Source organism: Coregonus lavaretus, assembly GCF_964263955.1.
Source record: "Coregonus lavaretus genome assembly, chromosome: 25".
In the NCBI taxonomy this organism is placed as follows: Eukaryota; Metazoa; Chordata; class Actinopteri; order Salmoniformes; family Salmonidae; genus Coregonus; species Coregonus lavaretus.
Window position 1 is genome coordinate 2064158 of NC_140012.1, and position 72089 is coordinate 2136246.

The 72089-nt window shown below is 43.7% G+C and overlaps 1 protein-coding gene across 1 annotated transcript; it reads left to right on the top strand.

The window, feature by feature from the left end:
* Nucleotides 1–4604: 4604 nt before the first annotated feature.
* LOC311100988 (sarcoplasmic/endoplasmic reticulum calcium ATPase 1) lies at nucleotides 4605–52094 on the top strand (the record flags this gene model as incomplete). The annotated part of the gene is made up of 21 exons (XM_084141995.1): nucleotides 4605–4722; nucleotides 6505–6522; nucleotides 7144–7226; nucleotides 25158–25262; nucleotides 25978–26116; nucleotides 26880–26960; nucleotides 27154–27239; nucleotides 27642–27939; nucleotides 34041–34207; nucleotides 34372–34460; nucleotides 35074–35176; nucleotides 35514–35762; nucleotides 37645–37863; nucleotides 38027–38138; nucleotides 45089–45315; nucleotides 45534–45754; nucleotides 46094–46296; nucleotides 46531–46750; nucleotides 46957–47074; nucleotides 49261–49378; nucleotides 51935–52094. 21 exons carry the CDS (start codon nucleotides 4605–4607, stop codon nucleotides 51940–51942), a joined length of 2982 nt encoding a protein of 993 aa, XP_083998121.1. The 3' UTR covers nucleotides 51943–52094.
* Nucleotides 52095–72089: the final 19995 nt, after the last annotated feature.

Here is a 72089-nt window from a genome sequence, read left to right on the forward strand (position 1 = left end):
AGCTTCATGAGGTAGTCACCTGGAATGCATTTCAATTAACAGGTGTGCCTTCTTAAAAGTTAATTTGTGGAATTTATTTCCTTCTTAATGCGTTTGAGACAATCAGTTGTGTTGTGATAGCCCTATTTGGTAAAAGACCAAGTCCATATTATGGCAAGAACAGCTCAAATAAGCAAAGATAAATGACAGTCCATCATTACTTTAAGACATGAAGGTCAGTCAATACGGAACATTTCAAGAACTTTGAAAGTTTCTTCAAGTGCAGTCTCAAAAACCATCAAGCGCTATGATGAAACTGGATCTCATGAGGACCGCCACAGGAATGGAAGACCCATAGTTACCTCTGCTGCAGAGGATAAGTTCATTAGAGTTACCAGCCTCAGAAATTGCAGCCCAAATAAATACTTCACAGAGTTCAAGTATCAGACACACCTCAACATCAACTGTTCAGAGGAGACTGTGTGAATCAGGTCTTCATGGTCAAATTGCTGCAAAGAAACCACTACTAAAGGACACCAATAATAATAAGACTTGCTTGGGACAAAAAAACATGAGCAATGGACATTAGACCGGTGGAAATGTGTCTTTTGGTCTGGAGTCCAAATTGGAGATTTTTGGTTCCAACTTCCGTGGTTTTGTGAGACGTGGTATGGGTGAACGGATGATCTCCGCATGTGTATTTCCCACCATAAAGGTGTTATGATGTGGGGTTACTTTGCTGGTGACACTGTCTGTGATTTATATAGAATTCAAGGCACACTTAACCAGCATGGCTACAACAGCATTCTGCAGCGATACGCCATCCCATTTGGTTTGGGCTTAGTGGGACTATAATTTGTTTTTCAACAGGACAATGACCCAACACCTCCAGGCGGTGTAAGGGCTATTTTACCGAAGAAGGAGAGTGATGGAGTGCTGCATCAGATGACCTGGCCTCCACAATCCCCCGACCTCAACCCAATTGGGATGGTTTGTGATGAGTCGGACCGCAGAGTGAAGGTAAAGCAGGCAACAAGTGCTCAGCATATGTGGGAACTCCTTCATGACTGTTGGAAAAGCATTCCAGGTGAATCTGGTTGAGAGAATGCCAAGAGTGTGCAAAGCTGTTATCAAGGCAAAGGGTGGCTATTTGAAGAACCTCCTCGTGGAAAAAAATGGATGTGTTGTCTTAGGTAAACAAAGTCGGGCTGCTGGGCAGGTCTGTCTCACTGTCTATGCTATTGGATAGAGAGCAATCACCACAGCTCTTCACCCAATGTTCAGTGGCAATTTTAGCATGTCAATCTTGGTGGGGCAAACAACCCATTTTATTAAATGAATGCCAGCGAAGCCACTACACAACTCTAAACAATACATTTACATTTTAGTCATTTAGCAGACGCTCTTATCCAGAGCGCATAAAGAGTTAGTGAGTGCATACATTTTCATACTGGCCCCCCGTGGGAAACGAACCCACAACCCTGGCGTTGCAAGCGCCATGCTCTACCAACTGAGCTACACTGGGCCCATTAAATGCACTATAACGGAGACAAGCGGTGCCCACAAACTTTTAGGGTCTACATAAAGCTGTCCCGACAGTGGAGCTTATGGCTGACTTGCTTAAATAAATATGGTTTCTACTGACTCCTTGTGGATTTGTGTAACTAGATAAGAACCGCATTGTCCTTCAATAATAATGAATGTCGACATGAGTTATGACTTTTGAACCATACACAACCATTATTACATTTATGTTCAGTAAATTCATAATGTTTGTTCTTATATAATTAACACTTAGCTCTAAGTATAAGCAAGTGCAAGCAAATGAGCTGCCATGAGGTTGGCCTATTTGTTCAGCAATTTCGAAATGTACAGCGACAGAAATTCAGATAAATTCTGCAAGATGTTGAGGGCTTAACTTTACTCTTCTTTAAGTCACCACAGAGAGAGAAAGAGAGAGAGAGAGAGTGACCCAGACTCTGCGGTTAGCCTACCATTTGAAGTATTTTATTAGGCCTACAGTGGGGGGAAAAAAGTATTTAGGCAGCCACCAATTGTGCAAGTTCTCCCACTTAAAAAGATGAGAGAGGCCTGTTATTTTAATCATAGGTACACGTCAACTATGACAGACAAACTTATATATTTTTTTACAGAAAATCACATAGTAGGATTTTTAATGAATTTATTTGCAAATTATGGTGGAAAATACGTATTTGGTCACCTACAAACAAGCAGGATTTCTGGCTCTCAGAGACCTGTAACTTCTTATTTAAGAGGCTCCTCTGTCCTCCACTCGTTACCTGTATTAATGGCACCTGTTTGAACTTGTTATCAGTATAAAAGACACCTGTCCACAACCTCAAACAGTCACACTCCAAACTCCACTATGGCCAAGACCAAAGAGCTGTCAAAGGACACCAGAAACCTGCACCAGGCTGGGAAGACTGAATCTGCAATAGGTAAGCAGCTTGGTTTGAAGAAATCAACTGTGGGAGCAATTATTAGGAAATGGAAGACATACAAGACCACTGACAATCTCCCTCGATCTGGGGCTCCACGCAAGATCTCACCCCGTGGGGTCAAAATGATCACAAGAACGGTGAGCAAAAATCCCAGAACCACATGGGGGGACCTAGTGAATGACCTGCAGAGAGCTGGGACCAAAGTAACAAAGCCTACCATCAGTAACACATTACGCCGCCAGGGACTCAAATCCTGCAGTGCCAGACGTGTCCCCCTGCTTAAGCCAGTACATGTCCAGGCCCGTCTGAAGTTTGCTAGAGTGCATTTGGATGATCCAGAAGAGGATTGGGAGAATGTCATATGGTCAGATGAAACTAAAATATAACTTTTTGGTAAAAACTCAACTCGTCGTGTTTGGAGGACAAAGAATGCTGAGTTGCATCCAAAGAACACCATACCTACTGTGAAGCATGGGGGTGGAAACATCATGCTTTGGGGCTGTTTTTCTGCAAAGGGACCAGGACGACTGATCCGTGTAAAGGAAAGAATGAATGGGGCCATGTATCGTGAGATTTTGAGTGAAAACCTCCTTCCATCAGCAAGGGCATTGAAGATGAAACGTGGCTGGGTCTTTCAGCATGACAATGATCCCAAACACACCGCCCGGGCAACGAAGGAGTGGCTTCGTAAGAAGCATTTTAAGGTCCTGGAGTGGCCTAGCCAGTCTCCAGATCTCAACTCCATAGAAAATCTTTGGAGGGAGTTGAAAGTCTGTGATGCCCAGCGACAGCCCCAAAACATCACTGCTCTAGAGGAGATCTGCATGGAGGAATGGGCCAAAATACCAGCAACAGTGTGTGAAAACCTTGTTAAGACTTACAGAAAACGTTTGACCTGTGTCATTGCCAACAAAGGGTATATAACAAAGTATTGAGAAACTTTTGTTATTGACCAAATACTTATTTTCCACCATAATTTGCAAATACATTCATTAAAAATCTTACAATGTGATTTTCTGGATTTTTTTTCTTCTCATTTTGTCTGTCATAGTTGACGTGTACCTATGATGAAAATTACAGGCCTCTCTCATCTTTTTAAGTGGGAGAACTTGCACAATTGGTGGCTGACTAAATACTTTTTTCCCCCACTGTAGAGACAGGTGTGTGCCATACCAAATCTTGTCCAATCAATTGAATTTACCACAGGTGGACTCCAATCAAGTTGTAGAAACATCTCAAGGATAATCAATGGAAACAGGATGCACCTGAGCTCAATTTAGCATAGCAAAGGGTCTGAACGCTTATAAGGTATTTCTGTTATTTATTTTTAATACATTTGCAAACATTTCTAAAAACCTGTTTTTGCTTCGTCATTATGGGGTATTGTGTGGAGATTGATGAGGGAAAAAATAATTGTATCAATTTTAGAATAAGGCTATAATGTTTTTACACATTGTAGTTAATTTTGACAGAAGAATAACTGTTTCTGACTCATATTGATTCCACATAGGCCGTTTTCAAAGGGATTAGTTGCTTTTTAAAGGCAGTCGCTCTTTAAGCTTGCACCATCTCTGTCTCTATCTGTCTCCTACTCTTTGTCTGTCTCTGCCCCCTTCCTCAGCAGAAACCAGTTGAGCTGTCACTTAATGTTTCCCCTCCTCCCCCTGCACGAACTTCTGTCTCATTCTCTCACCTTCTCCCCTATCCTTATTCCACTGACTATGCATGTTCCAAAAACAGATCTCATTTTCATCCATGGTACACCCCCTCCCTTCAACTCCGTACTCCCCCCCACCCCACACACCCCTTCCACCCTACTACCCCCTCCTCCACCTAGCCAAGCCTTGTCCACAGTTCCTGTCCAAGTCTACCAGCTCACCTCCCCTATTACTCCACCTCTAGCCCCACCTTAACCATCCCATATCTCTCATGCTGGAATTTAGAGGCGTGTACCTGTGGGGTCCCCACCAATAGTGTGGCCCGTGTTGATATAAAACCCTGCAGCAGTGTTTGCTCATTCACCTTTCTGTCAGTCCAGCACTCCTGCTTGTGGAGGGGTCGAAAAAACCAAGGGACCAATACAAGTCCTAGCACCACACTTAAAAAAAAGGAGCAACGCAACAAAAATCTAAAGAGTACGGATAGACACGGCTAGTGGCAAGGATGGAGAACGCGCACACGAAGACGCCGGCAGAATGCCTGGCCTTCTTCGGGGTGAACATGGAAACCGGTCTTACCCCAGACCAAGTCAAGAAGAACCTTGCCAAGTATGGCCCCAATGGTGAGACCCACGGAGGGATGTAGGGGTGCATGAATGAAGGGGAACATAGAAAATAAATGGCAACTGACGGTAGAATAGACAAAGTACAGGAGGTGTGCACTGTGCCGAGAGATTAGAGACCACTGTGGTAGATATTTACAAGTAGTAGATGGGTGATGTTTGCATTTATTGTCATGAATCTTGCCCTGGCAGCTCTACAGAGTGGTCACTCGCTGGCACAGCCACAGACATAAAATCTGATTTTAAACCTAAACCTAACCTTAACCCTAACCTTAACCACACTGCTAACTGTAACCTTAAATTAAAATCAAAAGTATTTATTTTATGATATAGCCAATTCTGACTTTGCAACTGGCCGGAAATCGCTCAGTTCTGCCTCCAAGACAAGATTCATGACAATAAATGTCAACCTGCGTAATGTTTAGTATGTGAAAAAACGATAATATCTCTTAACGATATCACAAGTCATGCTAACTTTGAAGTTGACAAGTTGTCAACAACAAGACTGATTTTTTTGTTAGGGACACTTGCAGCACGCAGTAATGTTCTGTGTTCGATTCTTTTTTAGAAATGGGTTAGGTTAGTTGCAACAGGTGGTAGACAAGGACATACAGAGACTTGGAGAAGCAGATACTTTTTGGGGCTTTGAAGAGCTAATTAAAGAGGAAAGGAAGAGTGGAGAGCGAGACAGGTGACGGCTCAAGAGTCTTCCTGGGTAATATGCAGGGCGAGCATTAACAGAGAGGGGGGATAATTTTAGGCCCAATGCAGAGGGGGAGGTCCTTAGATGGCTAACGGGGATGAATGATCTGAAATATGATCACTGATCAATGACCATTTTAATGCAGCGTGAACTACATAGACCAAGCAAAGTTAGATGGAAGTCTGCTTCGATTGGCTTGCTGAAATGCCCACACCTTTCTGTGTTCATTTAGCATTGCACAAGCTGGCTACAATTTGCATTTATGGCCACAATTTGCTAACGATGATGCTTTTGTAGCAAAAAAATGATTTGATGAGTAAGCAAGTGTATCAATAAACGTACAGTAAAGACTACAATCAGCAACATGGCAATTGCTGTTATCAGATAATTGTCGACAATTCCATGGGCTACATTTCATTGCATTTCTGGTTTATGGCTAGTTTATGGGCACTCAGAATTCAATGTTTAATTTGTTTGTTCTTCCCGATTTTAATAATAATATGCCATTTAGCAGACGCTTTTATCCAAAGCGACTTACAGTCATGCGTGCATAAATTTTTTTGGTGTGTGTATGGGTGGTCCCGGGGATCAAACCCACTACCTTGGCGTTACAAGTGCCATGCTCTACCAGCTGAGCTACAGAGGACCACAAAGCAATAGTTGAAACACAGATACATTATTTATCGGATGTGTTGTGCACTAAGACACTTTAAAGCACAGTCTGGCTTGGTCTGATTTTTGTTATTGGTTAATCCAAAATGGTTGAAAGTCAGGATATAGAAATGTAATGTCATGACTAAAACATTTTTAGTCATGACATTACATTTCATTAGTCAGTATATCAGATTTTTGACACAGCTTTTCACTACTATTAGAACCACGATTAGGGAAAATAGAACATGCTGGAGATAAATAGCCCATATTTTTCATTGAATATATGCACAGTCCAAGTGGTTATGAACTAAGCTAAGTTTGACATATCATACAGTTATGATTAATAATAACTTTTCTATTGTGCTCATAATTATTTTCTGTTCTGCCCTCCTTCTCTTCCCTGCATCATGATTGGACAACCCCAGCGCTGCCAGCTGAGGAGGGTAAGTGTTTTTGTCACTTGAACTGTCACAAATAAGAACCACATTGTGGAAATGTACCAATCTTTTATAAATATTATTGCTACTTTTTACACGTGATTCACGACACTGGCTTCAATCCAAAATAAAATCAACCTTTATCAGGGGTTAATTGTAACATGCAAGCAACCGTTTGATTGTGGAATTCCTTGCACAGTACTGCATAATCCTCACACTCTTGTATAATCCTGGTAACTGGGCTTCCACATTTATAGACATATGACTCCAAATCAATGCAAATCAATCAATAGATAATAGGTAATTTTCCCTCACCTGTTTTGGGTTTGAAAACAAGCAAAACATTCCATACATTATCACTCTCACACATCCTTCAGCATAATAATGATTTTGCCCCCCAGACACTTAAACAAAAATAACAAATACACACAGATTCTCAGATTATTTAAAAATAATACTTGTTTCTATATTTCTCTCTCTCTCTCTCTCTCTCTCTCTCTCTCTCTCTCTCTCTCTCTCTCTCTCTCTCTCTCTCTCTCTCTCTCTCTCTCTCTCTCTCTCTCTCTCTCTCTCTCTCTCTCTCTCTCTCTCTCTCTCTCTCTCTCTCTCTCTCTCTCTGTGTGTCAGGTAAGACCACCTGGGAGCTTATTGTGGAGCAGTTTGAGGATCTGTTGGTCAGAATCCTGCTGCTGGCTGCCTGCATCTCTTTTGTGAGTAAACAAAGACTACGCTAGTATTATTTAATCCCAGGCTATTTTGGTAATGATTTGGTCACAATAATAGTAGTCGTAGTAATCGTAGTAGTAGTAGTAATAAGTCACTGGAAAAACACACAAATTACACACTCTAATATCGTATATATTTTTTTAAGTGCAGATCTTATTGGGTCTCGTTATTTAACAATAATTTAATTGATTGTCAATTCAATTGAATCTTAGTAGATTTGGCTTGCCCCAATTATTCATCCCACCTGAACAAGATTTTTGTAAACTTTGTGAAAATTGCTCCCCAATAACAAATTATTTCAAGATTTTAAGATTATTATTTATTTATTCGTTTTCATGTTTCATTCCCTTCCCAACCCAGAGTGAGAAGAAAATACTTATTTTATAATTTTTGGGGGCGGACCACCCCCCATACCCACTCATACCCCCTCTGCACTTTTTATGTTAATACCCTTTAATTAGTATGACCATTAATTGATACTAAACAGCTGTGGAATTGGCCTATATGGATAGGGCTAAATTGAAATGTTTCTTACAGAAGAAATATGGAAAACATATGCATAACCATGGTAGCAATTAAAAAGGAACACTTTGTAGACTATTGGAAAATTATTAGTCTAAAGGTCAGGACACTACAGTTCACCTGACACAAGACTGAATCCAAACATTACACTGTTGATTTTAGCTCCATTTTACATTTACTGTACTTTTTGCCGAATTTGTTGATGCAACATAAGACAAAAACATGACAAGGCTTTGAGTGAGACGTCTAACTGGTGTTTCGAAGTGGCCACACACCTCTCCAAAGTGTGCACAGTTCCTAAGTAATTTCAATGCACTTTTATGATTCAAAGAAGAATCTTCATCTATAATGCTTTTTTTTTTGCTCTCCTAGCTGTGCTGTTGAGTAACCACAGCAAGCACACTTTTCTGGAACAGCCCTGCATCCCAGCCTTTACACAATTACCTTTGTTGTTTACGCAATCCAAAAACGGTCCATTATAAATCAGAATCTGGGTCAGGTGTGCATAATTTGAAAACGTATTCTATTGCCAACATGACTAGCTAAATTATAAAATATGATCTTAAGGTGTTAGACTTTCACAAGGCAATTCAGAGAAGCAGATCTTAATTTTGGAGCTCATAGAATGGAGTCATAAGTGCATTCAGATGCGTGGTCCGTGCCATATTTTCTTCACAATACAAAAAACAAATACTCATTCTGTTAAGGACAACGCAGGGTAAAACACAATGTCATCTTGTAACTGTACATCAGACATAGTGATCACAAACATTGACCCTGTATATTACATGAGTTTTATGATATGGAAATGTGAAGTGCACATTAGGACTCATGGGTGTTTGGCTTGCTCGTATGACCTCAAAGCGGTATTTTTATTATTGTCCTCAATGTCTCCTCATAATTTACAGCATTTCCAAAACATTTGCAAAAGTTGACCAATTAGAGGGAGGGATGGGTGCAACTTCTTGTCATGCGTGGTGCTCAAGTTCAGTCAAAACCCATACAGCGCTGTGAAGCGCAGAGCCTGAGCTCTGACGTCATGTATAGCATGTTACTGTACAGCCACTGTTTTCCAATTTAGCAGCTTATCAGTGTCCAAATCTGCCATTTTGAACCCGTATAAGGGTACGAGTGTAAAGGGTTAAAGTTGTAGGACTACAACTGTAACCCAAGCCACTGGCCTGAATGATGATCCCGCATAGCACTGCCTGGTCATTGCTGTCTTGTCACTTTGTCAAACAACTTCTAGCTTCTCTTGGCTCTCTAAGTCCCCCTCCCTCTTAAAATATGTTTTTGAACGGGAGAACTTGGGGTGGGGTACATTGACAGGGGTGGAGGTGTATTAATTCCTACCCGAAGCTTTCCACCACTTTGGGCAGCTGTCACGATGGCCTTAGAAGGTGAATATTGAGGAGTGGGTGAGAGACAGTGGGTGCGGGGAGCGGGGGGGGGGGGGGGGGTCGAAGGGCTATTTATTTTAAGAAAGACTCAAGTCGGGGAAGAGAAACTGTATCCTTCGGTAAAAGGTCAGGTCTGAAGGAAGGAACGATGGGCTTCCACAGAAAGAGAAGGTTGAAGTGGATACTGTAGGAGCATGGAGTTATGGGACATGGAGATCAAGTGTACAGGGATTGTGTCATAATATTGTGAAAGACAGCACTAAACTGCATTCTGGAAACTGCAAACTGGAATGGTTGCTCAACGTTGGACCACAGCTGAACAGCATCAACACGTTTTAAGAAAACATTTTAACTCAACCTGCTGATTCGGTGTTTACCCATTAAATTATTAAGAGCATATACAGTATAGAGAACGCGACTATCTTTATTTTTACATAAGTTTATTATTCCAAAATTGCAAATACACAAATGCAAAATGTCAAATACACAAAACATACGATTTACACAATTCAAAATGTTTCTCCCACTTCATTTATAAATGAATTTTTAAAAATGTAGTTCCAGTCGGTCTATTTCTAAACCTGGCACAGTGTTGCCTCCTGTTGTTGTGTTCATGCTTTTATGGACACTAGCACTGAGTTTGTGTAAGAGTATCAGACAGTAAACAGACTAAGCTCTAAATAGAACAGTGATGGAACCATAGAGATCCTATTAAATTACTAGAGTGGCTATGCAATAAACCCTCAAAGTTCCAGAATGGGGTCAAAATGGCAGCCATGTTGGTCAGGGAGAAATCCAACCCAGTCTAATTGGAATGAATGGTAGTAGAGGCATAATCATGATTTTACTTATTTAGGAAAATAAAAATAAGGCATGTGATATATCAGAAATTGTCATATAATTCTAAATACAGTTTATACACATTTTCTGTATAAATACCCTCTAAAATATATGTAAACAGACCATAAATGTGTCCAATTTTGGGGGGGGCAAAATGCTGTGAGTGCTATTATATGATACAATATCAGTACTTGTTGCATTTACAACTTGTCTAAGTCCTATCATCAACTGATTTCAGACAGTGAATGGCAGTTTTTCCATCATAAGAAGTGAGAATGGCTTACCAAGAAAAACTTCCAAAAGGACTAATTTGAGGAAAAAAGCATTGGTGCACTCAATAAAAAAAGGCAGAAATTGATTTATTTTTGCTCACTTTAATCCATTGTACAGGATGCGAACAGGTGACTGATGTTTCGACGTCAAGGTAACATCTTCCTCAGAGTGACCTGACCATTGCTATTAGCTCCTATTTAAGCCTAGTGACCCATTGAGACACAACAATGTAAACAACTTATAATTATATTATGTTTCAAGGTAAATGGCAAATTATAGCACAAATTAATAAGATTAATTGTGTTTCTCATTAATCAATAGGCCATGTCAAAATATAAATACAGTGGGAGAAAAAAGTATTTAGTCAGCCACCAATTGTGCAAGTTCTCCCACTTAAAAAGATGAGAGAGGCCTGAAATTTCCATCATAGGTACACGTCAACTATGACAGACAAATTGAGAATTTTTTTTCCTGAAAATCACATTGTAGGATTTTTTATGAATTTATTTGCAAATGATGGTGGAAAATAAGTATTTGGTCACCTACAAACAAGCAAGATTTCTGGCTCTCACAGACCTGTAACTTCTTCTTTAAGAGGCTCCTCTGTCCTCCACTCGTTACCTGTATTAATGGCACCTGTTTGAACTTGTTATCAGTATAAAAGACACCTGTCCACAACCTCAAACAGTCACACTCCAAACTCCACTATGGCCAAGACCAAAGAGCTGTCAAAGGACACCAGAAACAAAATTGTAGACCTGCACCAGGCTGGGAAGACTGAATCTGCAATAGGTAAGCAGCTTGGTTTGAAGAAATCAACTGTGGGAGCAATTATTAGGAAATGGAAGACATACAAGACCACTGATAATCTCCCTCGATCTGGGGCTCCACGCAAGATCTCACCCCGTGGGGTCAAAATGATCACAAGAACGGTGAGCAAAAATCCCAGAACCACACGGGGGGACCTAGTGAATGACCTGCAGAGAGCTGGGACCAAAGTAACAAAGCCTACCATCAGTAACACACTACGCCGCCAGGGACTCAAATCCTGCAGTGCCAGACGTGTCCCCCTGCTTAAGCCAGTACATGTACAGGCCCGTCTGAAGTTTGCTAGAGTGCATTTGGATGATCCAGAAGAGGATTGGGAGAATGTCATATGGTCAGATGAAACCAAAATATAACTTTTTGGTAAAAACTCAACTCGTCGTGTTTGGAGGACAAAGAATGCTGAGTTGCATCCAAAAAACACCATACCTACTGTGAAGCATGGGGGTGGAAACATCATGCTTTGGGGCTGTTTTTCTGCAAAGGGACCAGGACGAAAGAGGAAAGAATGAATGGGGCCATGTATCGTGAGATTTTGAGTGAAAACCTCCTTCCATCAGCAAGGGCATTGAAGATGAAACGTGGCTGGGTCTTTCAGCATGACAATGATCCCAAACACACCGCCCGGGCAACGAAGGAGTGGCTTCGTAAGAAGCATTTCAAGGTCCTTGAGTGGCCTAGCCAGTCTCCAAATCTCAACCCCATAGAAAAGTCTGTGTTGCCCAGCGTCAACCCCAAAACATCACTGCTCTAGAGGAGATCTGCATGGAAGAATGGGCCAAAATACCAGCAACAGTGTGTGAAAACGTTGTGAAGACTTACAGAAAACGTTTGACCTGTGTCATTGCCAACAAAGGGTATATAACAAAGTATTGAGAAACTTTTGTTATTGACCAAATACTTATTTTACACCATAATTTGCAAATAAATTCATTAAAAATCCTACAATGTGATTTTCTGGATTTATTTCTCATTTTGTCTGTCATAGTTGACGTTTACCTATGATGAAAATTACAGGCCTCTCTCATATTTTTAAGTGGGAGAACTTGCACAATTGGTGGCTGACTAAATACTTTTTTCCCCACTGTAGGTGATATTTGGTTGTAAGTGAATCCGGAGACACGGAGCCCAAAAAAATCAAGGCAACAACATTATAGAAGTTTCAATGCTTGTTTAGTTTGACCGCTGTCACGATCGTCGAACAGAGAGGACCAAGGCGCAGCGTGGAATGCGAACATACTTTTATTTTTAATGATCGCACGAAACAAAACAACAAACGATACGAAACGTGAAGTCCTTGGTTACAATACAAACCATACGGAACAAGATCCCACAACACACTGTGGAAAACAGGCTGCCTAAGTATGGTTCCCCAATCAGAGACAACAAGCAACAGCTGATACACGTTGCCTCTGATTGAGAACCACACCGGCCAACATAGAAACAAATGAACTAGATAATCCCTCTAGCACACAAAACACATAGAAACAACACACCCTGGCTCAACATAACAAAGTCCCAGAGCCAGGGCGTGACAACCGCTATAAGTAGTCCTGCAGATGCATATGAGCATGTACATTACATGCTCAATTAATTAAGCTTTGGATTTTGTATTCTTTACCTGTTCTCGGGTGGTAAAAAACGAGTATTGGTCGTATTGTCACAGTGCACACACTTGCAATTGCCGTTGGGCGGGCCTGGGAGCCAAGTGTCACACATCTTGGGTAGCTGCATGCTGTGCGTAACATGCTGATCACACCATTCGAGTGAGCGAGTGTTGCAAAATAAATGTACACATACATGTTATTCAATCGTTGCACCCACACTGCTCGCTCACGTTAACGAGCGTCTGCTTAGCCAGGTGCTAAAATAGAACTTGGTTCTATTTGTGACGCTTGACGCGCTGCAAGATCCGCCTCTCCCATCTCCTCATTGGTTTTTAGGAGCATATTCCCACGTGGGTGATTGAAAGATTAACTAAGGTCCACGCTCCAGTCCAGTTGGTTGTGGTAATGCACCTTAAAGTTGGTTGCCAACTGTGGATTAATTGTCAGTGTAGAGGACCTTGTGCATTTCAGGTAAAATAAACCCAATGTTTATATCCCAGGACAAATTATCTTGCAAAAGCAAGCTAGCTTGCTAAATTGGCATAAATGTTTAATGCTTTTTGACCTGTCCCCAAATGAATATACAGTTGAAGTCGGAAGTTTACATACACCTTAGCCAAATACATTTAAACTCAGTTTTTCACAATTCCTGACATTTAATCCAAGTGAAAATTCCCTGTTTTAGGTCAGTTAGGATCCCTACTTTATTTTAAGAATGTGAAATGTCAGAATAAAAGTAGATAGAATGATTTATTTCAGCTTTTATTTATTTCATCACATTCCCAGTGGTCAGAAGTTTACATACTGTCAAGGCGTGCTGAAGGTGGGACGTCCACGGGTGGCCAGCAGGGTGTCCAGACGGATGGACATATCGACCAACTGGTCGAAGATAAGATGGGTATCCCTGCAGGCCAACTCACGTTGAACGTCCTCTCGTAGGCTACATCGAAAATGATCGATGAGAGCCCGTTCATTCCACCCTGCATCCGCCGCTAGAGTCCGGTACTCTAGAGCGAACACCTGAGCGCTCCTCCTCCCCTGTCTCAAATGGACTTGACGCTCCCCCGCCGCTTTGCCCTCAGGTGGATGGTCGAACACGGCCTTGAAGCGGCGGGAGAACTTGGCGTAGGTGATGGTGTTGGCGTCCATCTTCCTCCACTCAGCGTTAGCCCACTCCAACGCCTTGCCCGTGAGACAGGAGATGAGGGCGGAAACGCTCTCGTATCCCGAGGGCACCGGGTGTACAGTGGCCAGGTAGAGCTCCACCTGCAGGAGGAACCCCTGACACCCGGCAGCTGTTCCGTCATACGCCCTCGGGAGCGAGAGCCGAATCCCCCTGGGTTCCGAACCTGGGACTGGTGGACCGACCGATGGGATGGACAGGGTAGGTGGAGGTGTGGGTACCCTGCTGGCCTCCCATCGGTGCATGATGTTGATTACCTCCTGTAGAGCGGTCTCCAGTTGTCGGATCTGGTCCTCTTGCCCACGGAGATGCTCCTCGAGCGACACAGGCGTCACTGCCGATCCTGCTGATTCCATGGTGGTGTGTGATTCTGTCAAGGCGTGCTGAAGGTGGGTGTGGTGTAGGAATCAAGCGCAGGACGCAGAGGCTCAGTCCAAAGGCTTTAGTGCAATATATATTATATATATATACAACAGAAGCACAATAAGCCCGAAGGCAAAATACACGACGCACACAGGCGACAAAACAAATGACGCACAAACATGTGCAAACAACCCTCTCCAAAACACTGGAAGGAAAATGTAGCTCCAAACACGAAACAGAAGCGCAATCACACACAACGACAAGCACACACAACGAGAACTAAATAGGACACTAACGAGGACTAACAAGACACAGGTGTACAACATCCAGACAACACCAAACGAACATGAAACATCGATCGGTGGCAGCTAGTACTCCGGGGACGACGACCGCCGAAGCCTGCCCGAACCAGGAGGAGGAGCAGTCTCGGCCGAAACCGTGACACATACACTCAATTAGTATTTGGTAGCATTGCCTTTAAATTGTTTACCTTGGGTGAAACGTTTTGGGTAGCCTTCCACAAGCTTCCCACAATAAGTTGGGTGAATTCTGGCCCATTCCTCCTGACAGAGCTGGTGTAACTGAGTCAGGTTTGTAGGCCTCCTTGCTCGCACACGCTTTTTCAGTTCTACCCACACATTTTCTATAGGATTGAGGTCAGGGCTTTACTTTGTTGTACTTAAGCCATTTTGCCACAATTTTGGAAGTATGCTTGGGGTCATTGTACATTTGGAAGACCCATTTGCGACCAAGCTTTAACTTCCTGACTGATGTCTTGAGATGTTGCTTCAATTTATCCACATCATTTTCCTTCCTCATGATGCCATCTATTTTGTGAAGTGCACCAGTCCCTCCTGCAGCAATGCACCCCCACAGCATGATGCTGCCACCCCGTGCTTCGAGGTTGGAATGGTTTTCTTCAGCTTGCAAGATCCCCCTTTTTCCTCCAAACATAACGATGGTCATTATGGCCAAACAGGTCTATTTTTGTTTCATCAAAAGTACAATCTTTGTTCCCATGTGCAGTTGCAAACCGTAGTCTGGCTTTTTTATGGCGGTTTTGGAGCAGTGGCTTCTTCCTTGCTGAGCGGCCTTTCAGGTTATGTCGATATAGGACTCGTTTTACTGTGGATATAGATACTTTTGTACCTGTTTCCTCCAGCATCTTCACAAGGTCCTTTGCTGTTGCTCTGGGATTGATTTGCACTTTTCGCACCAAAGTACGTTAATCTCTAGGAGACAGAACGTGTCTCCTTCCTGAGCGGTATGACGGCTGCGTGGTCCCATAGTGTTTATACTTGCATACTATTGTTGGTACAGATGAACGTGGTACCTTCAGGCGTTTGGAAATTGCTCCCAAGTATGAACCAGACTTCTGAGGTCTTTGCTGATTTCTTTTTAATTTCCCATGATGTCAAGCAAAGAGTCACTGAGTTTGAAGGTAGGCCTTGAAATACATCCACAGGTACACTTCCAATTGACTCAAATAATGTCAATTAGCCTATCAGAAGCTTCTAAAGACATTACATAATTTCTGGAATCTTCCAAGCTGTTTAAAGGCACAGTCAACTTAGTGTATGTAAACATCAGAGCCACTGGAATTGTGATAATTATAAGTGAAATAGTCTGTCTGTAAACAATTGTTGGAAAGCGCAAAGTAGATGTCCTAACCGACTTGCCAAAAGTATATTTTGTTAACAAGAAATTTGTGGAGTGGTTGAAAAACGAGTTTTAATGACTCCAACCTAAGTGTACGTAAACTTCCGACTTCAACTGTAGTTGGTTCAGAGTTTGTTTTGATATTTCAACCTGCGTGTCCTGATCGCATCTGGTGTGTGTGGACAAACTCAACATGCGCGCGAGCGGTCTGGTCAGCATATAACGGAATCGGCTAGATTGCACGCAGAGCGAAAACAAATGCAAGGGGGCAATGTTGTGAACTCTCTTGCTGTGAACTCTTGCAGATTTTGACCACTTTTGAGGATGTTCCAGTGTTTCATTAACATGGATTTGACGCGACCGGCACATGGGCTGTACTGGTGTCTATTAGTGCCAGTGAGTAGGCTTTGACGTTCAGTCTCTCTAGCACGGGTACAAGCCTGTTCAATGATACTGTTATCATACCCGCATTGCAGGAACCTGGTGCATATATCATTAGGGTCTTAGGAATTGACCCACCAGTATGTTCAGCTTAAGGTGTACCGGGTGGTTACTGTCTGCACATAAAAGTGCAATATTACTCTGCGGCTTACTGAAGATAGTAGACTTCAACTTGTTTTCTTTATTTTTGTGGATTGTAAGATCTAAGAAGCCTATTTTTTCCGACTTCTCTCTGCTGTGAATTTGAGATTTGGGTCAGATAAGTTAATATAAGAAATTATCTCTGAGAGGAGAGCATCAGTCCCGTTCCATACCAGTAGGATGTCATCTATGTATCTTTTCCAAATGGCGACATTCTGGAAATATGAGTTTTTCTAGACATCATAAATGAAGGTCTCCTCCCAGTGTCTCCCAGGATTTTTCCATTGGATTCTTGTATTGGAATACTATAGGATCCTATAAGATTCAATCCTATAGCATAGAATCCAATGGGAGTCCAATTGGACTGGTTAAAAATCATACTGCAAATGAACTTGCAGCCTCACTCCCATATTGTGATGGTGGGTTGAAGAGGTTGAGAACCTCAGGGAATTATCACTGGTGCGAGTAGGCAAAGACATGGAGATTGTGCTCCAGAGACAGGGAGAGAGGCTTTTCCTCAGTTTACTGGTGTTTAATCTTGATTGCAGTTTAACATAAATGTTCAGGTTTCTGTGGGATATTTAGCTGTGAGATTGTCCAATAAAGCTGTATTTATCCAATTGTAGTGCCCATACACTGGTCTGAAATAACAATGAATAGAATACTATCAATACTATGGCTTGACAGGTTATAGTAAGTAGGACTTTGGGAGCTCTTTCTAGCGCGCCCGGTTAGATCGTGCATAAGAGCATTTTTTTACTCTGTAAATGGTTAAACTAGTGAGAAATATATGTGTACATTATCAGCCTAAATTTAAATGTTGATTTATTTTTTACATATTTGATTATTTTATATTGTGCTAATTTCCTGTACGTGGACAGTGTGTGTTACTACATTACACAACCTCATGTTTTGACCACATCGAATTGAGGGTAATTGCACATCCTTTTTACCTCAGATTAGTGATGTTAGTATAAACGTTTATAGTAAATCACAATGGCACAAAATCGATTCCTTAAAACAGATCAGTATCATTGGTTTTGTACCGTTGATTTTGTCATATGAGCGGATGGTCTTAGGACTTTTATTACCATTTTCAAACTCAAATGGCAGGGAAAATTCGGGGTACTCTCTGTATGAAAGTAGCTGGCCTCACACTCAAATAACAGTCAACCCTTGTCACTTGATATCCCATGGTGGTTCTTGATTCGTTGAAGTTAAATGACAAAGCAACTGATTTGTTTCCTTCCCCGTTTCGGCAGCCTCATAAACTTCCATCTGACATTCAAAAACGTAGATGACGTAGTCTTCAGCAAATTCTCTTCTAACACAGATATGAAAATTATTCTCAGATTCAGTGTGGCCTTTGAATAGTGTTACAGTAGTTTAAACAGTGCATACACCCCAAACGTTTGCCCCCGCTCTATTGATATCGACATGAGTGATTGACAAAATAGTGTTGCGTTTACCTTTCAGCAATGGCAACCCACTTGAAACAAAATGCAACAATCCAAAATGTAGCTGGCAGTCTTCAACAAGTTGTCGTATAACCAGAGATATACAGTACCTGTCAAAAGTTGGACACACCTACTCATTCCAGGGTTTTTCTTTATTTTTACTATTTTTTACATTGTAGAATAATAGTGAAGACATCAAAACTATGAAATAACACATATGTAATCATGTAGTAACCAAAAAAGTGTTAAACAATTCAAAATATATTTATATTTGAGATTGTTCAAAGTAGCCACCCTTGGCCTTGATGACAGCTTTGCACGCTATCTACCTTTATGGTAGAGTGGCCAGACGGAAGCAGCTCCTCAGTAAAGGCACATCACAGCCCTCTTGGAATTTGCCAAAATAAACTTAAAGACTCTCAGACCATGAGAAACAAGATTATTTGGTCAGATGAAACCAAGATTGAACTCTTTGACCTGAATGCCAAGCGTCACGTCTGGAGGAAACCTGGCACCATCCCTACGGTGAAGCATGGTGGTGGCATCATCATGCTGTGGGTATGTTTTTCAGCGGCAGGTACTGGGAGACTAGTCAGGATTGAGGCAAAGATGAACGGAGCAAAGTGCAGAGAGATCCTTAATGAAAACCTGCTCCAGAGCTCTCAGGACCTCAGACTGGGGCGAAGGTTCACCTTCCAACATGACAACGACCCTAAGTACACAACCAAGACAATGCAGGAGTGGCTTTGGGACAAGTCTCTGAATGTCCTGGAGTGGTCCAGACAGAGCCCGGACTTGAACCTGATCGAACATCTCTGGAGAGACCTTAAAATAGCTCTGCAGCAACACTACCCATCTAACCTGACAGATCTTAAGAGGCTCTGCAGAGAAGAATGGGAGAAACTCCCCAAATACAGGTGTGCCAAGCTTGTAGCGTCATACCCAAGAAGACTCAATGCTATAATCGATGCAAAAGGTGCTTCAACAAAGTATTGAGTAAAGGGTCTGAATACTTATATAAATGTGATATGTTAGTTGTTATTTTTTTATACATTTGCAAACATTTATAAAAACCTGTTTTTGCTTTGTCATTATGGGGTATTTTGTGTAGATTGAATTTTAAAAAAGGTAATCAATTTCCGAAGGCACTGTATATACTGACCAAAAATATAAACGCAACATGCAAAGTGTTGGTCCCATGTTTCATGAGCTGAAAAAAACATCCCATACATTTTCCATATGCACAAAAAGCTTATTTCTCTCAAATTTAGTGCACAAATTTGTTTACGTCTCTGTTAGTGAGCATTTCTATCAAGAAGCTGATTAAACAGCATGATCATTATACAGGTGCTCTTTATGCAGGGGACACTAAACCGTTGAAATTTTCTGCATGTTGCGTAAAATTTTTTGTTCAGGATATATATATTTTTAAAAACAATTCAAGGGTTTTTCTTTATTTTTACCATTTTCTACATTGTAGAATAATAGTGAAGTTATCAAAACTATGAAATAACACATGAAATAATGTAGTAACCAAAAAAGGGTTAAACAAATCAAAATATATTTGATATTTTAGACGCTTCAAAGTAGCCACCCTTTGCCTTGATAGCTTTACACACTCTTGGCATTCTCTCAACCAGCTTCATGAGGTAGTCACCTGGAATGCTTTTCCAACAGTCTTGAAGGAGTTCCCACATATGCTGAGCCCTTGTTGGCTGCTTTTTCTTCACTCTGTGGTCCAACTCACCTCAAACCATCTCAGTTGGTTTGAGGTTGGGTGATTGTGGAGGCCAGATCATCTGATCAAATCAAATCAAATCAAATTGTATTGGCCACATGCGCCGAATACAACAGGTGCAGACATTACAGTGAAATGCTTACTTACAGCCCTTAACCAACAGTGCATTTATTTTTAATAAAAAAAGTAAAATAAAACAACAACAAAAAGTGTTGAGAAAAAAAGAGCAGAAGTAAAATAAAATAACAGTAGGGAAGCTATATATACAGTGGGGGTACCGGTGCAGAGTCAATGTGCGGGGGCACCGGCTAGTTGAGGTAGTTGAAGTAATATGTACATGTGGGTAGAGTTAAAGTGACTATGCATAATAATTAACAGAGTAGCAGCAGCGTAAAAAGATGGGGTGGGGGGTGGGGGTGGGGGTGGGGGGCAGTGCAAATAGTCCGGGTAGCCATGATTAGCTGTTCAGGAGTCTTATGGCTTGGGGGTAGAAGCTGTTGATAAGTCTTTTGGACCTAGACTTGGCACTCCGGTACCGCTTGCCGTGCGGTAGCAGAGAGAACAGTCTTGACTAGGGTGGCTGAAGTCCTTGAAAATGTTGAGGGCCGTCCTCTGATACCGCCTGGTATAGAGGTCCTGGATGGCAGGAAGCTTGGCTCCAGTGATGTACTGGGCCGTACACACTACCCTCTGTAATGCCTTGCGGTCGGAGGCCAAGCAGTTGCCATACCAGGTGGTGATGCAACCAGTCAGGATGCTCTCGATGGTGCAGCTATATATCTTTTTGAGGATCTGAGGACCCATGCCAAATCTTTTCAGTCTCCTGAGGGGGAATAGGCTTTGTCGTGCCCTCTTCACGACTGTCTTGGTGTGTTTGGACCATGATAGTTCGTTGGTGATGTGGACACCAAGGAACTTGAAGCTCTCAACCTGTTTCACTACAGCCCCGTCGATGGGAATGGGGGCGTGCTTAGTCCTCTTTTTTTTTGCTGTAGTCCACAATCATCTCCTTTGTCTTGGTCATGTTGAGTGAGAGGTTGTTATCCTGGCACCACACGGCCAGGTCTCTGACCTCCTCCCTATAGGCTGTCTCATCGTTGTCGGTGATCAGGCCTACCACTGTTGTGCCGTTGGCAAACTTAATGATGGTGTTAGAGTTGTGCCTGGCCATGCAGTCATGGGTGAACAGGGAGTACAGGAGGGGACTGAGCACGCACCCCTGAGGGGCCCCCGTGTTGAAGATCAGTGTGGCAGATGTGTTGTTACCTACCCTTACCACCTGGGGGCGGCCCGTCAGGAAGTCCAGGATCCAGTTGCAGAGGGAGGTGTTTAGTCCCAGGATCCTTAGCTTAGTGATGAGCTTTGAGGGCACTATGGTGTTGAATGCTGAGCTGTAGTCAATGAATAGCATTCTCACGTAGGTGTTCCTCTTTTCCAGGTGGGAAAGGGCAGTGTGGAGTTTAATAGAGATTGCATCATCTGTTGATCTGTTGGGGCGGTATGCAAATTGGAGTGGGTCTAGGGTTTCTGGGATAATGGTGTTGATGTGAGCCATGACCAGCCTTTCAAAGCACTTCATGGCTACAGACGTCAGTGCTATGGGTCGGTAGTCATTTAGGCAGGTTATCTTAGTGTCCTTGGGCACGGGGACTATGGTGGTCTGCTTGAAACATGTTGGTATTACAGACTCAGTCAGGGACATGTTGAAAATGTCAGTGAAGACACTTGCCAGTTGGTCAGCACATGCTCGGAGTACACGTCCTGGTAATCCGTCTGGCCCTGCGGCCTTGTGAATGTTGACCTGCTTAAAAGTCTTACTCACATCGGCTATGGAGAGCGTGATCACAAAGTCATCCGGAACAGCTGGTGCTCTCATGCATGCTTCAGTCATGCTTGCCTCAAAGCGAGCATAGAAGTGGTTTAGCTCGTCTGGAAGTGTTGTGTCACTGGGCAGCTCGCGGCTGTGCTTCCCTTTGTAGTCTGAATATTTTTTAGGTAGAACGGATTTAAGTTTCCCTGCATTAAAGTCCCCGGCCACTAGGAGCGCTGCCTCTGGATGAGCGTTTTCCTGTTGACTTATGGCCTTATACAGCTCATTCAGTGCAATCTTAATGCCAGCATTGGTTTGTGGTGGTAAATAGACAGCTATGAAAAATATAGATGAAAACTCTTTTGGTATTATTTATGGTATATTATATGATTACTATTGTGGCACATGTATGTGTAGGTAGTACATTTTATGTATATAAAGACTCAACATCAAAACTTAAAAGAACAGACAATGACTCTTTTGTTTCACCACTCAAGCCACCCTTTCTGCATCGCACCAAACGACGAGCATCACAAACACCGGGTATCTTCCCCTTCAGTTGGTCAACTTTCACATTTACCATTTTCTTGAGATCAAAACAATTCACATCTCTTGTCTCCATTCGTTTGACGCGGAGCGCCATCTCTCTCTCACCAGCAGAAACACAAACAATTATCACAAGACCACTTCTGGTTACCTTCACCTTCACCGATTCCACAGCCACCAACTCTTTTTTCACCAACCCTGAAACCACAAATGGATCAGCCAAAAGGCAAGGGTACACTTTTTTTTTTTATGGCACTCCTACCGTCACAGACTCATCTTTATCCTGACCTTGGTCTCCGAGAACTTACCACCTATGATAATTCGCCCTCACTCACTTCCGTCTTCGATCCGGTGTACAGCTCACTCTAATTACACTTTCTACCATTCTACTTTAACAAACCTTATCCTCTTTTCCCACCATTTCTAACCGATTCAAGCTCACCCTCTTCCTCCCTCTCTCTCTTCGACCTACTCTGCCTGTCTTTTTCCCTCCTCTGTATTCCAAGTATACGTCTCCTTATGATAATATTGTACTTCCCCTAACATACATCTCGTTCTTGCCCTCTCAAGGGATGCCATTCCCCTCGCTACCTGGGGAACCCACCAATAGCAAAGTTCAATCGTCTCCTGGTTAAATATTTGTTGATAAACTTTGAAGCCCTTTCAAAAGAACCGCGCGTCTGCCATCGACCTGCCATGTCTCTTCCCCTTCATGATTCCTATGAACTGGCCCCTTTTTTCTACTCTTCCATATTGTTACATTTCGTTACAATGAATCTGTTAACAGCTGGTATAGAAACAATTACTTTGTTTAACTGAAAGTGTTTGGGGTTGTGGTTTTGGCAGAAAGAGCTGGTCGTAGATCATCATTTCAATAATATCCGGGAACGCGTATGAAAGTCAGCTGATAGTATTGGTGTGTTTCAATCTTAATCTTCAGTTTAGTACTCTGGCTAGATTTGGTGATTTAACAATAGTCTCCACCACAGGAGCCTGGAAACCATGTGTTTGATGTATTTGATACCATTCCACTAATTCCGCTCCAGTCACTGGCACGAGCCCGTTTTCCCCAATTATGGTGCCACAACCTCCTGTGGTCTCCACAGCCACCGGTGGCAAGCTGAACTTGAGAGTTAGGTTAATTAACACTGCAAGCTTGCGCTAGCTGTGATGTCATCAGTCACTCTTAAAGGGACAGGCTTTCTTACAGGTGAATAAAACATAAATGAATATAGAACTGTTGTTTCCGATCAACAAATATAATTAATTAATATTGTTGTATTTTACTGGATCTAATGACAACAAACTATAATTTAATGGTTCAATTAAGTTAAATCTAATAGAATTCTAATTGGGCGGATACAATCTGACTACTGATGATTTCCAATAGGAAAACAGTAGTTCAATAGGATTCCAATAAGATTGATAGAGGTGATAGAGATGACACAAAATCCTGTAGAATTGTGAGAATCTTATAGGATTCTATTGGAAAAATCACTAATCCTATAGGATTTTTTGACTAGTTAGATGGAGGTAAGATACCCTCCAGTCTGGTGTTGAGATAGCGAGATAGCGCTCGTAGGCCTGTGTCATGAGGGATATTAGTGTAGAGAGACTGAATGTCAAGTGTAACCAAGATGCTTTCGGTAAGCCATAATAAACTGGACAGTTTATGAATGAGAATGTCCTTCTCCATTTCCATTATCTAACCCTCTGAAAGAGGGTTATCAATTAAGCGATATCCTTTTTTATTCTGTCTGTGGGGTTGGAACAGAGAGGGACATATAACTTAGTGTCAGAGAGTTAAGCATATTGTTCCCTGCTAAATACCACAATAGGATTGTCTTTCAGTTCCTTCAAAGTATTTTGTTCATCATTACTGAGATTAGCTGCTTGTTTAGGGGTATTGTGGGCTAATTTAGTAAAATCATGTTCTATCAGCCTACTGTAGGTGAGAATTGAGGGACTCAAATTAGCATAAGGCACAAAACTCGACTTCTTTTTGAAAGTCGTTTGTCTCTCACATCAGAAATACCAGATGCATTATAGTTTCTAAACGCTGCATTGCCATTACACGATGGTTGCCTGTTAGCATAGAATACAACTTTAAATGTAATTAGCGAACAAATTTGAAAGTGTCAACTTTTAATGCAAAAGGGTCGATCCTATTAGAAGGGCAGACAGAGAGTCCTTTATTCAGGACTGAAACTTGGGCATCAGTGAAAGGCCCTGGTGATATGTTGATCAACGAAAGTTCTTGTTGCGGTTCCGACTGGACCTCCTCAGGTGGGCTGGGGGTGGATTTCCTCCCCCTCGAGCCCCGCCTCGTCTTCCTTGCCTCGTGTCCCTAAAAAAGCTGAGTTGGTTCTGGAGGTATCAGAGTCACTATGCTCTCATTCTCTGCCTTTTTTTGTTGAGTGCTCTAACTCCTTTTTACCTCGAATTAGTCCTTTTGGAATTTTTTCTTGGTAAGCCATTCTCATGATTTTTTGTCATTTCCTCCTTCCCTTTGTTTGCTGAAGCGTGAAGGCCCATCTGATCTCCTATCAAAATAAGTTTCATGTCCATTCTAGTATTCTAATTCCTAATTCTATGGATGGAACAAACACTTGACACCATTTTTCTAAATGCCAGATAGTTCCCTATAGTGCACTCTGCTTATTCACAATCACCTCAAACATCCTCACAGAGAAATCGTGAGCCCTCCACACACTACATTCTCCATTGCAAGGGGCTTCCCTAAGGCTTTTAAGCCAAGGGCTTCCCTCAGGAGAATTGTCGTGCCCTAAGATCCATAACATCATTATAAACATGTGTAAACCATATAGAAATCAACAAAAACTCTACAGACAACCACTGCCTATCAAATAGCCCACAGGAGTTCTTTGCTTTGCAGCAGATTCAGAATAAGAAAACTTTATTGCCATGCCACAAATGTTACAAGGAATTTCTCTTGATGTTGTTCACAAAAGCACTCAGATAATAATTTCAGTGATTTAACTGCGATTCAACACTGTTTCCCCTGCAGACAGTGTGACTGCAAGCTATGATGCAAATGCTGACACCAAATGCTAACTCTTTTCCGCTTATGTCCATCTCTTTGTGCTCAGGTGCTGGCTTGGTTCGAGGAAGGTGAGGAGACCGTCACTGCCTTCGTCGAGCCCTTCGTCATCCTTCTCATCCTTATCGCTAACGCTGTTGTTGGAGTGTGGCAGGTCAGTGGTGTTGATGTACACACACGTACACGTTGAGCAACTACACACACCCGCAGCCTTGATAACATGAGCACGTGGGTTGATGACATAGAGCATGTGGGTTAGGGTTACTGAGAAAGAGAAGTTGCTCAATTGACCATAATTACTTTTGGACACCAGTGAGAATGACAGCCGGGTCAGGGGTGTTTTGAGTAATAACAAACAAGAAGACGAACACACTAAAAACAAACAACCGTCTGTAGTATTGACTGTGGCTATTAGTTGTGACTGTAACATGGTCTATTTCATTAAAATGTTACATTTTAGTGATTTAGCAGACACTGATACTGGTCCCCTGAGGGAATTGAACCCACAAGCCTGGCATTGTAAGCACCATGCGCTACCAACTGAGGCACACAGGGCCTCTAACACAGTTCTAGCAGTTGTACTGCGTGTACTTATGTTATAAGTGGTTTATAATTAGGGCTGTATGTTATGGCTAGGTGTATAGTCATGATTTTATTTTATGGCTAGGTTTTTAGTTATGACTGTATGTTATGGCTAGGTGTATAGTTATGACTGTATGTTATGACTAGGTGTTTGTATGGTCTGTGGTTATGTCAGTGTTGACTGCAGTCCTGTGAAATGGTGTTTATATTGACTGTAGTTGTGTTGGAGTAGACAGTGGGTGTTTGTATTGACTGTAGTTGCACGTGTGTCTGGTTGTCTGCCACAGGAGCGTAATGCTGAGGACGCCATCGAGGCTCTGAAGGAGTACGAGCCTGAGATGGGCAAAGTATTTCGTACTGACAGGAAGAGCGTGCAGAAGATCAAGGCCAATGTGATGGTCCCCGGTGATATCGTGGAGGTGTCCGGTGAGAGACCCATCTTTCCCTTCATTATCTATGTTTTTATTGTGTCCTACATTTTTCACTATTTCAAAGCCCTAGGGACTAGGGATTTTAGTGTAGAGACTCATGCTGCAAATTAGCGCAAGCTAAAGCATGATGGGACAATGCATCTGACTGTCGATGACTCAATGTGTCAATGTTTTAATTGTTTCTGTCCCCCTAACAAATACATAGAATTTATTATCTCATACTCAATATAATTTGTTCCCTCCTTTTTTAACACTGACTTAACACTTTAGGTGTTAAGGGGCTTTACCGCGTAAACTGTTTAGAAAGAAAGGTAGGGACCCACAGAGTGTATTTTTGAAAGGATTCTCAAGTGCAGGACATGCGAGGACGAGAGATAGGGGAGATGGGGAGGCTTACTGCCCATATAAGGCAGTGAGATAGAGGGAAGGAGGGAGGAGGCGAACGGCTGCGAAAACATGCTGAGGGAAGGAAAAGAAAATCTTGGGTGTAAATATCCCCCTTGCACCTGCCCCACCTCTTCTCCCCTTCTTGCCCTCTCTCTCTCCCAGCTCTCCCATAACCCACTGGTGTTCATTTATCAATGTATATCTGTTGCCCTTCAAGTCAGTCATTTCCATGGCATTCCTATGGCTCATTCTGATTGGTTGGTGTATAATGTGTCAGTTGAGGTTAAGCATGCATACCCTCTCTCTCTCTCTCTCTCTCTCTCTCTCTCTCTCTCTCTCTCTCTCTCTCTCTCTCTCTCTGTCTCCCCCAGTCGGTGACAAAGTCCCTGCTGACATCAGAATTGTTGCCATCCGTTCCACCACCCTCCGCATTGACCAGTCCATCCTTACTGGTGAGGATCCTCCCATACTATAATACATATCATGTTGTTTTAACTATGCAGAAAACAACAATACAGGATAAGGATTAAGAACACAATAAAGTATACAGACCTATTTACTACTTTACACCTATAAGGCGTTGCCTTGCATACTGTTCTCTTGTTATGTATCCTCTCATTGACCATTGTCTGTATGTCCCCTCAGGTGAGTCAGTCAGTGTGATTAAGCATACTGACCCTGTCCCCGACCCCAGAGCCGTCAACCAGGACAAGAAGAACATGCTTTTCTCTGTCAGTATCCCTACATCTATCCTTCCCTCCATCCCTCTATCGCTCTATTCCATTCTCCCCTCCATCCCCTCCTTCTTTTCTCTATTCACCTGTCCCTCCCTGCCTCCATTCCTTTTCTACACCTCCATCTCTCACTCTGTCACTCCATCCTCTGTCCCTAAGTCCTTCCCTTTCCTTCATAAAACACCCTTTAGTGTTCTCTATTCATGATTAGTATACTTTACTTAATTCTCTTAGTTCCTAGAGGAACAAAATGCCTAAAATAGTGTATAACAGTGTGTAACAGGTGTACAGTGTAACAATGTTTGTATAACCATATAAAACATCAACAGAGTATACTAAATTCTACGTTTATGCTCGTCGTTTTTCTCACCTTTTATTCTCCACCTCTACCAACCACAGGGCACCAACGTTGCTGCCGGGAGGGCCATTGGCGTGGTTGTGGCTACAGGCGTCTCCACCGAGATCGGCAAGATCCGCGACCAGATGGTCGCCACCGAACAAGAGAAGACCCCCCTGCAGGCCAAGCTGGACGAGTTCGGCGAGCAGCTGTCCAAGGTCATCTCCCTGATCTGTGTTGCCGTGTGGGCGATCAACATCGGCCACTTCAACGACCCCGTCCATGGAGGTTCCTGGATCCGTGGGGCCGTCTACTACTTTAAGATCGCCATTGCCCTGGCTGTGGCCGCCATCCCTGAGGGTGAGGAAGAGAGGGATGGAGGGAGGGATAGAGGATAAGGAAAATATAGGTGTTATGGGTGGGGGGGGTGCATGAATGTGTGTGTTTTGAGGTGAGATGGGTTGTGGGTGTGTATCAAATAAAATCAAATGTTATTTGACACATGCTTCATAAACAACAGGTGTAGACTAACAGTGAAATGCTTACGGGCCCTTCCCAATAATGCAGAGATTTTGGGGGGAAATAATAGAAAAATAATGACCCAAGGAATTTATACACAATGAGAGACAATAACTTGGCTACATACACGGTGTACCAGTACCGAGTCGATGTGCAGGGGTATGAGGTAATTGAGGTAGATATGTACATATAGGTAGGCAGTGGTGATTTTAGCATTTTAGCATCTTGGGGGGGCCAGCAAAGCCACAACGCAACACTAAACAATACATGAATTGCACTATAACGGTGACAAACGGTGCCCACAAACTGTTAGGGCCTACATAAAGCTGTCCAAAAGCAGAGCTTTCTTTTCAGGACCATGGAGTGAATCCGTACCACTGCTACACCTAGCAGTGGAGCCTTGTCTGGCAGCGAAAAAGTTAATTCAGCCTCAATTACTGTTTGGTTTCTACTGACAATTGAGATGTACAAACTATGGCATAAGGGGACGACCAGCAGATAAGAGGCAATCCGTAGTTTCGATTTTAGACATTAATGAGCGAGCTCGGACGGACGTAGTCAATATAACTATTTGTTCAGCACTTTTAAAGTGTACAGCGACAGAATTCAGAACATGAGCCGTTTTTACAGTATTCTCCCTGTACACCGAGTCAGAACTGTAGGATAAATAAAGGGGGCACATGCATTCGGAAAGTATTCAGACCCCTTGACCTTTTCCATATTATTTTACATTACAGCCTTATTCTAAAATGAATCCCTCATCAATCTACACACGATACCCCATAATGACAAAGCAAAAAATGTAATAATAATTCTTTAATATGACATTTACATAAGTATTCAGACCATTTACTCAGTACTTTGTTGAAGCACCTTTAACAGTGATTACAGCGTCGAGTGTTTGGGGAATTTCTTCCATTCCTCTCTACAGATCCTCTCAAGCTCAGGTTGGATTGGGAGCATCGCTGCACAGCTATGTTCAGGTCTCTCCAGAGATGTTTAATCAGGTTCAAGTCCGGGCTCTAGCTGGGCCACTCAAGGGCATTCAGAGACTTGTCCCGAAGCCACTCCTGCGTTGTGTTTGCTGTGTGCTTAGGGTCGTTGTCCTGTAGGAAGGTGAACCTTTGCCCCAGTCTGAGGTCCTAAGCGCTCTAGAGCAGGTTTTCATCTGCACTTTGCTCCGTTCATCTTTGCCACGATCCTGACTAGTCTCCCAGTCCCTGCCACTGAAAAACATCCCCACAGCATGATGCTGCCACCACCATGTTTCACCGTAGGGATGGTGCCAGGTTTCCTCCAGACGTGACGCTTGGCATTCAGGCCAAAGAGTTCAATCTTGGTTTCATCTGACCAGAGAATCTTGTTTCTCATGGTCTGAGAGTCTTTAGGTGGCTTTCGGCAAACTCCAAGTGGGCTGTCATGTGCCTTTTACTGAGGAGTGGCTTCCGTCTGGCCACTCTACCATAAAGGTCTGATTAGTGGAGTGCTGCAGAGATGGTTGAGTTTCTGGAAGGTTCTCCCTCTACACAGAGGACCTCTAGAGCTCTGTCAGAGTGACCATCGGGTTCTTGGTAACTCCCTGACCAAGGCCCATCTCCCCCGATTGCTCAGTTTGGCCGGGCGGCCAGCTCTAGGAAGAGTCTTGGTGGTTACAAACTTCTTCCATTTAAGAATGATGGAGGCCACTGTGTTCTTGGGGACCTTCAACGCTGCAGACATTTTTTGGTACCCTTCCCCAGATCTGTACCTCAACACAATCCTGTCTTGGAGCTCTACGGGCAATTCCTTTGACCTCATGGCTTGTTTCTTTCTCTGATATGCACTGTCAACTGTGGGACCTTATATAGACAGGTGTGTGCCTTTCCAAATCATGTCTAATCGATTGAATTTACCACAGGTGGACTCCAATGAAGTCAATGGAAAAAGAATCCACCTGAGCTCAATTTTCGAGTCTTATAGTAAAGAGTCTGAATACTTATGTAACTGAGGTATTTCTGTTTTCGCTTTGTCATTATGGGGTATTGTGTGTAGATTACTGAGAAAAAATATATATTTAATACCTTTTAGAATAAGACTGTATTGTAATAAAATGTGGGAAAAGTGAAGGGGTCTGAATACTTTCCAAAGCCACTGTAAGCAGACAATGAAAGCTCTTACAATATTCAATGAGTACATTTCTCTAAAACAGGCTATAGGCTACAAGTGCACAACCAAGTCATAACATAAGCTAAGTTATGAGGGGGAAAGGGACCAAATTATTAGGGTGTGGCACATGGGCTACTAACAGCTTACTACACAACATACACTTAGTATTACCTTCTAAGCTACAGTATACAGTTAAGTCGGAAGTTTATATACATCTTAGCCAAATACATTTAAACTCAGTTTATCACAATTCCTGACATTAATCCTAGTAAAAATTCCCTGTCTTAGGTCAGTTAGGATCACCACTTTATTTTAAGAATGTGAAATGTCAGAATAATAGTAGAGAGAATGATTTATTTCAGCTTTTATTGCTTTCATCACATTCCCAGTGGGTCAGAAGTTTACATACACTCAATTAATATTTTGTAGCATTGCCTTTAAATTGTTTAACTCGGGTCAAACGTTTTGGGGAGCCTTCCATAAGCCTACCACAATAAGTTGGGTGAATTTTGGCCCATTCTTCCTGACAGAGCTGGTGTAACTGAGTCAGGTTTGTATGCTTCCTTGCTCGCACACACGCTTTTTCAATTCTGCCCACAAATGTTCTATAGAATTGAGGTCAGGGCTTTGTGATGGCCACTCCAATACCTTGACGTTGTTGTCCTTAAGCCATTTTGCCACAACTTTGGAAGTATGCTTGGGGTCATTGTACATTTGAAAGACCCCATTTGCGACCAAGCTTTAACTTCCTGACTGATGTCTTGAGATGTTGCTTCAATTTATCCACATACTTTTCCTTCCTCATGATGCCCTCTATTTTGTGAAGTGCACCAGTCCCTCCTGCAGCAAAGCACCCCCACAGCATGAAGATGCCACCCCCATGCTTCACGGTTGGGATGGTGTTCTTCAGCTTGCAAGCGTCCCCCTTTTTCCTCCAAACATAGCGATTTTCATTATGGCCAAACAGTTCTATTTTTGTTTCATCAGCCCAGAGGACTTTCTCCAAAAAGTATGATCTTTGTCCCCATGTGCAATTGCAAACCGTAGTCTGGCTTTTTTATGGCGGTTTTGGAGCAGTGCCTTCTTCCTTGCTGAGTGGCCTTTCAGGTTATGTCGATATAGGACTCGTTTTACTGTGAATATAGATACTTTGTACCTGTTTCCTCCAGCATCTTCACAAGGTCATTTGCTGTTGTATGGGATTGATTTGCACTTTTCGCACCAAAGTACGTTCATCTCTAGGAGACAGAACGCGTCTCCTTCCTGAGCGGTATGACGGCTGCGTAGTCCCATGGTGTTTATACTTGCATACTATTGTTTGTACAGATGAACGTAGTACCTTCAGGCATTTGGAAATTGCTCCCAAGGATGAACCAGACTTGTGGAGGTCTACAATTTTTTTCTCTGAAGCCATGGCTGATTTCTTTTGATTTTCCCATGATTTCAAGCGAAGAGGCACTGACTTTGAATGTAGGCCTTGAAATACATCCACAGGTACACCTCCAATTTACTCAAATGATGTCAATTAGCCTATCAGAAGCTTCTAAAGCCATTACATAATTTTCTGGAATTTTCCAAGCTGTTTAAAGGCACAGTCAACTTAGTGTATGTAAACTTCTGACCCACTGGAATTGTGATACAGTGAATTATAAGTGAAATAATCTGTCTGTAAAAAATTGTTGGAAAAATTACTTGTGTCATGCACAAAGTAAATGTCCTAACCGACTTGCCATTAGATTGTCAGTGATTCATGATGATGACTGCTTGTCTAGCTTGCTAGCTAAGATTTTAAAAGTATGACATGATCAGTCCAATCAAAGCTACGTTAGATATAACGAGATTATATATTCTGTATATATTTTTAACCCCAATTCCGTGATATCCAATTGGTAGTTACAGTCTTGTCCCATCGCTGCAACTCCCCTACGGACTCGGGAGTGTCAAAGGTTGAGAGCCATGCGTCCTCCGAAACACGACCCTGCCAAACCACACTGCTTGCTTAACCCGGAAGCCAGCCACACCAATGTGTCGGAGGAAACACCGTCCAGCTGGCGAACGAAGTCAGCTTGCAGGTGCCCGGTCCGCCACAAGGAGTCGCTAGAGCACGATGGGACAAGGAAATCCCAGCCAGCCAAACCCTCCCCTAACCCGGATGACACTGGGCCAATTGTGACACAGCCCGGGATCGAACCCGGGTCTGTAGTGAAGCCTCAAGCACTGCGACCTCTGCGCCACTCGGGAGGCGACATAATGTGATTTGACGTAATTTTATCTGTGGCCAATGACCTTCTTGGATGGGCACTTCTAACTCTATGGCAGCACCCAGGAGGCTTGAATTTTCGAGTTCTACCCGTAGATTTTGCGGTGACATAGTTTCCCCATGAGTGACAGAACACTGAGCCAATCATGACACAACTAGAAAACATTACCAAACCTTACGCTTCGAATTATCCGCTGGCTGCCCCACCCCACAGAAAGCACTGAGCTAGGCTGAAACATCTGCATTTTGGAGCTGCCTTACTCAAGAAAGCAAAAAAGAGACCATGTTTGTATGCAGCTTTATTACCTCAATGATTCACTGATATGTGACACATATTAATGCCAAAATAACACGCAAAACAGGCAACAACACAAAAGTATATATGTATATATTCTATTTTGCTAAACAGGTGGGGCTCAAAACAGGTGATAAAGTGAATAGGCAACAGGATAGATAATAAACAGCAAAAGAGTTAGTGTAAAAAGGGTCAATGCAGATAATCTGGGTAGCTATTTGGTTAACTATTTAACTAACTATTTAGCAGTCTTATGGCTTGGGGCTAGAAGCTGTTCAGGGTCCTGTTGGTCCCAGACTTGGTGCATTGGTACCGCTTGCCATGCAGTGGCAGAGAAAACAGTCTATGACTTGGGTGGCTGGAGTTTGACAATTTTTAGGGGGCTTGGCTCCAGTGATGTACTGGGCCGTACGCACTACCCTCTGTAGCGCCTTGCGGTCGGATGCCAAGCAGTTGCCATACCAAGCGGTGATGCAACCAGTCAAGATGCACTCAATGGTGCAGCTGTAGAAGGCCCATGCCAAATCTTTTCAGTCTCTTTAGGGGGAAGAGGCATTGTCGTGCCCTCGTCATGACCGTGTTAGTGTGTGGACCATGATAATTCCTTAGTGTTGTGGACACCGAGGAACTTGAATCCCTCGACCTGCTCAACTACAGCCGTGGGCAGTGTGGAGTGCAATAGAGATTGCGTAATCTGTGGATCTGTTGGGGCGGTATGAGATTTAGAGTGGGTCCAGGGTGTCTGGGATGATAGTGTTGATGTGAGCCATGACCATACTTTCAAAGCATTTCATGGCTACAGATGTGAGTGATACTACGTGGCGATAGTCATTTAGACAGGTTACCTTGGCATTCTTGGGCACAGGGACTATGGTGGTCTGCTTGAAACATTTAGGTATTACAGACTGGGTCAGAGAGAGGTTGAAAATATCAGTGAAGACACTTGCCAGCTGGTCAGCGGATGCTCTGAGTACACGTCCTTTTAATCCTTCTTGTGAATGTTAACCTGTTTAATGATCTTACTCCCATCGGCTATGGAGTGTGTGCACGTGTGCGTGTCCGTGTGTGCTGTGTGTATGTGTGTGTGTGTGTGTGTGCGTAGTTGTTCAGGTATATGCGGTTGTGCGGTTGACACACAATGTATGTTGTTTGTGATATTCAGTTGTGACAATGTGCATGTCATTCTCACTATGTCACTACTATTTGATTTACTCACGGTTTCCACCATCATCTCTCTACAAGGTCTTCCTGCTGTCATCACTACCTGCCTGGCTCTCGGTACCCGCCGTATGGCCAAGAAGAATGCCATTGTCCGCTCTCTGCCCTCTGTGGAGACCCTGGGTTGCACCTCCGTCATCTGCTCTGACAAGACCGGAACCCTGACCACCAACCAGATGTGTGTGACCAAGGTGGGTCCATGTTTCGTCCCCCGAACTTATATAATGGTGCCTGCCAAGGTTGCCAACATTGGGCAGAGTATTGTTCACAGGTGACCGATTTGGGCACATTCAGACACCTACGCACACAAACTGAACAGTAATTTCACAACTTCCCTTCATTTCTTTCTGTCTAGATGTTCATCATCAAGAATGTTCATGGCAACCATGTCAACCTGGACATGTTTGACATCTCCGGCTCCAAGTACACCCCCGAGGGAGAGGTGTAAGTAGTCCCGCTTCCGTGGCAACCGCCTCTAACTTTATGACAAATGTACCATTCTTGTCCAACATAAAGCTTCCAACCTCATTCTCTTTATTCCCCCTTTCTCCTCATATATTCACCCTTTATCCTCCCTCTTACCCTCTGTCAATCTCTCTCTCTTTTTCTTCCACCTGTGTGAGTGTGATTTGAAGGAGTCAGGCACAGGAGGGTAAATCACAGAATACAGAGTTTATTCCGTAGGACACAGTTACGCTGGATAGCGTCAACAGCACAGGGCGTAATACAGGCGCACTGGAACACAATACAGGCACACGGGGAGAAATAACCCTGGCAATACAACGTACGGGTAGCTCAACCGAGCTACACTCATCTTCACATAAAACAATCTACCACAAGGACAAGGGGGCAGAGGGAACACTTATACACAGACTAATGAGGGGATTTGAACCAGGTGTGTGTAATTGACAAGACAAGACAAATGGAATGATGATATATGGAGCGGTAGTGCCTAGTAAGCCGGTGACGACGAACGCCGAAGCCTGCCTGAACAAGGAGGGGAGGCAGCCTCGGCGGAAGTCGTGACACCACCTCTCCATATCTCTTCCTCTCTTAGCTCCCAGGAAGGTGTTAAGACCCCCTGCGGATCCTATGATGGCCTTGTTGAGCTGGCAACCATCAGCTCCCTGTGCAATGACTCCTCTCTGGACTACAACGAAGTAATTAATTGATTTATTTGTTATTTATTTATCTCATTCATTCCTTCTATCAAAATGTCAGTTTTCATATCAAGTTCTTGGTATGACGCTCATTTTCTTCTGTAGTCCCCTAAACACAGATAAAACAACATGGCTAACACAGATCTATGCTCTGACAATGTCATTGTGATAGAAAGCTTGGCAACTGAAATGTGCTTCTTTGCAGTCATGGTTACACACATCAAATAACACGTTTTATGATTACAGAACATGTCCCGTTGCTGTAGATTTTGCCCTCTGCTTCTTCTTAACTTCCTTCCTCTGACACTTTCTCTCTATCTCTCTCCCTTCCCTTCAGGCGAAGAAGATCTATGAGAAGGTGGGTGAGGCCACCGAGACCGCCATGTGCTGCCTGGTTGAAAAGATGAACGTGTTCAACTCCAACGTTACCGGCCTGTCCAAGCCTGATAGAGCCAATGCCTGTTGCGCTGTGATCAAGCAGCTGATGAAGAAGGAATTCACCCTGGAGTTCTCCCGTGACAGGAAGTCCATGTCTGTGTACTGCACCCCCGTCAAGGGCGATGGCGGAGCGAAAATGTTTGTGAAGGTCAGCTCCTCTCTCCACTTTCTAGCTCTCTTCTTCTATTCCTCTTCCTCTAATGCCTTCGTGTCAAATTATTATGCCATATTATTCCGTTGCAAGCAGTTTATTAGCCAATCAATTATAGCCTGATCGCTGAGGCTTTTAGCTGGACAGCAAATTAGAAATACAGTGGGGGAAAAAAGTATTTAGTCAGCCACCAATTGTGCAAGTTCTCCCTCTTAAAAAGATGAGAGAGGACTGTAATTTTCATCATAGGTACACGTCAACTATGACAGACAAAATGAGAAAAAGAAATCCAGAAAATCACATTGTAGGATTTTTATTGAATTTATTTGCAAATTATGGTGGAAAATAAGTATTTGGTCAATAACAAAAGTTTCTCAATACTTTGTTATATACCCTTTGTTGGCAATAACACAGATCAAACGTTTTCTGTAAGTCTTCACAAGGTTTTCACACACTGTTGCTGGTATTTTGGCCAATTCCTCCATGCAGATCTCCTCTAGAGCAGTGATGTTTTGGGGCTGTCGCTGGGCAACACGGACTTTCAACTCCCTCCAAAGATTTTCTATGGGGTTGAGATCTGGAGACTGGCTAGGCCACTCCAGGACCTTGAAATGCTTCTTACAAAGCCACTCCTTTGTTGCCCGGGCGGTGTGTTTGGGATCATTGTCATGCTGAAAGACCCAGCCACGTTTCATCTTCAATGTCCTTGCTGATGGAAGCAGGTTTTCACTCAAAATCTCACGATACATGGCCCCATTCATTCTTTCCTTTACACAGATCAGTCGTCCTGGTCCCTTTGCAGAAAAACAGCCCCAAAGCATGATGTTTCCACCCCCATGCTTCACAGTAGGTATGGTGTTCTTTGGATGCAACTCAGCAATCTTTGTCCTCCAAACACGACGAGTTGAGTTTTTACCAAAAAATTATATTTTGGTTTCATCTGACCATATGACATTCTCCCAATCCTCTTCTGGATCATCCAAATGCACTCTAGCAAACTTCAGACGGGCCTGGACATGTACTGGCTTAAGCAGGGGGACACGTCTGGCACTGCAGGATTTGAGTCCCTGGCGGCGTAGTGTGTTACTGATGGTAGGCTTTGTTACTTTGGTCCCAGCTCTCTGCAGGTCATTCACTAGGTCCCCCCGTGTGGTTCTGGGATTTTTGCTCACCGTTCTTGTGATCATTTTGACCCCACGGGGTGAGATCTTGCGTGGAGCCCCAGATCGAGGGAGATTATCAGTGGTCTTGTATGTCTTCCATTTCCTAATAATTGCTCCCACAGTTGATTTCTTCAAACCAAGCTGCTTACCTATTGCAGATTCAGTCTTCCCAGCCTGGTGCAGGTCTACAATTTTGTTTCTGGTGTCCTTTGACAGCTCTTTGGTCTTGGCCATAGTGGAGTTTGGAGTGTGACTGTTTGAGGTTGTGGACATGTGTCTTTTATACTGATAACAAGTTCAAACAGGTGCCATTAATATAGGTAACGAGTGGAGGACAGAGGAGCCTCCTTAAAGAAGAAGTTACAGGTCTGTGAGAGCCAGAAATCTTGCTTGTTTGTAGGTGACCAAAGACTTATTTTCCACCATAATTTGCAAATAAATTCATAAAAAATCCTACAATGTGATTTTCTGGATTTTTTCCCTCAATTTGTCTGTCCTAGTTGACGTGTACCTATGATGAAAATTCCAGGCCTCTCTCATCTTTTTAAGTGGGTGAACTTGCACAATTGGTGGCTGACTAAATACTTTTTTTCCCCACTGTAGCTTTCTACTCAACAATTCTACTCGACAACTCTGTTCAAAGAGGTAAAGAAGGAGTTTGATTTGGTCCATTTGTGAAAACCCAGCCTCTCTCCGTTTTCCTCCTCGCCCAATAGGGTGCCCCCGAGGGTGTCATTGACAGATGTGCCTATGTTCGTGTTGGAACCACCCGCGTTCCCCTGACTGGTGCCGTCAAGGACAAGATCTTGGCTGTGATCAAGGAATGGGGTTGCGGCCGTGATACCCTTCGTTGCCTGGCCCTCGCCACCCGTGACACCCCCCTGAAGGTTGAGGAAATGAAGCTTGAGGATTCCACCAAGTTCATTGATTACGAGGTCTGTATCTGTAGATAGATGGATGTATGGATGGAAGGGTGGACAGGAGGATGGATAGATGAGAGGATGGATGGATGGATACATGGCTAGATTGTTTGATGGATAGATGAATGGGTGGATGTCTACCATCCTCACATTACTCCCTCTCTCCCCTCATCCCCAGACTGACTTGACCTTCGTTGGCTGTGTTGGTATGCTGGATCCCCCGCGTAAGGAGGTTACGCCTGCCATTGAGCTGTGCAAAGCTGCTGGAATCCGCGTCATTATGATCACTGGTTAGTGTACCACTACCTCCTCTCCTCTAGCACTCATACCCAATACAGACTGCTACCCTGTTTGTTGTGGCTGCTTCAGCGGATTCGGAAAGTATTCATAGCCCTTCACTTTTTCCACATTTTGTTACGCTACAGCCTTATTCTAAAATGGATTAAATACATGTTTTCCCTCATCAATCTATACACAATACCCCATTAAGACAAAGCGAAAACAGTTTTTTTGAATAAAAAAAAACAGAAATTCCTTATTTACATAAGTATTCAGACCATTTGCTATGAGACTTGAAATTGAGCTCAGGTGCATCCTGTTTCCATTGATCATCCTTGAGATGTTTTTACAACTTCATTGATGATGGGATGGGGGATGGCTGCCGTTTTATGGACTCTTAACCAACTGTGCTATTTGAATGGTGGTCCTCTGTAGCTCAGCTGGTAGAGCACGGCGCTTGTAACGCCAAGGTAGTGGGTTCGATCCCCGGGACCACCCATACACAAAAATGTATGCACGCATGACTGTAAGTCGCTTTGGATAAAAGCGTCTGCTAAATGGCATATTATATTATTATTTTGTGTGTTTTTTCCGCATTGTTTGTAACTTATTTTGTACATAATATTGCTGCTACCGTCTCTTATGACCGAAAAGAGCTTGTGGACATCAGAACAGCGATTACTCACCTTGAACTGGACGAATAATAGTTATTTTATGAGTCGGAGGAGAGAGATTCGCTCCAAACACCCTACAGGGCCCTCATCCCCGTCATTCGCAGTAGAAAGAAAATGAGATATCGCGGAAGGAGATCGGGGTGCTTGGTAAGGAGCCGGCGACGAGTGGCTAATCTGCCTTTGCCATAAATGCTATTGGCCAACTTACAATCGCTTGATAATAAAGTGGATGAACTACAGGCACGAATATCCTACCAACGGGAACTTAAAAACTGTAATATCTTATGTTTCACTGAGTCGTGGCTGAACGATGACATGAATAACATACAGCTGGCGGGTTATACACTGTATCTGAAGGATAGAACAGCAGCCTCTGGTAAGACAAGGGGTGGCGGTCTATGTATATTTGTAAACAACAGCTGGTGCACGATATCTAAGGAAGTCTCAAGGTTTTGCCTGAGGTAGAGTATCTCATTATAAGCTGTAGACCACACTATCTACCAAGAGAGTTTTCATCTACAGTGGGGAAAAAAAGTATTTAGTCAGCCACCAATTGTGCAAGTTCTCCCACTTAAAAAGATGAGAGAGGTCTGTAATTTTCATCATAGGTACACGTCAACTATGACAGACAAAATTAGAAAATAAATTCCAGAAAATCACATTGTAGGATTTTTAATGAATTTATTTGCAAATTATGGTGGAAAATAAGTATTTGGTCAATAACAAAAGTTTCTCAATACTTTCTTATATACCCTTTGTTGGCAATGACACAGGTCAAACGTTTTCTGTAAGTCTTCACAAGGTTTTCACACACTGTTGCTGGTATTTTGGCCCATTCCTCCATGCAGATCTCCTCTAGAGCAGTGATGTTTTGGGGCTGTCGCTGGGCAACACGGATTTTCAACTCCCTCCAAAGATTTTCTATGGGGTTGAGATCTGGAGACTGGCTAGGCCACTCCAGGACCTTCAAATGCTTCTTACGAAGCCACTCCTTCGTTGCCCGGTCGGTGTGTTTGGGATCATTGTCATGCTGAAAGACCCAGCCACGTTTCATCTTCAATGCCCTTGCTGATGGAAGGAGGTTTTCACTCAAAATCTCACGATATATGGCCCCATTCATTCTTTCCTTTACACGGATCAGTCGTCCTGGTCCCTTTGCAGAAAAACAGCCCCAAAGCATGATGTTTCCACACCCATGCTTCACAGTAGGTATGGTGTTCTTTGGATGCAACTCAGCATTCTTTGTACTCCAAACACGACGAGTTGAGTTTTTACCAAAAAGTTCTATTTTGGTTTCATCTGACCATATGACATTCTCCCAATCCTCTTCTGGATCATCCAAATGCACTCTAGCAAACTTCAGACTGGCCTGGACATGTACTAGCTTAAGCAGGGGGACACAGCAGGATTTGAGTCCCTGGCGGCGTAGTGTGTTACTGATGGTAGGCTTTGTTACTTTGGTCCCAGCTCTCTGCAGGTCATTCACTAGGTCCCCCCGTGTGGTTCTGGGATTTTTGCTCACCGTTCTTGTGATCATTTTGACCCCACAGGATGAGATCTTGCGTGGAGCCCCAGATCGAGGGAGATTATCAGTGGTGTTGTATGTCTTCCATTTCCTAATAATTGCTCCCACAGTTGATTTCTTCAAACCAAGCTGCTTACCTATTGCAGATTCAGTCTTCCCAGCCTGGTGTAGGTCTACAATTTTGTTTCTGCTGTCCTTTGACAGCTCTTTGGTCTTGGCCATAGTGGAGTTTGGAGTGTGAATGTTTGAGGTTGTGGACAGGTGTATTTTATACTGATAACAAGTTCAAACAGGTGCCATTAATACAGGTAACGAGGGGAGGACAGAGGAGCCTCTTAAAGAATAAGTTACAGGTCTGTGAGAGCCAGAAATCTTGCTTGTTTGTAGGTGACCAAATACTTATTTTCCACCATAATTTGCAAATAAATTCATTAAAAATCCTACAATGTGATTTTCTGGATTTTTTTTCCTCAATTTGTCTGTCATAGTTGACGTGTACCTATGATGAAAATTACAGGCATCTCTCATCTTTTTAAGTGGGAGAACTTGCACAATTGGTGGCTGGCTAAATACTTTTTTTCCCCACTGTATATTCTTCGTAGCTGTCTATTTACCACCACAAACCGATGCTGGCACTAAGACCGCACTCAATGAACTGTATACGGCCGTAAGCAAAAAGGAAAACGCTCATCCAGAGGCGGCACTCCTAGTGGCCGGGGACTTTAATGCAGGGAAACTTTAATCCGTTTTAACTCATTTCTACCAGCATGTTAAATGTGCAACCAAAGGGAAAAAAACTCTAGACCACCTCTACTCCACACACAGAGACGCTTACAAAGCTCTCCCTCGCCCTCCATTTGGAAAATCTGGCCATAATTCTATCCTCCTGATTCATGCTTACAGGCAAAAACTAAAGCAGGAAGCACCAGTGACTCGGTCAATAAAAAAAGTGGTCAGATGAAGCAGATGCTAAGCTACAGGACTGTTTTGCAAGCACAGACTGGAATATGTTCCGGGATTCTTCCGATGGCATTGAGGAGTACACCACATCAGTCACTGGCTTCATCAATAAGTGCATCGATGATGTTGTCCCCACAGTGACTGTACGTACATACCCCAACCAGAAGCCATGGATTACAGGCAACATCCGCACTGAGGTAAAGGGTAGAGCTGCCGCTTTCATGGAGCGGGACTCTAACCCGGAATCCCGCTATGCCCTCCGACGAACCATCAACAGGCAAAGCGTCAATACAGGACTGAGATCAAATCGTACTACAGTGGCTCCGACGCTCGTCAGATGTGGCAGGGCTTGCAAACTATTACAGACTACAAAGGGAAGCACAGCCGCGAGCTGCCCAGTGACACGAGCCTACCAGATGAGCTAAATTACTTCTATGCTCGCTTCGACGCAAGTAACACTGAAACATGCATGAGAGCATCAGCTGTTCCGAATGACTGTGTGATCACGCTCTCCGTAGCCGATGTGAGTAAGACCTTTAAACAGGTCAACATTCACAAGGCCGCAGGGCCAGACGGATTACCAGGACGTGTACTCCGAGTATGCGCTGACCAACTTGCCAGTGTCTGTCTGAGTCTGTAATGCCAGCATGTTTCAAGCAGACCACCATAGTCCCTGTGCCCAAGAACACTAAGGTAACCTGCCTAAATGACTACTGACCTGTAGCACACACGTCTGTAGTCATGAAGTGTTTTGAAAGGCTGGTTATGGCTCACATCAACACCATTATCCCAGAAACCCTAGACCCACTCCAATTTGCATATCGCCCCAACAGATCCACAGATGATGCAAGCTCTATTGCGCTCCACACTGCCCTTTCACATCTGGACAAAAGGAACACTTACGTGAGAATGCTATTCATTGACTACAGCTCAGCGTTGAAAACCATAGTGCCCTCAAAGCTCATCACTAAGCTAAGGACCCTGGGACTAAACATCTCCCTTTGCAACTGGATCCTGGACTTCCTGACAGGCCGCCCCCACGTGGTAAGGGTAGGTAACAACACAGCCGCCACACTGATCCTCAACACGGGGGCCCTTCGGGGATATGTGCTCAGTCCCCTCCTGTACTCCCTGTTCACTCATGACTGCATGGCCAGGCACAACTCCAACACCATCATTAAGTTTGCCGATGACACAACAGTGGTAGGCCTGATCACTGACAACGACAAGACAGCCTATAGGGAGGAGGTCAGAGACCTGACCGTGTGGTGTCAGGACAGCAACCTCTCCCTCAATGTGATCAAGACAAAGGAGATGATTGTGGACTACAGCAAAAAGAAGAGGACCGAGCATGCCCCCATTCTCATCGACAGGGCTGTGGTGGAGCAGGTTGAGAGCTTCAAGTTCCTTGGTGTCCACATCACCAACAAACTAACATGGTCCAAGCACACCAAGATAGTCGTGAAGAGGGCACGACAAAACCTATTCCCCCTAAGCACACTGAAAAGATTTGGCATGGGTCCTCAGATCCTCAAAAGGTTATTCAGCTGCACCATCGAGAGCATCCTGACTGGTTGCATCACTGCCTGGTATGGCAACTGCTCGGCCTCCAACCGTAAGGGTAGTGCGTATGGCCCAGTACATCACTGGATCCAAGCTTCCTGCCATCCAGGACCTCTATGCCAGACGGTGTCAGAGGAAGACCCAAAAAATTGTCAAAGACTCCAGTCACCCTAGTCATAGACTGTTCTCTCTGCTACCGCACGGCAAGCGATACCGGAGCGCCAAGTCTAGGTCCAAAAGGCTTCTAAACAGCTTCTACCCCCAAGCCATAAGACTCCTGAACATCTAACCAAATGGCTACCCAGACTATTTGCATTGCCCCCACCCCTCTTTTACGCTGCTGCTACTCTCTGTTTCTTGTCTATGCATAGTCACTTTAATAACTCTACCTACATGTACATATTACCTCAATTACCTCGACTAACCAGTGCCCCTGCACATTGACTCGGTACCGGTACCCCCTGTATATAGCCTCGCTATTGTTATTTTTACAGCTGCTCTTTAATTATTTCTTACTTTTATTTTTCGTATTATTTTATATTGTATTTTTATGTGATTTTTTGGGGGGTATTCTTTCTTAAAACTGCATTGTTGGTTAAGGGCTTGTAAGTAAGCATTTCACTGTAAGTTCTACACCTGTTGTATTCGGTGCATGTGACAAATACAATTTGATTTGATTTGAGTCCACCTGTGGTAATTTCAATTGATTGGACATGATTTGGAAAGGCACACACCTGTCTATATAAGGTCCCACAGTTTACAGTGCATGTCAGAGCCATGAGTTCGAAGAAATTGTCCGTAGAGCTCTGAGACAGGATTGTGTCGAGGCACAGATCTGGGGAAAATATTTCTGCAGCATTGAAGGTCCCCAAGAACACAGTGGCCCCCATCTTTCTTAAATGGAAGAAGTTTGGAACCACCAAGACTCTTCCTGGAGCTGGCCGCCCGGCCAAACTGAGCAATCGGGGGAGAAGGGCCTTGGTCAGGGAGGTGACCAAGAACCCGATGGTCACTCTGACAGAGCTCCAGAGTTCCTCTGTAGAGATGGGAGAACATTCCAGAAGGACAACCATCTCTGCAGCACTTCACCAATCAGGCCTTTATGGTAGAAGGGTCAGACGGAAGCCACTGCTCAGTTAAAGGCACATGACAGCCCGCTTGGAGTTTGCCAAAAGGCATCTAAATGACTCTCAGACCATGAGAAACAAGATTCTCTGGTCTGATTAAACCAAGATTGAACTCTTTGGGCTGAATGCCAAACGTCACGTCTGGAGGAAACCAGGCACCGCTCATTACCTGGCCAATACCATAGCTACGGTGAAGCATGGTGGTGGCAGCATCATGCTGTAGGGATGTTTTTCAGCTGCAGGAAATGGGAGACTAGTCAGGATCGAGGGAAAGATGAATGGAGCAAAGTACAGAGAGATCCTTGATCCTTAAGCACACAGCCAAGACAACACAGGAGTGGCTTCTGGACAAGTCTCTGAATGTCCTTGAGTGGCCCAGCCAGAGCCCGGACTTGAACCCGATCGAACATCTCTGGAGAGACCTGAAAATGGCTCTGCAGCGATGCTCCCCATCGAACCTGACAGAGCTTGAGAGGCTCTGCAGAGAAGAATGGGAGAAACTCCCCAAATACAGGCGTGCCAAGCTTGTAGCGTCATACCCAAGAAGACTCCAGGCTGTAATCGCTGCCAAATGTGCTTCAACAAAGTACTGAGTAAAGGGTCTGAATATTTATGTAAATGTGATACTTTGGTTTTTTATTTGTAATACATTTAGGTGAAAAAATAGTCCTGTTTTTGCTTTGTCATTATGGGGTATTGTGTGTAGATTGATGAAGGGGAAAAAAACAATTCAACCCCACGTGGAATCCATTTAATCCACGTAGAAAAAGTTAAGGGGTCTGAATACGGCGGCAGGTAGCTTAGTGGGTAAGCTTAGTGGGTAAGAGCGTTGTGCCAGTAACCGAAAGGTCGCTGGTTCTAATCCCCGAGCCGACTAGGTGAAAAATCTGTCGATGTGCCCTTAAGCAAGGCACTTAACCCTAATTGCTCATGTAAGTCGCTCTGGATAAGAGCGTCTGCTAAATGACTAAAATGTAAATGTAAAATACTTTCAGAAAGCACTGTATGTGTCCGATTTCTGTGCCTATTGTGTTTATATCTCTTTACTGTACTGTACACCTTTCTCTTTATCCCTCATCTGATTGGCTAATGTCACCCTTTGACTTCCTCAGGTGACAACAAGGGAACTGCTGTGGCCATCTGCCGTCGTATTGGCATCTTCACAGAGGATGAGGATGTGACTGGAAAGGCTTTCACTGGTCGTGAGTTTGACGACCTGCCCTCATTTGAACAACAAAGCGATGCTGTCAGAAAAGCTAGCTGCTACGCCCGTGTGGAGCCCTCACACAAGTCCAAGATCGTTGGGTTTCTGCAGGGCCAAGACGAGATTACCGCCATGGTGAGGCCATGACATATGTGTAGATATACTTGCAATATACTATGAAATACACATGTCTTCAAACATTTGATAGTAGTGAATCCAAAGTTTACCCCAAAGTCCTGTAACGTAACTGTTAACACACTCAACGTGATAGTGTTCCTCCGCCGATCTTTGAATGACTGACGTGTAAATGCACTTCTTCAACCGACCCTCTCTCTCTCCCTCCCTTAAACCAGACCGGTGATGGAGTGAATGATGCCCCCGCCCTGAAGAAGGCCGAGATTGGCATCGCCATGGGCTCTGGCACTGCCGTTGCCAAGTCTGCCTCTGAGATGGTCCTGGCTGACGACAACTTCTCTTCCATCGTGTCCGCTGTCGAGGAGGGCCGTGCCATCTACAACAACATGAAGCAATTCATCCGCTACCTCATCTCCTCCAACGTTGGTGAGGTAGTCTGGTGAGTGTCCTGTCCATACGGGACCAACTGGGTTTGAACCACGGGCTCTCCGAGACTGTGTTAGCCAGTCAAGCTAAAACCTAGGCATTAGGTTGTATGGTGAGTGTCCGTACGGGACCGACTCGGTTTTGAACCTGGGCTCTCCGAGACTGTGTTAGCCCATCAAGCTAAAGCCTACACATTAGCTCAGGGACCTAAAACTTCTCTCCTCCTTGTCCTCCCCATCCTTTCAACTGTAGTCTGCTTTCATGTGTTATCCTCTGGAATTTGTACTTTTCTTTACATTAAAATTAAAATCTAAATCAATTAATCCCCCTTTTCCTTCCTTCTCTCTCTCAGTATCTTCCTGACTGCCGCCCTGGGTCTGCCCGAGGCTCTTATTCCTGTCCAGCTGCTCTGGGTCAACCTGGTGACTGACGGTCTGCCCGCCACCGCCCTGGGATTCAACCCCCCCGACCTGGACATCATGGGCCGCCGCCCCCGTTCCGCCAAGGAGCCCCTGATCTCCGGCTGGCTGTTCTTCAGATATATGGTCATTGGAGGTAAGCGTGGAAGAAGAGGACAGGGGAACTATCTGTATATGTCCCAAATGGCAACATATAAGGCTCTGGGCTCTGGCTCAAAGGTATTGCACAATGAAGGGAATTGGGTGCCATTTATGACGTATCCCCTGTCTGTTTTGCATTAGTAATATCCTGTAAGGGCTGGTTGAACACCGACAAGGTGTTCACCTCCTGAGTCCATGTCTGACGGTGAGTCTCTTTGGTTCGCTCCAGGATATGTTGGTGCCGCCACTGTCGCAGCTGCCGTCTGGTGGTTCATGTACGATCCCACCGGCCCCGGAGTCACCTTCCACCAACTGTCCCACTTCATGCAGTGCCACGACGAGAACGAAGACTTCACCGGCATTGCATGCAAGGTGTTCGAGGCCTCTCCCCCTATGACCATGGCCCTGTCCGTGCTGGTCACCATTGAGATGTCCAACGCCCTCAACAGGTCAGACACAGACCATGCACACACACACACACACAACACACACACACACAGGCACATGCAAAGACACACACATACACAGACGTACATACAAATGCAAGAGCACAGACACACAAGCACATGCACAGGGACTCAAACACGCACACACACACACACACACTAATCATGTGATGTTACATTGGCTCCTTTACCCCCCCTTTCCCTTCTAGCTTGTCTGAGAACCAGTCTCTGCTACGCATGCCCCCGTGGAGCAACTTGTGGCTGGTTGGAGCCATGGCTCTCTCCATGTCCCTCCACTTCATGATCATCTACGTTGACCCCCTGCCCGTAAGTACTGTCGCTGTGGAAATGATCCCATCACAGTCCTCTGTCACTGTGGAAACGTTCTCATCACAGTCCTCTGTCACTCTGGAAATGATCCCATCATATGCTTATACACTGAGTATACTAAACATTAGGAACACCTTCCTAATATTGAGTTGCACTCCGATTACAGCCTGGAGCCCCCCTCCAAGTTGGCTGGATGTCCTTTGGGTAGTGGACCATTTTTGATACACACGAGAAACTGTTGAGAGTGAAAAACCCAGCAGCATTGCGGTTCTTGACACAAACCGGTGCACCTACTACCGTACTCCGTTCAAAGGTCCTTAAATCTTTTGTCTTGCCCATTCACCCACTGAATGGCACACATACACAATCCATGTCTCAATTGTCTCAAGGCTTAAAAACCTGCGTTAACCTGTCTCCTCCCCTTCATCTACACGGATTGAAGTGGATTTAACAAGTAACATCAATAGGGTTGTGGCGGTCATGAAATGTTGTTAGCTGGTTATTGTCATGCAAAAGACTGCCGGTCTCATGGTAATTGACTGTTAATTAACATAAACACGTTTACCATCTCCAGTCCTACATGCATACAAGCCACATACAAGCCGCTGATGCGCGCCTTTGGTACATCTGCATTTAAAAAAGTATAATACATCAATTGAATATACACCATCACAATAAATACATTATTTATTTTAGGCAGTAAGTATGGTATAGGCTGTAGGCTTGTTCATTTAGCAGACAAGATATGCTTATAAGTCCTGTGCCATTATTTTATATTACATGATTTTGCAGTAAGAAGAATATAATTGAACTTAGCTGAATAAAATAGAAAGGATATTTCTTTCTATTCTTCTGTCGAGAGTGCGCATAAGTTGCTATGTTGAGCGTAAAAGTGATCATTTGAAACAGGTCCTATATGCTAGATTTAGAGTTATTGGGCAACTTTAGTTGTGAATGATGCAAACCTTAGAATGTCTTAGAAATCAAAACATATATGGGCTGCATGATGCGACTATAGGCTATTAAAGATTTGAGAAAGTCGCAAAAAAAGTTTGCGCTCTGTTCAAATTGCCTCAGGCTGCACACATCAGACTATTCTCAATTTTTGTCTTTACTAATATGTAAAATGAGTTTTGATTTAGAATGGCCCATTATCAAATAGGCAGGAACAGGGGCAAGAGGAAAAAGACATGTCATCCATATGCACTCCAATAGCAAATGGAGGCCACTTTCCCACTGGTTCATTTCACTCATGTCAGGTAGGCTACTCCAGTTATTTCGGTGCGCAACAGGTGATATTCCGCCCAAACTCTGTATGCCATGGGCTCTCCAACCCTGTTCCTGCAGCTTCCCAGTGCTTAATTTTGGAAACCAATTGAAATCTATTCGGGAACATCAATAGTAACATGTTTTCACAATGAACTATTTCATTAAACTGTTGACAGCCCTTCTCTGTATTGTATAACGGAACAATCATTATTTTAATTCAAGGTGTTTTTCAGGATTGGGCTCATATATAGTACTATGAATGTGTATAAGCTCAAAAATGCATATGATTATTGAATTAAACATCACCTTAGAAAGCACTGCCCATTTCATTGTGTTAGGCTTTGAAACAGCATCCACAATGACCATGTTTTCCACATAGTTTCAACCTGTTGTTGAACTTCTTTCTTCAAATTGATCAATCACAGTGAAGTCAGTTTTAAAGTGTTTGATGTGATTTTCGACTGCATTTGCATTGATGTCAGAGTGGTTAGAGGGACAACAGAGCCCTGAGTACCAGGTCGTTAGCGACTTGATGATCATTAGCGAGTTGGGCACTACCAACACATGTCCAGAGTGCATAAGAGGACATTACTGTGACTCAACAGTCACGTAGAATTTTACTGTGTTCATGACCGCCGGTGTGACGGTAATACGGTCACCGCAACAGCCCTAGACATCAATAAGGGATCATAGCTTTCACCTGGATTCACCTGGTCAGTCTATGTCATGGAAAGAGCAGGTGTTCTTAATGTTTTGTATCAGTGTATGCTTAATCAATTAATCAATTAGACATTTATATTGCTGAGTGGACCTATGGTCTTTTTGTGCACCTTGGGGACTATTTTTTTGTCAGTAGTTTGTCAGTAGTTCTTCCCTAATAACCCTCTCTTTTCCTCTCCTCTTCTCCCACCCAGATGGTCTTCAAGTTGACTCACTTGAACCCAGAGCAGTGGATGATTGTCCTGAAACTCTCTTTCCCTGTCATCCTGATTGACGAGGTGTTGAAGTTTGTCGCCCGTAACTACCTGGAGAGTAAGTGTGCCTCTAACACACACAGATATACACACACACACACACACACTCTCTCTCACACACATGCACACACTGAACACATTGAACACATCTTTACAATGGTAACCAAATGATGTTATTCTATCCTTGTATTTGCAAGCAATTCTGCTTCTAAAGTCTTTGGAATAACAGTTATATCCTAGCATTCCTCGGTTCTCTATTTGAATAACAGCTTTGATAAAATTCTTACCTTCACCCTTGTTATCTTTTATTTGGTATGAACTGAATAATCCTTCCATCTGGTTAAGACAATTTGTATCATAATTATCATGATTCTCTTCTTGTTAAACCTCCTCTAAATGTCTCGCGCCATCCTTAATTATATTGTTTCTATCACTTTATCATCTGCTCTCACTGCCTGCATTTCTTCATTGTCTCTAAACTCCCCTTTCTCTTTCTCTTTCTCCAACTCCCTGTATTCCATCTGTATCTTTATACTCACTCGCACCTCTTTCTTTTATTTCATCATATAACTCCATCCTTTCATCCCTTCATCTTTTTTACAGACTAATCCTGCCTACCACCCACCATTAGCCTGTAACTACAGCAAGGTATCCCACCATCTGCATCGCTAGCGGTTCTCTCTTTGTGTGTATGCCATTGTGTTTGTCAGGAGAGTGTGTGCAAAGTGAATCTGTACAACCTGCCGAAGTTGTATTCTTGTTGTTTTCAGTCATTCCAGTGATCTCTAGCCTATATGCTCAAACATGTGTTGACATATGCGACTTCTGTATTGTATATTTACTGCCCTGTATTCTGCTGGTCTGGTCAATGGATGTTGTTTTCCACTCTTATATGTATCATTTGTATCAGTGAGATGTTAGTATCAGTGGGCTTTGGGGATTTGTTGCTGGAGAGAACCTGGATCTAGCCTTGTCCCAGATCTGTTTGTGCTGTGTAGCCAACTACAATGGTTTTTACATAGAAGTTGGCTATACAGCACAAACAGATCTGAGACCAGGCTATCATGCATCATGTCCTGTTGTTGATGTTGCCAGATGGGTTGTCTAGATGCTTGAGCATTGGTGTGGGGGTCTGAGGGGGTTGAGGTTGTTGCCATGAAATATGAGCTACTATTCCATTAAATTGTGACATACTTTTGGTGATGTAGTGTATGTGGACACCTGCTCGTCAAACATCTCATTCCAAAATCATGGTAATTAATATGGAGTTGGTCCCCCCTTTGCTGCTATTACAGCCTCCATTCTTCTGGGAAGGTTTTCCACTAGATGTTAGAACATTGCTGCGGGGACTTGCTTCAATTCAGCCACAAGAGCATTAGTGAGGTCGAGCACTGATGTTGGGCGATTGGGCTTGGCTCGCAGTCGGCATTCATATTCATCCAAAAGGTGTTCGATGGGGTTGAGGTCAGGGTTCTGTGCAGGCCAGTCAAGTTCTTCCACACCGATCTCGACAAACCATTTTTGTATGGACCTCTCTTTGTGCACGGGGGCATTGTCATGCTGAAAATGGAAAGGGCCTTCCCCAAACTGTTGCCAAAAGTTGGAAGCACAGAATTGTCTAGAATGTCATTGTATGCTGTAGAGTTAAGATGTCCCTTCACTAGAGCAAAGGGGCCTAGCCCGAACCATGTAAAAGCCCCAGACCATTAATTCAACTTTACAGTTGGAACTATGCATTCAGGCATGTATCGTTCTCCTGGCTCCGCCAAACCCAGATTCATCCGGCGGACTGCCAGATGGTGAAGCGTGATTCATCACTCCAGAGAACGTGTTTCCACTGCTCCAGAGTCCAATGGCGGCGAGCTTTACACATTTACATTTACGTCATTTAGCAGACGCTCTTATCCAGAGCGACTTACAAATTGGTGCATTCACCTTATAGCCAGTGGGATAACCACTTTACAATGTTTTTTTTGTGTTGTTTTTTTTTTTTTGGGGGGGGGTAAGGGGGGGGTAGAAGGATTACTTTATCCTATCCCAGGTATTCCTTAAAGAGGTGGGGTTTCAAATGTCTCCGGAAGGTGGTGAGTGACTCCGCTGTCCTGGCGTCGTGAGGGAGCTTGTTCCACCATTGGGGTGCCAGAGCAGCGAACAGTTTTGACTGGGCTGAGCGGGAACTATGCTTCCGCAGAGGTAGGGGAGCCCGCAGGCCAGAGGTGGATGAACGCAATGCCCTCGTTTGGGTGTAGGGACTGATCAGAGCCTGATCACTCCAGCCGACGCTTGGCATTGTGCATGGTGATCTTAGGCTTGTGTGCTGCTGCTCGGCCATGGAAACCCATTTTATGAAGCTCCCGACAAACAGTTATTGTGCTGACGTTGCTTCCAGAGGCAGTTTGGAACTCTGTAGTATACACTGTCAGCAACGGGTGTGGCTGAAATAGCCGAATCCACTAATTTGTATTATGTATTATGAAATAATATAATTATAGTTTCTATGTAATATCATGACATATTACATATCTCTGCTGCTTATGTCATCAGCTTTCATTTAAAACTAACATTGTAGTCAACTCTTTCACTCTGATTTCCTGCTTTTCTTCTTTCACTCTAGAAAAATAGTAGTCTAAAAGAAGAGGAATTAGAGAGGTGGAGAGAAAGACGACGAGGAGAAGGTTGAAAAAGAGGAAGATCACAACCAATGAAACAGGAGCTCTTGTGAGCCAACCAATAAGAGAGGACAACACACAGGAAAATCAATTAAAAAAAACAATAAAACATTCCTGAAAATCCACATAAAAACAACCTCTGTATATGGAAAGAGATTCAACTGGATTGGGGTTCTACCCCACCAAAACAATATTCAGATTTTATTCTAACAAACAATGTATTAAAAATATATTTTTTTGTTAAACCTGGATACTCTTGACTGTTGTGTTTTTTGTTAAGTTTTACCACAATTCATCTCCACAATCCAATTTGTGTTACATTTCTCTACTACTCATTGCTCTATCTGAGTCTCTGCCCCTCTGTGCTCTACATCAGTCCAATGTAGGAGAGAAGTAGAGCGTCTGCTAAATGACTGAATATGTAAATGTAAAGTACTCCCCGTGGCTCAGTTGGTACATTTACATTTACATTTTAGTCATTTAGCAGACGCTCTTATCCAGAGCGACTTACAGGAGCAATTAGGGTTAAGTGCCTTGCTCAAGGGCACATTTACGTCATTTAGCAGACGCTCTTAACCAGAGCGACTCACAAATTGGTGCATTCACCCTATAGCCAGTGGGATAACCACTTTACACATTTTTTTTTTTTTTTTGGGGGGGGGGGGGGGGGGCGTAGAAGGATTACTTTATCCTATCCCAGGTATTCCTTAAAGAGGTGGGGTTTCAAATGTCTCCGGAAGGTGGTGAGTGACTCCGCTGTCCTGGCGTCGTGAGGGAGCTTGTTCCACCATTGGGGTGCCAGAGCAGCGAACAGTTTTGACTGGAATGAGCGGGAACTATGCTTCCGCAGAGGAAGGGGAGCCAGCAGGCCAGAGGTGGATGAACGCAATGCCCTCGTTTGGGTGTAGGGACTGATCAGAGCCCGAAGGTACAGAGGTGCCGTTCCCCTCACTGCTCCATAGGCAAGCACCATGGTCTTGTAACGGATGCGAGCTTCAACTGGAAGCCAGTGGAGTGTGCGGAGGAGGGGGGTGACGTGAGAGAACTTGGGAAAGTTGAACACCAGACGGGCTGCGGCGTTCTGGATGAGTTGTAGGGGTTTAATGGCACAGGCAGGGAGGCCAGCCAAGAGCGAGTTGCAGTAATCCAGACGGGAGATGACAAGTGCCTGGATTAGGACCTGTGCCGCTTCCTGTGTAAGGCAGGGTCGTACTCTCCGAATGTTGTAGAGCATGAACCTGCAGGAGCGGGTCACCGCCTTGATGTTAGCGGAGAACGACAGGGTGTTGTCCAGGGTCATGCCAAGGCTCTTCGCACTCTGGGAGGAGGACACAACGGAGTTGTCAACCGTGATGGCGAGATCATGGAACGGGCAGTCCTTCCCCGGGAGGAAGAGCAGCTCCGTCTTGCCAGGGTTCAGCTTGAGGTGGTGATCCGTCATCCATACTGATATGTCTGCCAGACATGCAGAGATGCGATTCGCCACCTGGTTATCAGAAGGGGGAAAGGAGAAGATTAGTTGTGTATCGTCAGCGTAGCAATGATAGGAGAGGCCATGTGAGGATATGACAGAGCCAAGTGACTTGGTGTTTAGGGAGAAAAGGAGAGGGCCTAGAACTGAGCCCTGGGGGACACCAGTGGTGAGAGCACGTGGTGCGGAGACAGCTTCTCGCCACGCCACTTGGTAGGAGCGACCGGTCAGGTAGGACGCGATCCAGGAGTGAGCCGCGCCGGAGATGCCCAGCTCGGAGAGGGTGGAGAGGAGGATCTGATGGTTCACAGTATCAAAGGCAGCAGACAGGTCTAGAAGGACAAGAGCAGAGGAGAGAGAGTTAGCTTTAGCAGTGCGGAGAGCGTCCGTGACACAGAGAAGAGCAGTCTCAGTTGAATGACCAGTCCTGAAACCTGACTGGTTTGGATCAAGAAGGTCATTCTGAGAGAGATAGCAATAGAGTTGGCTAAAGACGGCACGCTCAATAGTTTTGGAAAGAAAAGAAAGAAGGGATACTGGTCTGTAGTTGTTGACATCGGTGGGATCGAGTGTTGGTTTTTTGAGAAGGGGAGCAACTCTCGCTCTCTTGAAGACGGAAGGGACATGGCCAGCGGTCAAGGATGAGTTGATCAGTGAGGTGAGGTAGGGGAGAAGGTCACCGGAGATGGTCTGGAGAAGAGAGGAGGGGATGGGGTCAAGCGGGCAGGTTGTTGGGCGGCCTGCAGTCACAAGTCGCAGGATTTTATCTGGAGAGAGAGGGGAGAAAGAAGTCAAAGCATAGGGTAGGGCAGTGTGAGTAGGACCAGCAGTGTCATTAGACTTAACAAACGAGGATCGGATGTCGTCAACCTTCTTTTCAAAGTGGTTGACGAAGTCATCCACAGAGAGAGAGGAGGGGGGGGGGGGATTCAGGAGGGAGGAAAATGTGGCAAAGAGCTTCCTAGGGTTAGAGGCAGATGCTTGGAATTTAGAGTGGTAGAAAGTGGCCTTAGCAGCAGAAACAGATGAAGAAAATGTAGAGAGGAGGGAGTGAAAAGATGCCAGGTCGGCAGGGAGTTTAGTTTTCTTCCATTTCTGCTCCGCTGCCCGGAGCTCTGTTCTGTGAGCTCGCAATGAGTCATCAAGCCACGGAGCTGGAGGGGAGGACCGAGCCGGCCGGGAGGATAGGGGACACAGAGAGTCAAAGGATGCAGAAAGGGAGGAGAGGAGGGTTGAGGAGGCAGAATCAGGAGATTGGAGGGAGAAGGATTGAGCAGAGGGAAGAGATGATAGGATGGAAGAGGAGAGAGTAGTGGGAGAGAGAGAGTGAAGGTTGCGGCGGCGCATTACCATCTGTGTAGGTGCAGAGTGAGTAGTGTTGGAGGAGAGCGAGAGAGAAAAGGAAACAAAGTAGTGGTCGGAGACATGGAGGGGAGTTGCAGTGAGATTAGTAGAAGAGCAGCATCTAGTAAAGATGAGGTCAAGCGTATTACCTGCCTTGTGAGTAGGGGGGGAAGGTGAGAGGGTGAGGTCAAAAGAGGAGAGGAGTGGAAAGAAGGAGGCAGAGAGAAATGAGTCAAATGTGGACATAGGGAGGTTGAAATCCCCCAAAACTGTGAGGGGTGAGCCATCCTCAGGAAAGGAACTTATCAAGGCGTCAAGCTCATTGATGAACTCTCCAAGGGAACCTGGAGGGCGATAGATGACAAGGATATTAAGCTTAAATGGGCTAGTGACTGTGACAGCATGGAATTCAAATGAGGAGATAGACAGGTGGGTTAGGGGAAAAATTGAGAATGTCCACTTGGGAGAGATGAGGATTCCTGTGCCACCACCCCTCTGACCAGATGCTCTCGGGGTATGCGAGAACACATGGTCAGACGAGGAGAGAGCAGTAGGAGTAGCAGTGTTTTCAGTGGTAATCCATGTTTCCGTCAGCGCCAGGAAGTCGAGGGACTGGAGGTTAGCATAGGCTGGGATGAAGTCAGCTTTGTTGGCAGCAGAACGGCAGTTCCAGTGGCTGCCTGAGACCTGGAACTCCAGGTGTGGGGTGCGTGCAGGGACCACCAGGTTAGAGAGGCAGCAGCCACGCGGTGTGAGGCGTTTGTGTAGCCTGTGCAGAGAGGAGAGAACAGGGATAGGCAGAGGCATAGTTGACAGGCTGTATCAAATGGCTACAATAATGCAGAGGAGATCGGAATGAAATGAACTAAGCATCTGGGAGAGGAGAGAGCAGGGCCTCCCTCACCAAAACTTCCACCTCAGAAACTATAATTGTTTCACTGAACCACCCGAACAAAAACTCTCCCAACTTCCACCTTTAGAAACCAGAATTGTTGTGAACCACAGCGGTTCAATGTTTAAAGGAATAGACTCAACCCACTTTATTCAGCTAGCTAACTATGACACCATAGCTAACTAGCATGCTAGCATCCAATAACACACAGTTTAGCACCAACACTTGGTCACAACAAACCACCAATAGTGTGTTAACACACTAAGCAGATAATTCGTGTCCGTATCTAGTTCCTTTCATAACGCAGCAATAATTAAACGTTGGCTAGCTTAGCACAAATATATTGTATTTAGCTACCACAGTACAGCACACAATGGCTACTGTGTTGACTCTGTTCGAAAAACGGCTAGCTAGCTAGCTTCGTGCTACACAGAAGACAATGCCAACCTACAGTAACTACCCACAACAGCCCACGATGCCTAACTATGACACCATAGCTAACTAGCATGCTAGCATCCAATAACACACAGTTTAGCACCAATACTTGGTTACAACAGACTACCAATAGTGCGTTAACACACTAAACAGATCTTTCGCGTCCGTGTCTAGTTCCTAGCATAACGCAGCAATAATTAAACGTTGGCTAGCTAGCATAAGTATATTGTATTTAGCTACTACAGTACAGTTAGCTGGTCGTGTTGGTTAGCTAGCAATGGCCACTGTGTTGACTTTGTTTGAAGAACGGCTAGCTAGCTAGCTTCGTGCTAGACCCGGCACCGCCGAAAAACAATGCTAACCTACAGTAACTACCCACAACAGCCCACGATGCCTAACTATGACGCCATAGCTAACTAGCATGCTAGCATCCAATAACACACAGTTTAGCACCAATACTTGGTTACAACAAACTACTAATAGTGTGTTAGCACACTAAACAGATAATTCGTGTCCGTGTCTAGTTCCTTTCATAACGCAGCAAAAATTAAACGTTGGCTAGCTAGCACATTAACATTGGAAACAACTCTCCACCGTTGCTAAACGTTACCAGTAGCTACCCGCTAGCTAGCTAGCCTCGTGCTTTCTCCGGGCTCCGCCGTAAACAATACTTACCTACAATAATTACCTACGGAAACCTACAATAACTACCTAAATAAACTACCTACAATACCTAACTACAACTACCTACCTACGATCAAATGCATGGTTTAAGCTTTACTCAACACCATATAAGAAGCCAAGCTTACCTCAAGCTTACCTCCTGGTAGAGCATGGCATGGGCATGTTTTATTCATGTTAGGCTGTCAACCATGTCCAATTACCATCTCCATGCCCATGTTTCAAAAGCCAATCTTTTATAGCTTCTTTTTTCTTTGGAAGAAAGACACAGCCTATAGACTGGTTGGTTGTTTCGCAACAAAACTGACGCGTGCACAACTATGGAGCAAAATAGATGGGATTGGCTTAGATTGTTGACAACATGTTAACTATATTTAGTCTCCAATGTTTATTGAAAACATAAATACATTTGCACAATGAGCACTTGTTGCCTCTCAAATAAATCGTTACAGTTGTTGGTTAGCTAGCTAGCTAATTTTTGCCATATTAGCATTGAAATGAAATCAGTCAAAACATCTCAAAGCAAGACATGGTATCAAGAACAAGATGAAATTAGCAGAAACCAGTCACTTACGATTCCGACATGGCAGTATCTTGTCATTGTTTGTAGCTACAGTTGAAGTCGGAAGTTTACATACACCTTAGCCAAATACATTTAAACTCAGTTTTTCACAATTCCTGACTTTTAATCCTAGTAAAAATTCCCTGTTTTAGGTCAGTTAGGATCACCACTTTATTTTAAGAATGTGAAATGTCAGAATAATAGTAGGGAGAATGATTTATTTCAGCTTTTATTTCTTTCATCACATTCCCAGTGGGTCAGAAGTTTACATACACTCAATTAGTATTAGGTAGCATTGCCTTTAAGTTGTTTAACTTGGGTCAAACGATTCGGGTAGCCTTCCACAAGCTTCCCACAATAAGTTGGGTGAATTTTGGCCCATTCCTCCTGACAGAGCTGGTGTAACTGAGTCAGATTTGTAGGCCTCCTTGCTCGCACACACTTTTTTAGTTCTGCCCACAAATGTTCTATAGGATTGAGGTCAGGGCTTTGTGATGGCCACTCCAATACCTTGACTTTGTTGTCCTTATGCCATTTTGCCACAACTTTGGAAGTATGCTTGGGGTCATTGTCCATTTGGAAGACCCATTTGTGACCAAGCTTTAACTTCCTGACTGATGTCTTGAGATGTTGTGTCGTATCGGATGAATGGTGGCAATTATTGCTGATGAACAAAAGGAGTCTGCTCATACTGCACGTTGATCATAAGGTTTATTCAGATCACAAGCTTCAGCATGGGTGACAGACTCGCGAGGTCTGGAGAGCAGTGTCCTCCAATTCTAATTGCTGCTCTGGGGTTTATGGTCTAAAACCCTTCTTATATAGACAATAACAAAATAAGGGTTACCCCCTCTTCTGGCCAATCACCAGTCTCCCCTCGGGCGTCACCCTCCAAGCGGCACATTTCAAATAACATCATAAAACATCCCCCCTCTGGCCTGAACAACCAACATTCCATTTCGTCATGAAAAACATTTAACAAAGACATAATTTTAATACACTACATATTCCCCCCTTTCGAGACAACCTAAACGTCTCGAAACCAAACAGAATAGGATTATGACTATTAACCATTTATCTTATTGAGTATCTTTAACATTAAACCAAACACATTCTCCTCTAGAGTGTAAATACCTTTCTATGAAATACCTGTTTATGAAGTGTGAATACATTACTATGACATATGAAGTGTGAATACATTACTATGAAATATGAAGAAATCTCTATGGAGTGTAAGAGCGAAAAACTGTCTGGCAGCCATCCATCCATATCAATCAAGACAGTAAAATTCTCTCACGGTCCCTCTGCCCCAGGCAACCACCGTCGGTACTCCAGATAACCTCATTAACCATGTAAATGCATTTGAAACTATGATGCAATTAAATACACATGTAAGCCCCTGCAAACATGCAAACAAAATCCTATCCATAAACATCCATTGTACGGCTGGTCAACCCATAGAACCGGACAATGAAACTCTCCCTTCCTAGCCTCTCTGTCCCTAAACATTCACCGAAATAAACAAAAACATCTAAGATCCTTACATGTATCCAATTACATCAAACATCATTCTACAAAAATTAATCCCTGAGGCTATTACACAATTATGTATTACACATGTCTATATTTCATTGCAGACACTGGAATGTAGTCCACTACACTTCATCTCCCTGTAGTGTCCTCTTCCAATGGACTTGTTGATGATGGAATCAGCCACACCCTCCTTGTTTCATCTCCTCCAGTCATATTGTCCCTTCATATTGTCTTTGTTTGAGTATTCCAATCTCCACATGTTCTCCCAAATGCTTCTGGAATGACAAGAAAATAAACGACCAAACAGTATCTTTTGCAAAACAACATTTTCAAATTAAACCTCAACATCAATTTAAGAATATAAAAATGACCTATAAATGATGTATGAATCACATTAACCTATCCCCCCCTTGACTCATAAATCATACCAACATCACCCTACTATTGAAAATTTTTTTTTTTTTGAAAAATAATCAACTCATAAAAAAATGATATTTATCCATCAGTAGTCCATCCATCTTTATCCAGATCAGGAACAGTCAACACCGGCATCTGAGTGTTGTCTCCAGGAATCACTCTCCAACCTATCTCAATATCATAACTTTCTCAAAGGTAAGTAACAAATTACAAACATCACCCAGTGTTATCAAAGCTGAAACTAAAATCTGACTCATCACTGCCCCTACTGGCCTAATTGATCTTGCAACCAAATCTTCTCAGATCTCCCAAACACATCCCTTATAATGCATCTATAACCCCAGTGATCTTATCTGAACTATCTGGACTCAAAGTATAACTAATATTTATCAATATGATCTTCCCAAATGTTACACCATACCATTAATAAAGTCCCCCCTTCTCCCTTAGACTTATTCTTCAATGATAGGCTTGAAGCCTATGACATGTCCCTTTTCATCCTATTTTGAACTCTAGTTTCAAATTGATCTGTGTTCGGTGCTATTCCTCTTTTAATAGTAAAAGCCTCATATGGAAGCTTCAACGTTGACATGTAACCAAATCCTGTTAATTCATAATGTAAGAATATATATTTTATCATCACAAACCCACCAAATATCTCTAAAATTCCCCATAGTCATAAGCAAAAGCTAATCTTTTACCCATCAAAGTCCTGCTCTTCTTACTACCTGATACCTAAAAAGTAACATATTTCTCATTACTACCCTTAAGGTCATGCTTATCCAAAGTTATCATATAACATCCCAATCTGATCTTCCCATAAACACACCCCTTACCTCATATGTTTTATTAGAACAAAAACAACTTTTAGCCCTCAATATTTCACCTGAATACTTCATGGTTCCGTTGTTACCTAATTTTCCTTTCCCATTTAACAATTCCCATAGGGTAATTCATTTACCCAAGAACACTACTTAAACCTAGGCTTAAACCACTGTTCTGACAACAACATTATTTTATCTGTCAATGACTGTTGCCAATACCACAGTCATGACAAATCATAAGACTGACCCATACCTGATAGAGGCCGCGCGACCGTCTAACATGCCTGGTGCTGGCATCCCCAACAGACATCAACCCACAAGATTCCTCACTGATTCTTACAGAATGAGTTAATCTATCTCTAATTTCCACAACAGACGAACAAGCGGCACTGCAGATACCTCTTCCCGCCTGTCATCAAAATCAAAGACCTCATCCTGTAGCTCCATGATGAATCTATATTCTCCATTTCAGATTAATCTATATTGTTTCTATCTGCTCTCCTATTTTAACCCCATTCGTACCATAACCTCCTGAGTCCTTCTTGCTAACCCCCTTTAATTTCAGAACAGTTGTTGTCGGTATCATACTCCTATATTTGCTATTGCCATAGTATCATTAATCCCTTCCAAAGTTACCCTTAAAGTAGTTGATTTAGCTACTGTATCAACCCTAATTACTTCTAGTGCAAAGTTTCCCATTATCCTCTGTGTATTATCTACTGTTGGAGTGACTACTGTCCATTCAGTTCTACTCCTCCTGAACTCCCTCAATGACTGTGGAGGCTACCACAGACCTCAACTCTTCCATTATAAGCGTTACTTTATGAATTACATAGCCTTTTAACCAATAATTCGTAACCGGAACAAATTCTAATGCTTGCCCTAAATAAGTACACATATATTCTCCCTGACCTTTCTCTGTAACATTACGCAACATAAGTGAACAGTCACTCCTAACCCTCTTCTAAACTATACCTCCTTTTACTCCTGGTCCTGATAACAATACTTATTCTCCATAATTATCTCTCCATATGGGAGGAACGTCCCCATCCAAAACCCTAATAAGTATTTTTCCCTAACATTGGTGCTGTATTGGTTCCCTTATAATCAAATGCGATATATTTATGACTTTAATAACTATCAATGTTGAAAGAGTTAAATTGCTTCTTACTGTTGTTATAATAGACTGAAGTGTTAATGTCCTTATTTACTCCTAGTTTTCCCCCAGTTTTCCCCTATATCTCAGTCCTTTCTCTAAATCCCTGACTTTCAAACTTTTGATTACACAAAATACACCTATAATGACCTTGATCTCCCTGCTGGAAACTGTAAATATAGATACTCAATCACTCTCAATCTTCTCTTATCATTCAGCAACACATACTTTCTCAATGCATCTGCCCCTATCAGATCTAAACTCCTACCCTATCTTCCCACTAAACTTTAAAATGTCCTTCCTCACTGTTCTCTCTCTGTCTTACTACTAACTTTGAAACTTAGCTTACTGTCTCAGAGTTCTTCCAACCCTAATCTACTCCTAACTTATTTTAATCTAATCTTTTCTCTCATAACATTTAAAACCTTTTCCCCTGATTTATTGACAAAATCTCTTACCACCAAATTTTTGGAATATGTGATTGGGAAAGTTCCCCACCTGCTTCTGACTCATTACACATACGTGGCAAATGATTAAACCTCCTTTAGCCTAGCCTCAAATCTCTTTGTGTAAGAATGTAACCCCGAATAACAGTCACCCTATTAAGTTTATTTTCCCAAACAGATTGTCTAATAGGCAATCTAATAAATTATCATCCTTCCTATGATATTATCTTTTTAAGCAAATGATTCCCAAAAACCCTACTTTTTAAAATATTCTACCAGACAGTCAGTCGTCTAGTGTACATCTTATTGTACGCTTCAACTTACACCATGCATCTCTTTCCCAACAATGCCATAGGTATATTGTCCTAATATCAGTATGTCTCTTTTACTTCCTCTTTGACTTTTATAGCAGAGCTCAATTGATTCCCTAAGAGTAATTAAACTGTTTTACTACATCAAATCCCTATCCTACCCTAATTCATTTTACATAGTGAGATGTTTAACCTATTTAGGCTGAACACATAAATTTTCCCACTCTTCACTATCACAGTCCTCTGTTTTTACTTCAACTGTTAGCTATTTTCTCTTCCCCTCTAATCGAGGCTCTCAGCAATGCACCCCCCTTCCGGATCTTCTAGACACTAACAGGTGCCATTATGTGTCTGTCCAGAAACTGGCTTTGGATATGAATCAACTGGTACCCCCTTGGCTGGTACAATTGCATTGGATATTGTTCAGTTAAAGCTGTAACAGTGATTGTTGATTTGGTTCACTCTGATTCTTCATAACCAAAACTTATCTTCTCCACCCGTTGTATGATTGAGTTTTCAGAGTTTCTTCTTCTCCAATTCTTGGGATCCTCTCAGCAGTTTTCTTAGTCCTGTTCCTTCTCGTCGTTGACATATCAGTATTCTTCAACCTTAGTTCTAAGTTCTGTCCTCGAAATATCATCTTCCATCATCTTCTTACTTTTCTTCTGTGCCAGTCCTTGTAGGACAAACTCCTCTTGAAAATAAAGCACCTTTAATCTCCAAATCTTCATCGCTTTCTTCATCTTCAACTTCCATCAGAGATCAAATCTCGTGTACCCTTCTTTCCTCTCTTGCCACTTCCTTCTGATCACAGAGTCATATCCACCCATGCATGACCTCTCTCAATCACTCTCATCTTCATCATCCTCATCTCCTTAAGTTCCCAGACATCCCGGTTTTCTTCCTTCTGGAGTTTTGAATTCATCTTCATCGTCGTTTCTGCTCGTATTCGTCTTCATCTCTGATGCCATAATCACCCTGCTGGATGATGTCTTTCTGCTGAATCCATATGTGAGAAAGGTGTACTAACTTCTGCCATTAGTCTCTCCTAACACTACTCTAACCCTACTTTGATTAAAAATGACTATTTTAATCAATTTTCCCCTATATCAAGCCTTTTATATTCCTTTATTGTGAACTATGTTATTTTAGACTGTATAGCCTATGGCTATGGCTTCCCCCCTTAAATTATTAATATAACCCTAAGAACCCCCCAAAAAATTAAATTAAATAAAATATGAATATTAAAAAATTAAATTGAATACCTTATTCAAAAACCATTTAATTAAAAATAAAAAACCAATTAAAAACTCAATTAAAATTATGAATAATTTAAAACCAATTTTTTATTCCTATATTCTATGTCACCAATTTATCAATTAGTGGTGGCTATATTACCACAACCCATCAACTGCAAGTAAATGCAAGTTAGTCATCTTCAGACTAAAATACCCATAAACAAAGCCTTTAACCCCTTGCTCTATAACCCCTAATTATCATAAATTTACAGAAGAATCCTCAATCCATCCTGGATTCCCAACACATCTGTAATCAAACCCCAGTGATACACAGAGCCACCAAAATACAACTTTTAATGAAATAGTATTTGCCAAGCCTATGTAAAATTGTCATAACATCACATATCTTGTTAGGATGATTTTGTGCACTAGCCTGATCTGATCCTCTCGTCTGACTCTGCCTCGTCACACCTTGTCACGTGACGCACGTCAGTCACACGTTAACCCCTCCTCTCTCCTGTCGTATCGTATCGCTCCACTCATATGACAGGAAAAAAACAGAGACACAGAATCACATTTTAGTAGTTAATGCCATAACTGAGTATTTCCAACCATTCAATATTCATTCGTTCTACATTATTCACTCTAAGACTAAACTCAGAACTAAATAGATCGCTCAAACATTTTTATTTTATTTTAACAAAACATTTTTATTTTAATCCGTCATTTAATTCAATGCATTATTCTTCGCCAACATATATTTAATTTATCAATTCAATAGGACACCCCACAAATTTAATCTTTAACCAATCTCAGTTTAAACTAGAATCATCGTGCTAAAATTTCTCCTCTGTCTATCTATTTTCCTTGCAGGGTAACGCCAAATGGGACCTATGACCTGTACCCCACCATTTTGTTTTGTAGGCTTAGCCCACCCTCATTTCGTAGTTTTTAGCCCCGTAAAATCAACACGTGTCCTAATCTCGTGTCATAAACTCCCCCTTTCTGTCGGGTAGTATCGCAAAATTAAACGCATGCGCACAACCATTCAAAAATCCCTTTTCACCGTGAAAGGAAGATTTTCTATTCTCTCTCCCCAAACAGACAGAATAACACTCCAACTGTAACTCTCGTTTTCCCCTCCTAGTCAAACAACATTTAACAGCGCTCACAAAACATACAACCTGACTTACAGACAGAGACAAATTTAAGAGACTTTAATCCATCGCAATGGAATCTCTAAGGATATCCGTTAGCATGTAGCACGCAACACAATTAGCATGTATCATTAGCATTTAGCTTAGCCTAAGGTACACTGCGACACAAAACACAGTTAGCATTTAGCCTTAGCATCCACCTCAGCCACCCTGTAGAATGTAGCATGATTCACACTATAGCCTTACAAAAATTAGCCCTAGCAACGATGTACCACGTGGCTTGAAACAATCAAGCATTAGCGCCAACCTCTAGCTAACTGCAGCCTACTAGCTATACAAATGAACACCCCGCACCGTGGCCAAATCATTGTCTATCAGTAATATCTCCTTCTAACTTTTTGTTGCCGTAAGTTCTGGATAATCATAGAGAGGTTACCCCAAGCATTATAGTTCGTCAACCATACGATGAGTATATAACATGCATATAATTCGTCCAGCTTAATAATTCCCAGAATTAACCTTACACCACATAACGCGTTGCAAGGATTTTATGGCCCATTCCTAAAGAATCGCCTCGATCAAGAGGTCTTGTCCGTATTCACGGTGCCCTAAAAATGCATACGTATCCCAACATTATTCTCTACCAATCCATTTGTACAATCCATTGTTGTAAACAGCGTTTACACATCAACCAAATTTAGAATATTTTCGTTCAGACTCCCAGTTAACAGCCATAACACCACCCGAAACACGGTCATAAGGGTACATTCCTCCAGTGTACACAAGCAGTAACAAAACTAACAACTTAGCTGTATTTAGTCGGGTCATGACTCCAGACCGAAGTTAGCTTGAGTTAGCTTGGCGACTCCAAATGCAGCAAAGAAGGATTGCATAATCCCTCCTGGCAAGCTCGCCATTTGTCGTATCGGATGAATGGTGGCAATTATTGCTGATGAACAAAAGGAGTCTGCTCATACTGCACGTTGATCATAAGGTTTATTCAGATCACAAGCTTCAGCATGGGTGACAGACTCGCGAGGTCTGGAGAGCAGTGTCCTCCAATTCTAATTGCTGCTCTGGGGTTTATGGTCTAAAACCCTTCTTATATAGACAATAACAAAATAAGGGTTACCCCCTCTTCTGGCCAATCACCAGTCTCCCCTCGGGCGTCACCCTCCAAGCGGCACATTTCAAATAACATCATAAAACATCCCCCCTCTGGCCTGAACAACCAACATTCCATTTCGTCATGAAAAACATTTAACAAAGACATAATTTCAATACACTACAGTTGCTTCAATATATCCACATAATTTTCCTTCCTCATGATGCCATTTATTTTGTGAAGTGCACCAGGCCCTCCTGCAGCAAAGCACCCCCACAGCATGATGCTGCCACCCCGTGCTTCACGGTTGGGATGGTGTTCTTCGGCTTGCAAGCCACCCCCTTTTTCCTCCAAACAAAACAATGGTTATTTTGGCCCAACAGTTCTATCTTTGTTCCATCAGACCAGAGGACATTTCTCCAAAAAGGACGATTTTTTTCGCCATGTGCAGTTGCCAACCGTAGTCTGGCTTTTTTATGGCGGTTTTGGAGCAGTGGCTTCTTCCTTGCTGAGTGGCGTTTCAGGTTATGTCGATATAGGACTAGTTTTACTGTGGATATAATACTTTTGTACCTGTTTCCTCCAGCATCTTCACAAGGTCCTTTGCTGTTGTTCTGGGATTGATTAGCATTTTCCGCACCAAAGTACATACATATCTAGGAGACAGCACGTGTCTCCTTCCTGAGCGGTATGACGGCTGTGTGGGCCCATGGTGTTTATACTTGCATACTATTGTTTGTACAGATGAACATGTTACCTTCAGGCATTTGGAAATTGCTCCCAAGGATGAACCAGACTTGTGGAGGTCTACCATTTTTGGGGGATTTTCCCATGATGTCAAGCAAAGAGGCACTGAGTTTGAAGGTAGGCCTTGAAATACACTGCTCAAAAAAAATAAAGGGAACGCTTAAACAACACATCCTAGATCTGAATGAATGAAATAATCTTATTAAATACTTTTTTCTTTACATAGTTGAATGTGCTGACAACAAAATCACACAAACATTATCCATGGAAATCAAATGTATCAACCCATGGAGGTCTGGATTTGGAGTCACCCTCAAAATTAAAGTGGAAAACCACACACTACAGGCTGATCCAACTTTGGTGTAATGTCCTTAAAACAAGTCAAAATGAGGCTCAGTAGTGTGTGTGGCCTCCACATGCCTGTATGACCTCCCTACAATGCCTGGGTATGCTCCTGGACAGTCTGTGGTGCAACGTGGCATTGGTGGATGGAGCGAGACATGATGTCCCAGATGTGCTCAATTGGATTCAGGTCTGGGGAACGGGCGGGCCAGTCTATAGCATCAATGCCTTCCTCTTGCAGGAACTGCTGACACACTCCAGCCACATGAGGTCTAGCATTGTCTTGCATTAGGAGGAACCCAGGGCCAACCGCACCAGCAAATGGTCTCACAAGGGGTCTGAGGATCTCATCTCGGTACCTAATGGCAGTCAGGCTACCTCTGGCGAGCACATGGAGGGCTGTGCGGCCCCCCAAAGAAATGCCACCCCACACCATGACTGACCCACCGCCAAACCGGTCATGCTGGAGGATGTTGCAGGCAGCAGAACGTTCTCCACGGCATCTCCCGACTCTGTCACGTCTGTCACATGTGCTCAGTGTGAACCTGCTTTCATCTGTGAAGAGCACAGGGCGCCAGTGGCGAATTTGCCAATCTTGGTGTTCTCTGGTAAATGCCAAACGTCCTGCACGGTGTTGGGCTGTAAGCACAACCCCCACCTGTGGACGTCGGGACCTCATACCACCCTCATGGAGTCATTTGTGGCCTGCTGGAGGTCATTTTGTAGGGCTCTGGCAGTGCTCCTCCTGCTCCTCCTTGCACAAAGGCGGAGGTAGCGGTCCTGCTGCTGGGTTGTTGCCCTCCTACGGCCTCCTCCACGTCTCCTGATGTACTGGCCTGTCTCCTGGTAGCGCCTCCATGCTCTGGACACTCCGCTGACAGACACAGCAAACCTTCTTGCCACAGCTCACATTAATGTGCCATCCTGGATGAGCTGCACTTCCTGAGCTACTTGTGTGGGTTGTAGACTCCGTCTCATGCTACCACTAGAGTGAAAGCACCGCCAGCATTCAAATGTGACCAAAACATCAGCCAGGAAGCATAGGAACTGAGAAGTGGTCTGTGGTCACCACCTGCAGAACCACTTCTTTATTGGGGGTGTCTTGCTAATTGCCTATAATTTCCACCTGTTGTTTATTCCATTTGCACAACAGCATGTGACATTTATTGTCAATCAGTGTTGCTTCCTAAGTGGACAGTTTGATTTCACAGAAGTGTGATTGACTTGGAGTTACATTGTGTTGTTTAAGTGTTTCCTTTATTTTTTTGAGCAGTGTACATCCACAGGTACACCTCCAATTGACTCAAATGATGTCAATTAGCCTATCAGAAGCTTCTAAAGCCATGACATCATTTTTTGGAATTTTCCAAGCTGTTAAAGGCATAGTCAACTTAGTGTATGTAAACTTTGACCCACTGGAATTGTGATACAGTGAATTATAAGTGAAATAATCTGTCTGTAAACAATTGTTGGAAAAATTACTTGTGTCATGCACAAAGTAGATGTCCTAACTGACTTGCCAAAACTATAGTTTGTTAACAAGACATTTGTGGAGTGGTTGAAAAACGAGTTTTAATGACTCCAACCTAAGTGTATGTAAACTTCCGACTTCAACTGTATCTGGCCATCCAGAATCACAACAGCTCATGGACTTTTGCCCCATTGAAGCATGTGCATAATTTTCGTGACATTGTCAGCTATCTATAATCTATAATAATAATCTAAAATCTATAATGTTGCACCCCTCCATCTTTCGAAAGATGAAGGGGTAAGACGCTATTGGTTGACTCAACCTGGCAAAAAAGAGCAACATCCAGACAGTGCACAATCGAGACAGAACTGTAGCTAGCTAGCTAGCCAACCTTCTCCAACTTTCTCCTGGACTATCAGCTTTTCATACCACAAGGTAAGTTTAAAAACATAAATTATACTGCAATGGTGATATTAACCGCTAACGTGTGGTTATCGATAGTTTCTGCTTGCTTAGCTGCCTGGCAACCTAGCTAGCTAGCATGGTAGCTGTAAAAAACTATTGGTCGCTAAATCCAAAAAAATGAAGGACCATGTAAAAAACTGTTGGTCACTAAATCCGGCTAGAAGGACCACGTAAAAACGGTTGGCTGGTATGCCATCACCCGTTTGAGCGGTCGGCTGTGAATTCCTTCACCCGCTATATACTTATAACTGATTGGTTTGGTTCTGCCCTCTATAGTGCTGTCCATTTAGAACATGATGTTGAGGCCCATCACTCTACTCTTGATAGTCACCACCACACACACACACACAGACACAGCTGTTTCCATTTGAGGATGTTTAATGATTTTTTTGGTAATCTGAATGACATGGAGTCTTATTGTTGTGGTTCTATAAGACAAATATATGCAGTCATGTAAACAGTATTAGTTAAGGGTTATACCTATGCAATACACATATATGTACATGAATAAATGGCAAATGGTATTACACTTACAACATGTCTATAAAGGGCAATAAACACAGCATCAATATCAACATAATCTTCTCTTGGATATAGAGAAACTAATTACTTGGATTGACAAAGGGTCAAGATTTATGGCAGCTGGTGCAGGGCAGCTGGGCCCCATCCTTAGATGCTGAGTGCAATGCCGGAGGCTGGCCACGGCTGAAGCAGGTGGCTTGCCTCCTGCAGCGGAGGAATGTGGCATGCCGTCCACAAAAATGTTGTTGGCAGCTCACTGGCTGCGGCTGGTGACTCTTTCCCCACTGCTGAAATCGATGGCTCCCATGGTGGAGCATGTGGGGACCCCTGCGCGAGGATCATCAGGGATCTGGAGGCAGGGGCCGGCTGGGCCGCAGAGATGAGGTCAGGTGGTCTCCCACGTGGGAAGGGCTGAGGGTCGTTCAAGGCAGGAGGCGGGTGCCCCCCAGAACTAGAGACAGCATGCCCCCCGGGTCAGGGAACGGTGGTTCACCCAGGTCAGGGAGCTGAGGGCCTAGCAGGGCAGGGGACTTGGAACCCACTACTAAGTCTGAGGACTGCAAGCCAGGTATGGTGGGAGGCTGCAAACCTAGCCAAGCAGGGAACGTATAGTCTAGCGCTAGTGTAGGCAACTGAGTGCAGGCTGAGGGCTGTGAAATGTCTAACTGCACACCTAGAGGAGCAGATAACTCCGGGTCTAGCAGGACGGGAGACCCAGGGCCTAGAACTAGGGCAGGTGGTTTGGTATGTAGCACTGAGGGAGCTGACTGCTTGCCAACTGAGGCTGGGGGCTGACGACCAACTGAGGGCAGATGTTGCAGACCTAGTGGGGCAGAGAACATATAGCATGGCGGAGCAGTGGACTGAGGGCCGACTAGAGCTGGAGACAATGAAAGTAGAACGGCTGATGGCTGGGAGCCTAGTGCTGATAACTTTAGGCTTGACAGGGAGAACGCCTCTGGACCTGATAGGGAAACCGACTCTGGACCTGACAGGTAAACTGACTCTGGACCTGACAGGGAAACCGACTCTGGACCTGACAGGGAGAACGACTCTGGACCTGACAAGGAGAATACTCTGAACCTAACAGGGAAAATGACTCTGAACTTGACAAGGAAAACGATGCTGGAACTGCCAGGGAAACTGACGCTGGACCTGACAGGGAAACTGACTCTGGATCTGACAGGGAGAATGACTCTGAACCTGACAGGGAGAATGACTCTGAACCTGACAAGGAGAATGACTCTGAACCTGACAAGGAGAATGGCTCTGAACCTGACAAGGAGAATGACTCTGAACCTGACAAGGAGAATGACTGTGAACCTGACAGGGAGATCGATTGGACCTGCCAGGGAAACTGACGCTGGACTTGGAGAATAGTAGAGCTCTGGGCCTACTAGAGAAACTGGTACCTTTGAGCCTAGCATGGCATGAGCCTGATGACCCACTTGGGCTAGAGACTGAGGGCCGACAAATGCTGGAGACAACAGACCTAGTGCAGCTGGAGACCAATGACCTAGTGCTAGGGACTTAGGGCAGATGAGGGCTGAGGACTGAAAACCTAGCACAGGTAACTTGTGGCTTAGCAGGGCAGGAGGCGCTAAGCCTGGTGGGCTAAAGAGCTGTGGGCTGACTATGTCTGGAGACTGCGAGCCTAGTACAACGAACTTGGGGCCTAGTAAGGAGGCTCTAAACCTGGTGGGATAGGCAACTGCCTAACAACTAAGGCAGGGGGGTGCAATCTGAGCAGGGAAGAACACTGCAGACCTGCAGATGGGGAAGCTAACTTATGGCCTAGCATGGCAGGTGGCTGGCGGGCTAGGACGCTGCATACCCAATAAGGAGGGGGTCTGCGGTCCATGCAGGGCAGGATACACTAGACCTACTTGAGGGTCAGGACATACTTGGCCTACTGGGAAGGAATGGAACTCTAAACCTGACCCTACCAGGAAGGAAGAGAACTCTGACCCTACCGGGAAGGAACGGAACTCTTCCCCTACAAGGAAGGAAGGGAACTCTGAACTTACCGGGAAGGAGGGGAACTCTGACCCTACCGGGAAGGAAGGGAACGCTAAACCTACCATGGAGGAAGAATACACTGGACCTAATAATAATAAATAATAATATGCCATTTAGTAGACGCTTTTATCCAAAGCGACTTACAGTCATGCGTGCATACATTTTTGTGTATGGGTGGTCCCAGGGATCGAACCCACTACCTTGGTGTTACAAGCGCCGTGCTCTACCAGTTGAGCTACTACTTGTTGACTACCGACCTACTTGAGGGGCGGGACACTTTACACCTGCCAGGTAGGCCCGAAACTGTAACTCTAACCCTACCGGGAAGGAAGAGAACTCTGACCCTACCGGGAAGGAAGGGAACTCTGACCCTACCAGGAAGGAAGGGAACTGGACAGCTAGGTCAGGGGAGACATCAGGGGTGACTTCTGGTGGGTCACCTGGGGTGATGTCTGGCAGGTCCCTGGAGGCGAGGTATGGAGGTAGTAGGACCCTCGGGCCGGAACAGAAAGTTGGTTGCAATTTCAATGTTATCCTCCAGAAACGACAGAACAAATAATGCAACAAATATTGTGGTTAAATTCAAATATACTAATTGACAAATAACCTTTATTTTTTGACAGAATGTTTAAAAAAGGTATAATCTTCGTAAATGATATCATCGGTAGGACTGGTGGAGTTATGTCGCACATGCAGCTAACAAAAACATATGGAAATGTCTGCTCTACCCAAAATTACAACCAAATAATTGCAGCCTTACCGCAAAAGTGGAAGAGGAAAGTTGAAGGGGGAGAAAGTAAGGAACTTGTCTGTTGGCCTTGCATTAAAGAACATAATTGGTTAAGGAAAACTGTGATAAATAAAAAAGTATATCAGTTTCACTTAAGGACCAAAGGATTGACAGCAGTCCCATATAGATTGCAAAATAGTTGGGAAGAGATCTTTGACGTACCGATCCCATG